We start from the raw sequence: 72089 nt of genomic DNA, 5'->3' as shown, positions 1-72089 counted from the left end.
TATCTACGGTACATCATAAAGAGGGCAAAACCTGCTTAGTGTTAAATAGATCAGGCAGAATATTTTTGAAAATGAAATCCATTTAAAAACCCTGAGATTTAAAAAAAACTTTTAATAAATGTGAGATTTGTTTCCAAAATTTCCATGGAAATAGTCCAAAGCACACTGCTGCCCATACAGTTGGAATCATTTAGTTTTCAGACACATTCCTCTTTATATTTCTCTTCATACACATCAGTCATCACCTTTGACCTGGTGTAATGATTACATACTGAATCCCAGTTGCACTCTATCTATCAAGAATATCTCACATTGTCACAGTCGTTTCATGAGTAGAGTACATGTGTAGAGAACATTCCTGTAATGCTCCCTGGGGTTTCTCTTTGTTAATTTTTCAACAACCATCAGAATTGTTTGCTAAGTAGTTTTACGCTGCCGTTCCCTTCTCTTCCATTTTCCAAGCTGTACACTTCTCAAACTTGCAAAGGCATATTTTAAACAGCCGACATCCAAAGTTTCCAGTTTCCAGTGACACCAAACATGCTTTGCCACATTTTGGAGCATGTATGTAAATGCACAGGCATGTTGAATATTTCCCTTTGATGGAATTGTGCGGCAATAAAAAAAAAAAAAAAGTGTGGGTCTTTGAAGCGCTCTGCTGTGGACGTGGAGTGAGATCACTTACACAAGAACAACAGACACAAAGAATAAGTGCCTTACGTTTAGGACCTTTCCCACGATCCTGCAGGCTGTGCTCCACGCTCTCCCTACCTAACTGTGGCCGCTGAAAGAAAAGGTAGCTTTATGCTCAGTGAATGTAATCCACATTCTGAGCTTTTTTTTTTTTTTTCTTTTTTTTTATAACTGAACAGAAACATCAACAAAATGCTCACTGTTTTGTTTTCAACACTTCCAGCGATGTTTATTTTTTGTAACTTCTCTGTCAAACACAGTGGATTCACTGAGAGAAAGTTGTGGTTTATTCCTGAGCTGGTATTCACTTCATTCATAAAAACCAGCTCTCAGACCCCCAAAGAAGGGTTTCTTTGCAGAGCCCTCCCCTACAGACAGAGTGGCGTCAGCATCAAACCAATACAATCAATGGCTGCACAGATCCATTACCTACAGGGTGGTTTCATGCACATGCCTCTGCTGGAGCGGCTGTGTGTAAGCCAGCTGAGGCACAATGAAATAAGGAAATAGATGTTTATGAACTTAAATGTGTGCTTTGTGTGTGTGTTGCAGAGTGGAGTGAATATTCATTTCAGCAGCAGGGACACACACAGTCCTATACTGCACAAGCCAGTGACCTTTCACTGGTATTGGCTGAGCCGCTGCTGTGAATCACGTAAATACAACCTATTTGTATTTTACATTTTATTTTCACTCATTACACTGGCATAAAGTACAACCTCTTCCAAACAGTACTTGAACTAAAAAGTTTTTAAAAACTGCAAAATCTTCTGGAACATTTCTATTCAGATGTGTGTTTTTATAATAATCTAAGCTACTGTGCTGCTCTATGTGGCCTTGACTCTCCTTAATATATTCCACATTTTGCATTTAACATAATTATTTTTACTTAAAAAAAACAACAAAAAAAAACAAAAAACATTTTGCTCATTATTTCATATTTAAGCGACATATTACAGTTCTCCTTGTGTTTGTATAGGGATAATTTGAGTCTCTGGATAATGTGAGCTGCGCATGTGTAGAAGCATTTGTCTCTGTCGGCCATCTTTTATGACTCACTATGGCAACATCGACAGGACAAAACACCGTTGTATGAGTCAAATTATGTAAAAGAACAGAGATTTGACTTTACCTTCGAGGAGTAGCCTACTTTTAGTTTCTTTCACCGAGAGCCGATCCGGCTGATAAACATTTTGATCTAAATCTGGAGAAAACTGATCGGTGGAGGGTAACCGCAGCTCTATGCCAATTATTTGTCCCAGCGTTGTTGCCGTAGCAAGTCATAAGAGATGGCCGACAGAGATAAATGTTTCTACGCAAGTGCGACTCATATCATCCGGACACTCAAATTGAACTGAATTGAACTGTCATTTAGAAGACAGTAGTTTGTGATTTGAGGGTCGCCATGTTCTGAAGCTGAAGTGACTATATTTGGACACTAGGGCAGAGCTAGGGAAGTGCAGATGACTGCATTTATGCTAATGTGTTTTTAATGATGAGAACAACAGACATCAGAGCCAGGTAGAGTCACCAGTATATTTATTAAATATAATTTTTTTTTTAAATTAATCCACAATGACTTTATTAACATTTAATATTTTGTTATTTGTAGAGATGAGTTCAGTGTGACCATATTTGGATAAAAGGGATCAGAGGTCAGCTAATGCTAAGCACTAGCTTCCTGACTCAGTAAAACAGTAAAGTTCATCATCTACTGTGTTACAAAGTCATGTCACAGTCCTATTAGTGGAACCTGTTACCCACAACTACAGTCAAACTGTCTGTCAGGGAAAACTGTGTGCTATTAAATAAACTCAAATCTTCAGAAGTCCATATAGACCTGTCAATCAAAGCCAGACACAGCTAACATAACACTTTTTGTCTGGTCTGAGATCTTATTAACCATGGAAAAAAATGTGATGGACCTACAGATCACTAATAAGATGTTATAAGCAAAGGAAATGAAATGAAAAAAAAAAAGGACTTAAGTGAGGTTGGACTTTTTGGAGTCAAACCCAGTGGTCATTTGTGGTATTACAACTTCAAAATACTCACTCTTTTTCTTCAGGTCAAGGTCCTTGCTCTTTGAGCAGACTAGAGGCTGTGAAAAAAAATATGCCAGTAAATCTAAACTGCATCCTTAACATAGTCATCTGTGTAAACGTTGGAAACTGACCTACTCTGTCATTTACATACACAAGTGTATTGACAGTTTAATAACACTATCATCAAAAACAGCTCATAGTGTAAACTGAGTTGGCAGATCTTTAGGCAGGACAAAAATTTGTATTCATCTACAAAAAAAAAAAAAAAAAAAATTTTTCCACTTTGAAATGAACTCCATTTAATTATTCTGTTGAAACACAATGGGTACCATTTAGCACAATATGAATATCATTTCTGTGAGACAGGGTCGACTATTGTGTGTATATTAAAGCATCATGAGCCATAGAGCTCCATTGTTTCCTACAAATTATTAAAAACACATCAGCCACATTAAAGGTTGCATGTTCCATGGTTCATTACACTAGTTTAGTACTTTATTTGGACTCAGTTCTATTGTGCTGCTGCCGGAAATTTTTGCAGAATAAATTATTCTTTTTCAGAACAATATACATATGTATCTGAAGATTCACTTCACTCTTAGGAATCAATAAGCACAGTCAGGGTCATGAAGCTGGAAAGTATTGATTGAGCCATACATACAATAATGATTTCATAGCAAATTAAGTACTTGGACATTGTTGTAGTTTACATATATTCGTTGAAATAATCATTACTGCATTTTAAAACACATTCTTTGTCTGAAGGATAACTTTCCCTTTCCTGTGTTGTGCTTTTGGTAAAAGCAGGAGGAGGAATTGTCCACAGAACACAAGATCTGACTTTGACCGCAGCCTTTTTTGCCACCCAAAGTCAGTCTGAACTGTTTTCCCTCCAGATATGTTCCTCCCAGGCCCACAAAGCAGCAGCACATATGTGATGCATTTATGGTGCACAGTCTGAGGGGCCCTCTGCCAGACACTTCAGACTGTTTAAGTATTTCTATTTCTATCTACTCTCAGATCACATTATTTTCCAACAGATTTTAGGAGCAATGAACCACACTGGTGTCCTTAAGCCAATTAAATATAGCAGCCACAGTTTCCTTCTCCTCCTGCTCACTCCTTCCTGGATAACTTTTAACTCTTCCAGTCGTCTTACACCTCAAATCCTGAGTGAGGTTATAGTAGACGGAGGTAGTGTTCATCCATCTATTAGAGAGGAAATGAACAAATGAAATATAGAAATAAGGAGGAGGTAGAATGAGCCATCCAGATGTGTGTGTGTGTGTGTGTGTGTGTGTGTGTGTGTGTGTACAGGATGTCAGAGGCGTTACTCACTTTATCTGTCTTCTATTGTCGCTACAGTTAAAAAATACATATGTATAAACTATTGTGGTTCTGGAGCTGCCCATGGAATGAAAATTAGAATAGGTAAAAGTCACAACATGTGGAAGAAACCTGAATATATATAAAATGAAAGTCAGAATACCAGGAATAAAAGTTGGATCAATCAAAATCTAAATAAATGGAATGACAGTTGGAATGTATGGAATCAAGGCTAATATACATAGATGGAAATAAGTGGCACAGAAGTTGCAATATGTGGAATGGAAAGTCGTCAAATATGGAATGAAAGTCCAAGTATATGGAATGGAATGACAGTTGGAATGTATTGAATGAGTACGTGGATGGAAAGAGGGCACATGTGGAATGAAAGTCAGAGAATGAGGAATAACACTTGAATATATGGAGGAAAGTCATAAAATATGGAATGGAAGTTGGAAAATGTTGAATGCAAATCGGAATATGAGGAATAAAACTTCAATCTATGGAGCAAAAGCCATAAAATGTGGAATGGAAGTTGGAAAATGTTGACTGCAAGTCAGAACATGGGCAATAAAACTTCAATATGTGGAGCAAAAGTCGTAAAATGTGGAATGGAAGTTGGAAAATGTTGAATGCAAGTTGTAATATGAGGAATAAACTTCAATATGTGTAGCAAAAGTTGTAAAATGTGGAATGGAAGTTGGAAAATGTTGAACGTAAGTTGTAATATGAGGAAAAAACTTCAACATGTGGACCAAAAGTCATAAAATGTGGAATGGAAGTTGGGAAATGTTGAATGCAAGTCGGAATATGAGGAATAAAACTTCAATATGTGGAGCAAAAGTCATAAAATATTGAATGGAAGCTGAAATATGCGGATTAAAATTTTAAGTATATTGAATGAAACTTACCATGTGGACTGAAAATCAAGATATGAGGAAGTAAACTTGAATATATGAAGTAAAAGTCATAAAATTTGTAACAAAAGTAAGAATATGTGGGGGGAAAAAGTTGTAATATGAGGAATGAAACTTCAATATATGGAGAAAAAGTCATAAAATATGGAATGGAAGTCAAAGTATGTGGAATGACAGTGGGAACATGTGTGATGTAACTCAAAAAATTAGGTATAAAACTTCAACATATGGAGAAAAAGTCATAAAATGTAGAATGAAAGTTGGAACATGTGGATTAAAAATTTAAACATGTTGAATGAAACTTACCGTGTGGACTGTGAAACGAAGGCCAATATACATAGATGTAAATATTTGGAGTTAAAGTTGAAATATGTGGAAGGGAAAGTCATAAAATATGAAATAAGAAGTGAAAGTATAGGGGATGACAGTTAGAACGTATGAAAGAGTATGTGGATGGAAAGAAGGCATATGTGGAATGAAAGTCAGAATAGGTGGATTGAAAGTTGCACTATGTGGAATGAAACTTAAATATATGGAGCCGAAGTAAGAAAACATGGAATGAAAGTCAAAATAGATGAAATGAAAGTTGGAATGTATGGAATAAAGGTCAGATGGTGTGGATGTAAAGGGGGTATACTTGGAATAAAAGTTGGGATATGAAGAATGAAAGTGAGAATGTGCAATGTAAGTCAGAAAATGAGCAATAAAACTTCAAAATATGGAGCAAAATTCATCAAATGTGGAGTGAAAATTGAAATATGTGGACAGAAAATAAGAGTATGTAGAATGAAACTCAACATGTGGAATGTAAATCAAGATATGAGGAGGTAAACTGAAGTATATGGAGCAAAAGTCATAAAATTTGGAAGAAAAATCACAACATGTTGAAAAAAAAAAAAGAAAAAAATTGTAACATGAGGAATGAAAGTTCAATGTATGAAGCCAAAGTCATAAAATATGAAATAAAAGTCAGAATGTAAACTGGGATATGAGGAAGTCAACTTGAATATATGGAGTAAAAGTCATAAAATATGGAATAAATAGAATTCCACAGAATATATGGATCAAAAGTTGGAATATGTGGAATACAAATTCAACAATATACACTGAAAGTCAGAATCAAAAATGGAAAATATAGAATTAAACTTAAAATGTGTGGAATTACAGCTGGGATATGTGGATTTAAAGCTGAATATGTGGAATTAGACATATTGCTTTTTCCAAAACTAACAAAATGTTGAGAGTCACTGTTTATTGTTTATAACATGTAAATCTATAAATTGTATACTGTGTATCGTATACTCTTGTAATGTATATCGCAGCTAATATGAGTATGTGAATAATTACTTTCAATAACAACATATAAAACGACACAAATCTGTGAATTTCCTTTCTTCACAGTTTTATTACTGGGTTTACCTCTATCTCAGATCCATGTTAGTTTACTATGGCCTCGTAAAACCAGGAAGTGACCCTCTCTAGTTGCACCGTGACCTTTGACCGGAGCAGTTCACATCGTGGCCCGTTGAACAATCCAAATGATTCCCAGTGAATTTAAAGAGAAAAACACCTCCAGTGAGTGTGTCCACCACATTAACTCCAACTGCACAGCAGAAGTGTGTGTGTGTGTGTGTGTGTGTGTGTGTGTGTGTGTGTGTGTGTGTGTGTGTGTGTGTGTGTGTGTGTGTGTGTGTGTGTGTGTGTGACAAGGTTATAATAGTTTTGGATTTTTCATTATAGTTTAGTTTGATTTAGTTTTGACTTTTTTTCTCTAATTCAGTTAGTTTTAATTAGTTTTTAGAGCAGGTTTGCTAGTTTTTATTAGTTTTCGTTATTTTCTAAATGCTTAGTTTTAGTTTAGTTTTAGTTGGTTTTTTTTTTTCTTTTCTCTTCTTCACCATTGAATTCAAATAAATCCCAGACAGGACACTGTTACTTTCTCCCACCTTTAGTCTCCATGTTTCCATGTAGAGAGGAGACCAGAAGACGACTCTAAATCACAAGTGACGAGAAGTGACGGACTGTTAAATATTATATGGTGCCGCTAGCTCAAACTGCTTGAGGGAAATAAATCGATTTCATATCAATCCAACATTGACGAAGACGAAAACGAAAGGAATTTTATCCATAATTTTTATACGTTTTAGTTAATTTTGTAAGCACACAATAGTTTCAGTTAGTTATCGTTTTTTTCTTTTAATTGTAGTTTTTATTTATTTCAGTTAATGAAAATGTTTTTACAGTTCTAGTTTTCGTCATTTCGTTAGTTTTTATTAACGATAATAATCTTGGCGTGTGTGTGTGTGTGTGTGTGTGTGTGTGTGTGTGTGTGTGTGAACCCCAGTGCAGTATTTCTCTTCGACCCTGGATGGCAGAGACAATGTGTGTCTTCTCTCACAAACTGGTGTGTTTACATTCTGCAGGGAAAATATAGAGGAAACTGAAGTACACTGGACGTGCAGCAGAATCCACCCACCACACCCACAAAGGCCAAAGGTCACAGTGCATTATAGCATTCCCTCCTAAAGGGCTCTTTGTCAACAACCTGAGGAGAAAAGGCTGCGAGTCCCCTGAATATGTCTATAAGCGTCAGTCAGCGGTCTGATGTAGACCTGCTCTTTATTTAACCACACACATGATCAGTACAAACACGGATTTATTCATCAGAAGCTACAAACCTTCTACAAAGGTGCAGAACACAGTTATTCTGGGTTTTCTTTCCTGTTTTCAGCCCTCAGTGTGTCATTGTGTTATTACAGGCAGGAGGACAGCTCCATCTGCTGGTCATCAGGCTTCTACACTATGTTCATGGAGTTTCTGCTGCAGCTGTGAATATTTGTACTAACAGTGAAAATCATGGATGTTTAACCCTCTGGTATCCAGGTGCGCCTTTTAGGCACACTTTGCACTTCATGTTAAAAAACTTCATATTATTTTTCACAATTTAAATAAGGTTAGAATTCAAAAGTTGTTCATTTTTGCATGATCTTTAAAATTCTGCCCACCAACTAAATCTGCACATTGTAAACAAAAGAAAATTACCAGACTAGCATCTGTCTTCCAAGTGTGCCTAAAACGCACTATTTCTTCCATTTGAAATGTCTGATTAGGGCTGACCTTGATTTACAAAAATAAAATCAAATTAGAGCAGAAAAATAAATCAATATATAATATTTGATAGTTTGATTTATAGGTGTGCATTTTTGGCACACTTGATGACAGATGCTAGTATTTTTTAACATTTGACCTAGCACCTAAAATAATAATGCAAATTAACCAGTGTTGCTGTTAATCACTGACATATGCCAGGCTGCAAAAATCAAACAATATGTGATCCACTTTTTATGTAGTATGTTGAAAAAAAAAATTTTTTTTTTTGTTTTTTGCATCCAAAAAAATGGTTTGTTTACATTGCAAACAAGGCATTTAAAGGGTTTAAAAATGTGACAGTTATTGAGTATTTGGTATTTTTATTTATGGCTCAAGTTGATGAAATAGAAAAAAGTGTAAAAGAATTAAAAACAAACAGTATGAAATTTTTTTTGACATTATTCCACGAGTGTGCCAAAAAGGCACACTTGGTGCTTAGTAAGGGTCTTGCTGGACGGGATACCACAGGGTGAAGTCATTTTAGTTCAGAGGTCACATACAGCCCAATTTGATCTGATTATTTTACCGGTAAATTAATAGCATAAAAATCTATAAATATAAACTCCACATCTTTCTCTTTGTTTTAAGGTGAAAAAAGTAAAATGAAATTACATCTAATAACCATGTACAACCAGAAAAGTGTGTTTTTAACCCTTTCATGCATGAATTTTGAGAACCTTAATTAAGACTTTTTTTTTCCCTGAGTGTTATTATTCCTCTTTGGGCATGAAAAAAAAACACAGTGATTGAATTTTTTTATGAACCTATTTTTCATGGAATTGCAAAAATGTCCACTCAGCTGGACACCATGAGTTTGATTTTTGAAGCAAAGAAACATGTATTTACTGATATACTGTGTAAAAACTATGAAGTAATTTTTTTTATTGCTGCTAATCTGATGTTTTGTCACATTTTATCATACTCTAATATGGAGATAAAATGCAAACAAAAAAAAAATTTCTTGTTTAAAAAAAACCCTGTTTATTACAGTCTCATTACAATAACAAGAAAGTGATTTACACTCAAACATGTTACTGCAGATCAAGTTTATCAAGAACAGCAAAGTTACAGCAATGCTATGAATTGCAGTGTATGGGATGATGCATAACTGTACACTGTGTTGGCTGATATGGAACTAAAACAATAAAATCCATGAATATACAAGAGAACATCTTTGAATAATTGTCCACTGGAGTGACCACTATGCATGACAGGGTTAACACTATTATGCCTCAGTGTATCATTTACACATGTGCATTAAAACTTACAGCTCACAGTGGATCTACAAAGGCACACAGCTATTACAACTGGCATTATAATGTTCAAATGGGACTAAATTCTCTTAAGACATTTCATATTGTTCATATTTGTTCAGGATATTACCATTTTTTTTTGTCAAAGGACAGTTTGTAAGGATAAACTTTTTCATAATGTAATTTTACTTTTACCGGTCGATGGGTGGGACCTTTCTGTGTGGAGTTTGCATGTTCTCCCTGTGGTTGCATGGGTCCAGGTACTCCGGTTTCCTCCCACCATCCAAAGGCATGCACTGATAGGTTAATTCAGTGGTGTCAAACTCATTTTAGTTCAGGGCCATATTCACCCCAATATGATCTCCAGTGGGCCGGACCAGTAAAATAATACAAGTGAAAAAAGTCACATTACATTATGATAATGTTTACACTTATAACGTTTCCTTAAAAATCTGAATAACATGAACAACTTGAAATGTCTCGAGAAAAGCAAGTGCAATTTTAACAATATTAGGCCTCAGTTTATCATTTACACATGTGCATTACAACTTACATTACTATTACAAATACACAAAAACTTTAGTAACAGGTATAATATTGGTAAAATTGCATTTACTTCTCTTACGACATTTCCGTTTGTTCATATTTTTTCAGGTTATTCACATTTTTGTAAAAGGATAGTTTGTTAATGTACACATTTTCACGTAATTTTACTTTTTTACACTAAAACAAGGATAAAATCTGCCGTTGTCATTATTTACAGGTTATTAGGATACTATTTTACTGGTCTGACCCAATGGAGAGATCTAACTGTTTTATATGTGTGTGTGTATGGAACCTGAATTAAAATGATTTTTACACCATTGATTGATAATTTCTTCAGTGTAATTTTTGTGTTTCACAAATTCACCCTACAGGCCAGACTGGACCCTTTGGATTTGGCCCCATGTTGGCTGCATGTTTGACTCCTGTGGGTTAATTGGCCAACCTAAAATTGCCCATAGGTGTGAATGTGAGAGTGATTGCTTGTTTGTCTCTATATGTCCTGTGATGAACTGCTGACATGTCCAGGGTGTACCCCTCCTTCAGCCACAAGTAGCTGGGATAGGCACCAGCACCCCCCACGACCCTAGTGAGGATAAAGCAGGTTCAGATGATCAATGAATGAAAGAATTTTACTTTTTTTGAATTAAACCAAGGACAACATTTTGACTGATTATTATTTATTAGTGCATTGACCTGTGGGGAACCATGGGTTCTAGATACTGAACTTCATCATTGTCAATACCAAGAGTGTTTTTAAAATCCACACCCCGACCCTGGGGGGCAGTATCCCAGTCCCCCAGCACAGATATTTGTTGTGTATTTACGTGTGTACCGCATTTGTCCAGCAGTCACCGCCAAAGTGTTCATGTGATTCTGGGCATAGCAACGTGATTGCAAGGCTATTGTATTTCAAAATTACTAGTATGTCCCTAAATACTGGTCCTATCAACTTGCTGTTTTTGCTAGTCTCTTTCTTGACCAAAAATACGCAAGCATGCCAAACTGCAGCAGTCAGCCCTTTCTGGATTTTGTGTGATGACCAAGACACACACACACACAGAGTCCACTTCCCTTTTATAAAATAAGATGGGGTATTGTGCTTTTACAGTGTCACCCATAAAGTTGGAATAAAACATGTTTGCCCATTCTTATGATTTAATTGTGACAATGTGATTTTTTTGTTGATAGATAAAGTGTATTTGGGACTCTGTATGTGATCATTACACCAGGTCAAAGGTCATGTGTAGAAATAGGAATTAAAAAAGGATGTATCTGAAAATGAAATTATTCCAACTTTATGGACAACAGGGTATTTTAACCAGTCTGACCCATTTGAGATCACATTGGACTGAATATGGACCCTGAACTAAAATGTGTTTCACACCGTTGACATTTGAAAGTTCATCCCACAGGCCAGATTGGACCCTCTGGCGGGCCAGTTTTGGCCCACAGCACATATGTTTGACAACCCTGGTGTAAATAGTACATCATGATTGCTTTTTCCTATTCTTTGTTACTTTAAATTTAATTATTCTTAGCTGTTGTATTTCCTGTGGTCCTTGCCATGTGTTGCATTTGTGGGTTTCAAACATTATTTTCAGAACAATGAGTTTGTTTGTATTGAAATGTGCTACAGAATTGTAGAATTGTAACCCCTTGTAGACTATTGTGGTGAATTCACATCAATATTCCACTGTTTTTGTAATGAGACTCTGTTCAACACTTTTGGTAAATGTACATATTGTTAGCCTAATAGCATGACTGGATAAGTCATATTTTTTCAGGACATATCCAATGATGCAAAATGAAGCAGTGTTAGGAGACAGCAGTTACAAAGACTTCAAAATTTAACCAAAAATATGACCGTAGAATGTCATGAATGTCATGAATTTCTACTGACTTTGGGATCATTTTGGTTTTGCTTGGATTGTTGACTGGAATAAATGACCAAAATCAGCATCAACAAGTGGTGCCAGGGACAACAAACCCCACCCCTCGCATGTATTGTAGCTTATTTTAGCATCGATCCAGCTGATGTCATCATGTCTATGCATGTGCTGATGTCAGCATATCAACTGCCTCTATATATGTGCCATGTTTGAAATAAATTAAAACAAAATTGATGTTTTTACAGACATTTGAAATTTTGCCCAAGAAAATGGGAGGAAAAAAAAAGATTGAAAAAAATGCATAAAAAATGTGAACTTTGACCTACTTTTCCCAAAATGTAACCACATTTATTCTGGGTCACTGGCAATCTATAAACCCAGTTTGGTATGAATTCAAGCAATAGTTTTGCTGCTAGAGTGTTAACAAACAAACAAACCAAACCAAACCAAAAACAATACCCTTTGCCTCCCCTTTGAGGGGGCGGGGGTAATAAAATAATCTATATACCTGAGACTGGAAAATATGTTTAATTATTATTATGACAATTATGCCTAATGCAGTGGCGGCTGCTTGTCTTTCAGACAGGGGAAGCTCATTGTCGGCTTACATTAAAAAAAATTTGTCAAGTTATTTAAACATATATTTGGCCCTCTGTTCCTTTTTAAGAAAATGCTCAGTGACCTTATCGTACCAAGTAGGCATCTTTTCCAGGGACTGGACCAGTGTCCTCTGAATGTCCAGCAGAGCTGGACTGCTGAGGATTGCCTTGGCCCATTGTGTTGTGGGTGTAAGACTTCAGCCTTTTTAAACAACAGAAGCTCCTTTCACTCCGACCTAGCCGACAGTTTGATTGATTTAACTATCTACAAAATGATTTTAAACTCGAACAAAAAATGATTAAATTATGTAACCGAAACAAGAAAACGCTGAAATTATGTTAAATTGAAACAAGGAAGTCCAATGAGTGTGTTTTATTTACAGTGCAAGAAATGAACGAGTAATTTCGTAGTGGTTTCTCTCTCTCTTTCACAGCAGAATGCGCGGCGGTATTAAACTGAACTGTGTCAGTGAAGGAGCAGATCTGAAAACAGCTGTCAATCAAACGGGATTCAGCCTTTCGACTGATCCTCCAATCAGCACGTGGGATTCTGGCGTCCAGCCCGGCCGAGCTCCGCCCACAGCTCCATTCACCCCCAGAGACGCTGGTGTCCAGGGGCGGGACAACATTGTGGCATTTATCCAATTACCGTCCAGTTTTGAGGCAATGAAAAAAACTGTTCCACTCAGTCCCATTGAAGCCCAGAGACGCCCGCAGTCTACGGACAAATGCACTGAGCAGAGATGTATGAGAAAACAGTGCAACGGGAATGTATGAGAAGTGAACAACATTCAGTCTGATGATTTGTGATAAAGCTGATTCTGAACGAACTCATCTGTGAGATGAACGTGTTCTAACACATTTGTAGTCAATAAAATGTCAACACAACTGTACATATTTAATCATTTAATTTTCGTAATTTTAGGGGAAGCCGAGCTTCCCTTGCAGTCTATGAGAAATCGCCACTGGCCTAATGTCACTAATTTGCATCATAGTTATTATAGATGATATATTAACATTGTTCAATTAATTTAGGGTCTGCATCACAACAACAACATAAATAATGTTTTTTCTGTAATTGTAAATAAATTTAGACAGTAAGGGGTGATAGATTAGGGCAGCGGTAATCAACTGGTGGTCTGCGTTCCACCAAAGCCCCCCACCCATCCTCCAGACAAACCCAGCTGGTGTTTTCTCTGTGTCTAAACGTGCTTTATTAAAGCTGGACGTCGTGAAAGCTCTTGTGAAAACTTTGCAGAAGTTGCCTCCAGGCTCAGACCGCCGCTGCCACTCCACCTCCCTCTTCAATATTTCGCTCTTATCTAAAGCAGACAGGAAACGTTGCTGAGGTCCAACAGCAGCAGCTGCTGGTGGAGATGCTTAGACAAATTTGACTTCAAAGCCGGCAGTCGAGGTGTCTTTCTGTTCACATGCTCCAGGCCTGTCTAAAGCAGCGGATGTTTAACTTTGCACTAATCCACATTAAGAGCGCTCAGGTCACTGGTATCACTTTGGAAAAACTTTCTCCATACATACATATACACACATTCCACTACATTAGACCAGTTGACTTGACTCTGAACTACTTTACCTGAGTAAATATTATAGGATGTGTGTGTTGCTTTTGTCAGAGGTCTTATAGAGTGTCAAACCATGTGAACTGCACAGTCATGTAGGTCACATATGAGCAATGATTCTCAAAAATGAAAACCAAAATAATTCAATAACAGCCCTTTTACTATTATTAATCACACAGATATTCTCAGATATTCCTCATTTAGACACTTGAACTTTTGGATACATTACAGGTTACATTATGTTACTTTCTGAACTTATTTATGTCAAATTACACTATGGTACATTAATTTAAATTATATTGTTGTGTTGCATTATGTAAAATTAAGCTATTTTTCATTATGTTAGTCACGTTGTGTTATTATATATTAAATGACAGTGAAATGTTAATTTACATGAAATTAAACCATGTTACATTAAATTAAATTAAATTACACATTATTTAATGTATATTATGCTATATTTCACCAGGTTATGATAAATTATGTCATGTTGTTACATTAAATGAAATCACACCAGATATCAGCTCTGAAATTAAACTCCTATGAGCTATTTTTGTTGTTATCATTATATTTGTCCAAACAAATGTACCTTTAATTGTACCAGGCATTAAAATGAACAAGAAATTGAAGAAAACAAGAGGTGGTCTAATCATTTTTTTATTGCATATATATTACTTACACATATTAGGGATATAACGATTACTGGTATAACGATAAACCACGGTAAAATTGCAGACGGTTAGTATTACTGTTTAAATTCTAATTATCATGATAACCGTGTTTGATTACCGCACTTTTGGGGGAAAAAACGCCTATGTAAAGATCTGCTTTAATGTTAAATATTTGAGCATAGTTTTAATTTATTACAATTTTGATTTTCTATACCTAATATTTGGAACCAATATTCACTTTTAAAGTCTTTGAAAAGGTTTGTTAAGCATCTTTGTCTTATTTATGCAATAAATTATATATGTTTTTCAAATTGGATTTTACATATATTTTTGTTTTGTTTTTTTTCTTTTTGTGTTGATATAGTAGGTTAAAGTGAAAAAAATAATAGGCAGATGATATAGACGAAGTTGTGCTGAAAAAAAAAAAAAGACACCAATCATGGGTATTGTAAATGTCTGTTTATATAGTAGAAAAAGGCAAAATCAAAAGTACTGAAAAATGGCCAAAATAGGCTCAGACCACTAAGGGTTAATATTTGAATGTTTCTGCCAACGGAAAGTACATTGTGCCAATTATTTTATTTGGTTGTTTTTTGTTTTGTTTTGTTTTTTTTTTCAAAATACAACTTGGTTAAATTATTTCAGTGTGCGTATAAGTACTTTTTTGAACATTTTGAGCACAATTTCAACAATACCGCAATAATAATGATAACCGTGATAATTCTGGCCACAATAACCGTGATATGAAATTTTCATATCATTACATCCCTAATACATATATACTTATATCTTGGTCAGGTCTCCCTCGAAAAAGAGATTTTATCTCAACGGACTTCCTGGTTAAATAAAGGTTAAATAAAAGATAAATAAATTACATTAATATATATTAAAGCTAAGTTCACACTGCAGGCAATTTGGCCCAAATCTGTGCTTTTCACCCATCTGTGAATCAGATCTGAGTGAACAGAACAAACCCCATTCTGATCAGAGCCACACTGACCCGTACACGGTCCTACAGCAGATACAGATCTGTGTCAGTGTGAGCTCTGTCTGAGTGTTCACATCAGACTACAGGCAGCTTTTTTGTAACTTGAAATGGAGATTTGTCAAAACTCTGCAGTAAAAGGAATCAGTCACATGGTATAAAGTTCTTCAAATGCAACATATGTATGAATGAAAAGTATCCAAAACATCAGACTTAATAGTAAAACATTGTTAGATTAATTTTATGTATGTAGTGAGTGTATTGGTACTTTTACTGAAGGGGCTGATCTGAACTCTTCTAATGCCACATCATATTTCACTTACTTCCAGATTCAACAACGTTTTAGGGGTTTTATTGCCTCATTTACCTGCTTCATACTCAGTACCACCCCCCTGTGGGAACTCAGTGGAACTGTTCAGTATGTTGCTATGCCTTGTTTCCAGTGTCGGATCCTCCTTTGTAATGAGATACAACAGGGTGTCCCATAAGTCTCCATACATAGGAAAAATAAACATTTCTTGACATAAACCATTTTTATTTATATAATATGCTCTATATGACTGCCATTTTGTCGGGAACACATTTCAATGCGTGTCTGCTGAAGAACTATGAAGAAGAAATGTAAAGAAATACATGTTTGAGCCATATATGTATGGAATGTATTATGTCTCCTATGTATGGAGACTTATGGGACACCCTGTAGTTGTGTATTTCAGCTATTTTATCCCCATGTTTCAACTGTGGGAAAAGAACAGACAAATAAAAAAAAAGTCACTTTCAGGTTGCGGATTTTTATTGTCAAAATACAAATTACTTGTACTTTAAATACAATTTGTAATACCAGTATTTTGTATTTTATTCATTGAGCTAGTATTGGCATGTTGTAACAAGGTGGTTTCTGATGTATTTGTGCCGATCTCTGGCCACAAAATGCAAACAGGTTTGTTTCCCTTGATTTGAGGATATTTTCACACAAAAATGGAACGTCACACAGTGTTTTTAGATATTTTAATCATCCATTAAATGTCTGAGTGCAAGCTGTGAACAAAAACTAAAACAAACAGAGTGCCCGGGCAGGCCGTGGGTGGGACATCGTCATCTGTCTCTACTGGTGGCAGTACTTGCATAGGTAATCTTAACCTTTCAGTATCAAATAGCACTTCAAAAATATACTGTATAATAACTGTTTAGAGTATAAAAAGTCCTAAATCATACACATACCTGTATGTTTGTGACTACACAGCACTTCAGTCGTGTTTAAATAAGCAGTAAATACAACCAAAAGACTTTAGAGGCAATACAACTATATGATAGTACTGTGTTTGTTACCATGACAGATAGAGTTGGATATTTTCTGTGAGGACACAACAGACGCAAAAAATAGAATTATAATATTTTGAGAAAAAGTCAGTTACAAGAGAAACATTTTCATCTCATTTGTATGAAATTTCTTTGTAAGAACTAATAAGTAATGATGCAATGAGACTGTAAACCTGTATTTACGGATGAATTTGGTACAACGGTTTATTAGGATAACTCCTTTTCTTTCTTTATCATAAAAACCTTTCCACGTAATCTCTTCTATCTTTTCATATTGTAATGATGTCTTCAAACACTAGATTTTTTTCAGGATTCTATATTCTTTCATATTTTCAATTGAGCAGTAAAATTGTATTTATTAAACACAAACAGCTGCTGATGCATTCGGGTCAGTTGGTAAATTTAACAACTCTTGCAACATACATAACTATTCTCTAAATTTTACAACTTCATTCTCCTAATATGACTTTTCTCAAAATATAGTAACTTTATTCTTGTCGTTTTCTTTTTCTGGAAAATGATTTTTTGTCCCTCGGTGTGGCCTAAATTCTCTATCATATGAAAGTATCCAGTAACACAGACTGGACTCAAATACTCCCGAGTCCATCTGAAAATAAACTCTCTGTAGATACTGTGAAACTACCAAGCCCATTACATGGTCGTCTTTCTCATAATTTGCCAAATCTGAGCAACAGAAGTAGTGACTAAAATATTATGAGCAGCAAATACAGAAATATTCGTTTAAGGCAGTCAGCTGATGGAGCGTGTGTTGCAGTTTTGACTGTGGCTACAGAATTTGTGGATTATTTGGTCTGTATAGTTGGCTTCCTTTCCATGTTTATACCAACTCTACTGGATCTTTCTTTTGTGAACCAAAGGTAAACCTCCTGAACAACATCTGTACACAATGCTCATCCTTCTTAAGCCTTTTCTTTTTTTCCCCTACAGCTCTGTCTTCTCCTCGGCGTCTTTGCTGCTGGCTGCTTCGCTCTGGGTCGTGGGGCTAGAGGAGGACGTGCCTTCAGGCTGGAAAGCCAACGAGGCCGAGTTAATGCAGTAGCGTTTTCCTGTGGGTCTGGGTCCGTCATCAAACAGGTGGCCCAGGTGAGCTCCGCACTGAAGGATTAGAAAGCAGCTATGAACGCAACTGAATGGACAGTAATAGTGTAGTGGTGGTACTTGGAACTAACAACAGCTTCAGATAAAGTACATGCTTTGGGATGTGTCTAAAAGAGGAACATGCAGGTTATCAGAGGGAGCTGATTGGTCTATTTGAGGAGCCATACTACGAGGGGCGACTGACAAGTTTTGAGCCCAACATGGAAAAGATTAAGATATGAAGACCAAATTTGGTCCATGAAATCTTTCACATATCTTAATCCTATCCACCACATTTCTTGGTCATAGCAATCTTTTTCCCTGTTTTACAGGTCCCTGAACTTTATGTATCACGAGTTTCCTGAAAAATGGACAAACTTGAGTATGGGGCTGATTTGTGACTATGGATGAGACTTGGGTCCATCACTATCGGCCTGAGACCAAGGAGCAGTCAAAACAATGGAAACATCCCATGTCACCAACCCCAAAGAAGGCAAAGGTCGTATGCGTACTTGATGACAGCCCGATACTCAAGTTTGTCCATTTTTCAGGAAACATTTGATACAGAAAGATCAGGGACCTGTAAAACAGGGAAAAAGATTGCTATGACCAAGAAATTTAGTGGATAGGATTAAGATATGTGAAAGATTTCATGGACCAAATTTGGTCTTCATATCTTAATCATTGGGCTCAAAACTTTTCAGTCGCCCCTCGTATTTAGAATAGGACTGGGCAATATATTGAGTGAGTTGATTAATCACAGTTTTGCTTTCTGAAAATCTTGAAAAATACCTGAACTGCAAAAATCGACATCATTCCTCTTGAGACTTTTCGTACGCAGCAAAACTCAAACTGCTTCTTGTAATTTATTAATTGTGAATGTGTTTCTCCATTATGAGGTTTTTTTTATACATAACATTCAGTTTAAGTAAGAAAGACAGGGCTCAAAATTAACTTTTTGACCTAGGAGCACTGTGCTCCTAACCCTAAAAAGTTAGGAGCACAGGCTAAAATCTAGGCGCACCACTATTATATAAAAAAATTGGAGAACAAGCAAAACTCTTGGCCATACCAAGTAATATTCCTATTAGGGCTGCACAATTTTGGCAAAAAAAAAAAAATCCCGATTTTTTCCTCTAAAAACTCGATTTTCGATTTTGATTTCGATTTTTGGGTAAAACTACAAAAGACAACAGAAGTCAGCATGTCGTTTTCGTGAGCAGCCCACAATGCAAGGCACTGCTCTGACCTCAAATCTGTGATGGTATCACGTGATGAACCCCCAGAAGTTTATTTTTTCTTAATTAAATCTTTATTGAATGAAATAGAGTATACAAACAATGTATGCAACAAGAAAATAACATAAGTTTGCCAGGGGGAATACACTATAATACAATGTCCAAATCAGAGCAAATACTTATGTTTTTTCTAGCCTTTTTGTTTCCAGATTTATCTAACAGCTTTAAATAAAGTTCAACATCTTTCAAAAAATAAATAATATTTGTTTTTGTATTACAGAACTTACATTTGTGAATGAAAAATTTAGCAAGTAAGAGGACTAAATTAATTATTTAATTTTTTTTTAATACATATATATATATATATATATATATGTGTGTGTGTGTGTGTGTGTGTGTGTGTGTGTGTGTGTTGTTGTTGTTTTTTAAATTTTTTTTTTTTTTTTTTTTTTTTTTCCTGGGTATCTGGGCCCACAGAAGTGATACCAATGTAAGTCAGTGACAGGCATCAGTCGTGCGTGCGTGCGTGGACCAGGTTAATATAAGTGATCCACATGCGGTTCTGTTTAAACTGAGGGATCCGTGCGTGGAATAGACTGACCCAGGACACACTGGAGGGATTCTATCCTGGAGCGGGTGGATGTGTGTGGGCACAGGGCTGTGTGGGCTCCTCTGCTGAGGCTGATGACCCCGAGACCCGGACCCGGATCAGAAGAAGACAGTACGGTACGGATCTGGGACAACGGAAGATGAGTGATCCGCATGCAGTTCTATTTCAGTTGCGGGATCCGTGCGTGAAGCCACACCTTACATTGCTATAAGTACTGCGGGCTCATGAACACATTTAAAGTCCGGCCATTGCACGGAGTTCTGTGACAGACCGCTGTCACTGATAGGAGGAGGAGCCTACGGGAGCCCGCAAGCGCACGGCCCGCAGGCACGAGAGAGATGAAATCGATTTTATAATTTCCCTTTTTTAAAAATCGTCCTAATTAAAAAATCCGATTTCGATTTAAAATCGATTAATCGTGCAGCCCTAATTCCTATATGTATTTAAGCAATGTTAACAACCTAGAATAAAGTATTTGAATAGAGTGTGAAAGAAAAAGCTTACATTGACACAGGTGCAAAACAATTGTCAATGTGTGGTATATACTTTAGTTGGTTCTTGGAGAAGAAAGACGAATCACACCATTATTTGCAACAACCAACTTTTTTATTTCATGGCCTAAAGGCCCTTAGTCACTGTGGTCTACACCACGCCTGAAGTCAAGTCTCCTTGACCTGGTGCCAGAGTGTAGGTACTTCCTGACCGCTGGCAGTGCATCGAAGTCATGCAGTGTTGGACCATCCGCAGAGATGCGCACGCAAGGGGGCGGGGACTAGATTTTCCGCTTCAGTCAGCGGGGCGTGGAGCTTGTTTATTTTCAGCTGACGAGTTACTTCTGCAGCCATTATTCTAGGCGCATGTATTAATTTTCGCTCATTTTTTTATTGGCGCACCATGCGATCGTAATCTCAAAAACAGTCGCACTACCGAAATTCTCAGGCGCATGCGACCGTAATTCAGTCGCAGTCACGAGCCCTGAAAGAGTATTTTTCTGTCAACTTTTGTCTTTTGTTCATGTAATCCAAAAACAGTTGATTAATGCCATGTTGCTTTTGTTTATGCCTGCTCTGTTGTGTTACCTATGGTGTATTTGCTGTTGCTCTCCCTGCTTTAGGTTTTCTAAGTATACATGTGGGAAGGCAGGAAGGTCACAGAGCACAGCCATACCGCCAAATAGAAATACTGCACGACAATTTTCATTGACAAAGTAATTTTTTGAGACTCAATGTGTAAAATTTAATGACAGGTTGCAGTTCATACATTTATTCATTGATTTTTTAAACCCATGGAAAACACATTGATTCAAACCCTAATTTTCACTGGTGAGGAACATAAAAAATAAAATAAAATAAAATAAAATAAAATAAAATAAAATAAAATAAAATAAAATAAAATAAAATAAAATAAATAAAATAAAATAAAATAAAATACAGAAAGAACATGAGGCATAAAGGAGTCAAAACATGAAGCAAGACATGGCGATAACAACTGGAACGAGTGGTGCCAGGCATAACAAACCCCGCCCCTTGTATTGTATCTTATTTTAGCATTGATCCAGCTGATGTCATCATGTCTATGCGTGTGCTGATGTCAGCATAGACATAGACAGCATAGACAAATTTCGGTCATTATAAGTAAATCGGGAAAAAAAGAATTTAAAAATTCATTAAAAATTTGAACTTTGACCTACTTTTCCCAAAATCTAATCAGATCTATTCTGGGTCACTGACAATCTATAAACCAAGTTTGGGATGAATTCAACCAATAGTTTTGCTGCTAAACTGTTAAACAAACAAACAAAGTGAACCAAAAACAATACCCCTTGCTTTATGGAACCAAAACAAAGACTTTAATGTTTGATGTTGAAAATAAAATTTTGCATTGAAAACACAATCTGAAAACTGAAAAAAGAAACATTAGCATTGAAAAACATGTAAAATAAATAAATAAATAAATAAAAATTGTAATGGCATCAAAACAGGTATTGGCATTAATAACGTTTCACTTAAGTTTAAAACACGGACATCAAATGTTATATTATTTCATTTTTATAAGTTTTTTTTTGTATTTTGATGTGTTTTTGAATGACAATCACATTATTTTTCTTTCATGTCAATGTTTTATCAATAACGGTTTATAATTTCGATGTTTCTTTTTTGATCACAGTTTGCTTTGACAAAAACACATCAAAATTAAAAAAAAATAAGAAAAAATAAATAATACAACATTTGATGTCTGTGTTTTAAACTTCAGCAAAATGTTATGAATGTCAATACCTGTTTTGATGCCATTACAATTTTTTACACGTTTTTCAATGCCAGTGTTTCTTTTTTCTGGATATGTTTTCAGTGCGAAATTTTACTTTCAGTATCACACATTAAAGTCCTCCTTTTGGCACCATATTGCCTCCCCATTGGGGAGCGGGGTGATAGTTACCACAGCTACAAAATGGTAAACTAAGGTGAAAACCTTAAAATTGTAAATCATCCATAAATTTGGGGAAAAAATTATTTTACTTTTTTGCCATATTGTTGAGCTCTAATCAAGGTCTTGTACACATGCAGTAATATTTCAATGTCAGTTCTATACTGGTCATTTTGGCTGCATCTGCCCCCTTTAAGGGTGTTACACTAATCTGACCTGTTGGACATGGGTGCACCAGTGGGACAGGAAGCTTTTACGTTCACAAATGTTTAAAACCATACTGCGTAGTTGTGATATCCTGAAAGTTAAGATTAATCTAAGTAATAACTCTGAGATTTCTGTCACATTCGCTGTGGGGGACGCTGACCTGGATGCTTCTCCTGAAACTTTTGAATTAGAATTTTAGTTTAATCTTTGCGTGGCATCCAGTTGTTGATGCCGTCTGTGGATCTGACATGATCAGAAGGTCGATGGTGTGTGGTCTGGTGTCCTACCTGGCTGCAGGTAGTCTCCACTCTGTGCATCCCATAGGAGAAGTCATCAGACAGAGTGATGGACTCTTCTTTTACCAGGTCATAAAAAGATGGCCAACCTGAAAACGTGGATGATGAGGGAAATTTAGCAGACACACACATATAATCTATAACAATTAAAGGCGTTATCACTAAAGCTGAATGTAAAAATAAAACCTTTAAGTTAAATAATAAATGTCTTCAATTTAGCTGCCAAATTTCACTCACGTATAGAAAAGTACTGTAATGCTTTTCAACAGAATTCAAAAATGTGTTGGAGAGTCATTTTTATAATCCCTAAATCATGAGTCTTGGTCTTTATTCATATCTTTGTATCTAATTCAACTGATTTTTTTTTTTTTTTTTTTTTTTTTTTTTTTACATTTTAAGTCATTTGTGATTTCCTCATCTTCTCCTTTAAACACAACATGACACCTGACTTATTCATTAATATCTTTTTCACATCTGTAAATTGCTTATGTTCATAGAAAGTTTTTTAAGGATCATGAAACGCCACCCTGATATCATACTTTAGAGATACTTTCTTGTAATTACATGAAAGTAACTTCACTACTGAGCAATATAAGGTGACTGCTGCAGACCGCTGACACCACATAAACATAGACCACAGTATTTGGTGTCTTCATTTTCAAAGAATCAGTATATAAAGTCCGTGAGAAACTACAATGTTATAATCCCTTCTGTCTTCTATAAAAACCAGTGCAGTATTTACTTTTAAAGCATTCTCATCGGGTCTGCTTTACTTTGTGTTTAGTGTAAAGCAGGAAATATTTCCAACTTAACACCCCTGACTAAAATGATGAAGAATGTGGAAGATGAGATCTAAGCCTTTCTTTCCACTAAAAGCTTTTCAGACGTCTTTAGGCAGTTTGATGTGTACGTGTGCATTTAAGAGCATATTGAAAACATGTGCTGCTGCTTTATCTCCATTTACATCAGTATTTTCTCAGCCGTGTATATGAACAGAGGGAGAATCACAGCATTCCTTTCCCTACTTTGGTCTTTTTTTTCCCCCTCATCATGTGATGTGAATTGTTTACTGGTGGTGGATCGTCTATAAATGGAATCAGTTGTCATCTGTTTTTTATTCAGATGTTGAAGGTGTTTGCCATTTTTATTTATAGTCATAACAGCTATCATTGTGCCTTTTAGTCTATTTTCTCCTATTTCTGAATTCAAGCACCTGACTTATTTTTAAACACCTTCCACAATAAAAAAAAACAAAAAAAAAACAATCTGTACAAAATGAGGATAAACACAAAGCATCTGAGGAGTTATCATAGACATGAACACTTTCAATTCCTTTAAGACAGGGATGTCAAACTCATTTTAGTTCAGGGGCCACATACAGCCTAATATGATATAAAGTGGGCCGGACCAGTAAAATAATATAAATAATAGGATAAGAACTTTCGAGTCAAAAAAAGTCAAATTCCACAATGAAAATGTTTACATCTATGAATTGTACTCGAACATAACATGAACAACCTGAAAATTCTTAAGAAAAATAAGTGCAATGTTAACAATATTACGACTTAGTTTATCATTTATACATGTGAATCACAACTTAGAGGTCACAGTGGATCTACAAATACCAAAAACATTTAATAACTGGCAGAAAATTATTGAAATTCCACATACTTCTCTTAAGAGATTTCAGGTTATTCACATTTTTAAATAAAAGGCTAGTCTGTAAATGTAAATATTCTTGTGTAATTTAACTTATTTTTTTTTTACACTAAAACAAAGAGAGAAATTAGCAGTTTTCATAATTTATAGGTTATTATGATAGTATTTTATTGGTCTGATTATTTTTGGATTGAACTGACCTAAAATGATTCCAACATCCTTGATTGTTAATATCTTCAGTGTAATTTTTTGCTTTTCACAAATTCATCCCAGGGACCGGATTTGGCCCCCGGGCCGCATGTTTGACACCTGTGCTTTAAGATTTTGGATTTTCTTGCATCAAATTCATCCCAGGGGCCGGATTTGGCCCCCGGGCCGCATGTTTGACACCTGTGCTTTAAGATTTTGGATTTTCTTGCATGAACTGCATGTTTGAGACCTCCCCAAAGTGGCTCAGTGATACTGAGGTCAGGAGACTGAGATGGACACTCCTTCATCTTCACTTTTTTCTGCTGTAGCCAATGACAGGTCGACTTGGCCTTGTGTTTTGGGTCATTGTCATGTTGGAACATCCAAGATCGACCCATGCACATTCTGTCAGGGTATGTAAACTTAAGAGCACAGCTGTAGCTCTGTGCAATGGAAATGTTCACCCTTATTCCAGCCCAGTACATCCAGTGACCCTGATTATTGCACATAACCAGGAAATGCTGAGGTACATATTAGATTGTAAATGTCTAGTTTGTACATCTGTTATGCATTAAGTACATATGACAGCTTTTTTATGTGAAGTTGTTTGTCACTGCCATCTAAACCAGAGCTCCCTGTAAGAGGAGAACCTGTATGTCAACATGACTTTCCTGGCTAAATAAAGGATAAATAAACAGAGAGTGCATTTAAGTCAATCATAAAAACAATAGTCATGTCTTAGCTTTCTAATTAGCCATGTGGTCATGCTGATATATGCAAATAACTCAGATTGAGTTCCGTTTCTTTTAAAGCAGCTGAACTGATTGAAAAACAGTTTGATAACATCAGAAAGAAACTCAAACACAATATTTTAAACAAAGTATTGAAATAACTACATTAAAGTTTAATTTATGCTTGAATTAACCAGGAACAAAAGTTAATTCCACATTTATTTAAGTCATTATCCATAGTAATATTATTGTGTCCCACTTAAATACAGTAAAAGTTGAGCTGTGAGTTAAAGGCATTACAATAATCATGTGTACCTAAGGAACTCCTTCTGGTAAAAACAAAAAACTAAATACAGACAAATGAACTCTGACCTCACCACTGTCAGCTTGTTTAAAGAGGACTGTGCCTACTGGGAAAGAAGTCAAACACATGGTATATTTCCAATCAAGGTGAATAAGTTTTATTTGCGTATGTATTTTGAGGTAAAAATCCATCAGCCTATAGTAATATTTTCTGTGTGTCACATCCACTGCCTCCTGGTTCATCAGTCAAACAGAAGAGAGGTTTGACCTACCTGATCCTGAGTCAAACTTAGTCCTGGAGCTACAAAGGAAGGGACAACAGACATTATAAACTGGTTTTGTTCAAATGTGCAACTGTCATATCAGCAACAACCCCCATAGCTCTACTACTTATATAAGACAGACAAACAATCAATCATTCATTCATTCATTCATTTATTTGTTTTGAGCAGAAGAAAAAACTCAAACATTTTTTGTGTTCAAGGAACTAATGGCAGAGCAAATACATTAATAAACTAGAAGCACTTGGAGAGCGCAGACCTCCGCCAAGGCTGATCAGTGGCCCCCCCTGTGGGCCCCCCCACCCCCGATCACCACCAAAATGTAATCATTTCTTCCTTATCCCATTTCCAACAAACCCTGAAAATTTCATCCAAATCTGTCCATAACTTTTTGAGTTATGTTGCACACTAACGATCAGTGGACCCCCCCGTGGGCCCCCCCACCCCCGATCACCACCAAAATTTAATCATTTCTTCCTTATCCCATTTCCAACAAACCCTGAAAATTTCATCCAAATCTGTCCATAACTTTTTGAGTTATGTTGCACACTAACGGACAGACAAACAAACAAACAGACAGACAAACAAACAAACAAACCCTGGCAAAAACATAACCTCCTTGGCGGAGGTAATAAAGGTGATCAAGACAAAATAGCAATTGCCATGTACACTAGTAATAACAAAAAACTTATTAAATCCCACCCCCATCTCACACTTATACAACATTACACATTACTTTTGCTTCCTTAATAATATAATAACATCTGTTTAAAGTTAAGACCCCGCCTTCACCCCTATGTAGCTGGGATAGGCTCCAAGCGACCCCCGTGACCCTAGTGAGGATAAAGCGGGTTCAGAAAATGAATGAATGAATGAATGTTTAAAGTCCTAATAATGTAAATAAAAGACAGAAAACAGATTAGGAAAACTGATGTATTTTACACATAGTAGCTATCTAAATGATAGTCTGCATAACTTATAACACAATATATTTCAACAATGATCACATACCAACAATGGTAATGGAAGTGACACATACCAACATGGTAAACAACAACAAGCAAATACCAACAAAGGTAAGAAAGAGCCAAGGATGGAATGGCCCAGCAATTAACAATAAGTCTTGCCCTCCCTGTGCTGTGACCAGACCATCCGCTTGTAAAGCACTTTAAAACTGTGGATATTTTGGCATTGCTTGTGGTGAAGACATTAGCATGTTACTAACTTTAACCAGCAGAGACTGTACCTGAATAACGGTGTTCCACAGACGACACAGGTGTAGGTGCCGTCATCTTTATTATGTGTCAACTCTCCAGTGAAGGCACTGTGGAGGAATGATGCATTAGACCAACAATGAACAAATGAGCTAATAACAAAGACCAAGACCATGGTGAAGTTAGAGTGTCTATTTGTCTATTTTTCATCTTTAATGTAATTTTCTTTTTTTTTTATGTCATTATATGTATTTTATTTTTTGGAACATTCTAAAACGCTCAACGAAAGAAAAAGCTTAACGTAGCTTAATGCCTGAGAACAGTGATCAATCATCACCAAAGTTCGTGTGGACATCTCTAGTCATGCCCACTTCCACCTCTGCAAAATCACACAACCCTAATTTTATGGATGTTGTCCATGTTACACCTTTTCCTCTCCATAGGCGCACATTATAGAGAAAAAGCCTAACATCTATTTTTAATCTTTTATGTAATTTTCATTTTTTTTTAATGTCATTATGTGTAATTTATATTTTGGGACATTCTAAAATGCTTAAAGTAAAAAAAAAAAGAAGCTTAATGTAGCTTAATGTCTGAAAACAGCGATCAATCATCACCAAATTATTCATGGACATCTCTATTCATGTCCACTTTCACCTCTCCAAAAGTCTAAACGAAAACCCCAATATTTTGGATGCTGTCCATGTTAAGCCTTCTTCTCTCCATTGGCGCAAATTCAAAAAATTAAATAAAAAATTGGCATAGTTAAATCTTAGAGTATTGTTTTTTTTTTCATTTATTCATTCATTCATCTTCAGAACTGCTTTATCTGCGAGAGGGTCATGGGGGTGCTGGAGCCTATCCCAGAATTATAGATGTCCATGCATAATTTGGCGATGATCGACAGCACTTTTCAGACATTAAGCTACATTAAAAAGGATCATATTTTGCTAAACCCACTTTTAGTCTTTGGTATATTTATTTGTGTATTTGGACCTTACTAGTTCAAAAAGTTTGAATTTGAACCCTCCAGATGCTTCAAAGCTATCTTTATATTCACTACAACCCGTTTTAATTGCTGCTTAATTTGTTACGTTTTATAACTAGTTACATCACGACATTTGCACATATAAGGTCAAGACTTCCGAAAAACATTTCTCCGAGTACACCATAACAGTTTGTCAGCAGCAGCGGTTGTAGTCCATATTGAAAATATGTCCAAACTTCGAGCCGATTACCTAAAATGTTCTGTTGTTGGTTGAACAGGACAGACCAGCACAGCCAACAATCTGGAGGGGATGGGGCCTGAAGTGGCTCATGTGCATTTAAAGGGCCAGCGCTCAAAACAACCTTTCTGGTGTCATTACTTAGAAATAGGGTTGAAGATGGACCTGTGGAGTTGAATTAATGAAGAATTCAGATCCAAGCATAGCATTTACAGTTTATGTACACCACAGGGAAATGTTTTAAAATGCATAATTCCATTTTAAAAAAAGCCAAATATCACTCTTTTAACCTTTTTCTCTATAATGTGCTCCTATGGAGAGGAGAAAGCTTAACGTGGACAGCATCTGTAATTTGGGGGTTTTTGGAGAGGTGAAAGTGCACATGATTAGAGATGTTGACGCATAATTTAGTGATGGCTGATCGCTATTTTCAGACATTAAGCTATGTTAAGCGTTTAAGAATGTCCCTATTTTTTGCATGTTCTATACTGTTTTCACCTTAAACATTGCTTGCATCTTTCTGTGTCTTTTGTCACTTCTTCCTCATTATATTTGTTGTGGGTGAGATGCACCTATGGATATACCAAGGGATAATAATATATAATGTAATTTCATTTTATTGTGGCTTGTGCTGTACCATCATTTTTACACTCTGTCTATGACTTGTAAAGCGTTTTGAATTGCACTGATTGGTCTGGAAGATGCCGGATAAATAAAGTTTACCTTTCAGTTCCACGTTCCTGCGTCACATGATACTGCATCGGTGTGAGCCTTTTCTTCAGCTCCTCCTGAGAGAAGCTCACCGGCCATGTCTTCTTTGTACGACGTGCACCTGAGAGGAAAAACCATATTCGTATTAGGTAAAAAAACAAAAACAAAAGAGCTGTGTGTCACAGCACTAGCACAGCACAATGCCTGGATTAGTCTTACAGCATGAGAAATGAAAATAAAACTTTTCCTCTGTCTCCACTTCAAGCTCAGGCATGAAATAAATAAGGAAAGTGACCCTACAGCAAAAATAAGGAGTAAAGAGGAGACATTGGACTGTGATACACCAGGTTATTTTGGTTTGTTTTAAAAAGACTGGATTTTAAGGATTTTATTTTTTTTTTTTTACATTATGCTTACATGCCAAACATTCCTTAGATAACACACACACAGGTTGCGGCTGAATTTCCCCTTAATCCCCCCTTATGGTAAAAACTATTTTATGGTGAAAAAAGAAGATCAAAAAGAAATTTCCCCAGCATCTCCCACGACTATAGTACATTATACAGACCATGTGACTTATCAGCAGTTCTCTGGACCTATGAGAAGTAAAACCCTTGAAAATTTAAGTGTATATTAGTTCAACAAAAACAAAACCACTCGGCACATACAAGCTCAAGCCAGGCCACTGTAATATTCTGTGAGCAAATTAAATTTCAGCTGTGTGACAGCGGCAGGCAGATGGTGAACCTAAAGGTGACGTGAGGTTTTAGAAAGAGGGTGGTGCAAGACTAGCAACACAAAAACATGTGCGTGAACTGCAGAAGACTACAAACCAGTGAAAACAAAGGATCTTTAACTTTTTAACATCCACCTGTTCTGTGAAAACCAATGAAAATTTAGGGTTAAGCTTAAAATAGAACAACATTTTAGGAATGCATGAAACTTGAGGATCCTTAAGTGATTAAAATAGTTTGCCCGGTGTCAAAGCTGATGTTTTTTTTTTTTTTTTTTATTTCTCTACTTTGTTGATTTGCATGTTGATTTGTCGGTAACCAATAGCAAGCTAACAATAGGCTAAACTCACAGTTAACATCAATGAATTAAACTTGAATAAACTACTGTTTAGTTCCACACTTAGATACGCATTAAAAGGCCACATGCAAGACACTTGGTATCATATTTAGCATAATCTATTTTCAGTACTAGGCTAATGGCAGCCAAAAAGGTGAATACTGGTGCGCAGTGAGGTTCAACTGATAGACCAGTGCATATTTAATTCATCGAGTATGTGTTTAGTTTGTGCCTGTGTCTAAGCGGCTAAAACCCAATGTAAATTACATCCTTCAAAAAACGGCTTCAACAAACAACACTGACTCTAAAGATTCACCAGTGATCTGAGGTACATTCAGGAGGTTAAATAATACCTTTGTTTAGATTGTGAGGTGCCTCAGTATGTCCAACAATTAAAACTGTGTTAAACATGACTGTAAAAATTCCGCTGTATATTATTAAGTCTACTGCTAAGTTGCCTACTGTGGAGCTTTTTTGTACTTTTAACTATATAGTGAGATCACATCTAATAACAGTGCAATAACAGTTCTGGGGCCTATGGGCTACATAATGTTAGATACAGACACCACAATATATCTCTATGTATCAGTATCTGGACACAGTGCAGCTGTACTGAGCTACCTGGATGATTTTGCTGAGAAAAACCCAAAACATTTCCAACAGCCTATGTATCACATTTAGGGGACCTCTAAACTCTATCTGTTGTGGATATAAAACAATATTGTAAATAGATGTTTATAATAGATGCACTAGCACAGACATTTTTTGCTACCTGATAAAAAAGTCCAATGAGGAACAAATCAATGAAGAGATGCAAAAGGTTGGGAACCTGTGGGGCAGGTGACTGGGGGGCATAGCTGTATTCCAATGGTTCTCTTGAATGGATCCTCCCCCATGACGGACTAATAAAGGCATTTCTTCTTCTTAGAATGTTCTTGTTAAACCACATTAACCCTCAATGTGGTGTGTTTACACAGACTTGAGTATCCTGGTTAAACTGAACCAAAGAAATGCACAGGTCAACTGCACCGTCACTCATTGGTTTCTGGACCGCTATTATGAACATTTTGGCCTTCATCATCTTGTTTTTCATAGGGTCATGAGTGACCCTGTTTGGATAACAGAGTGGAGTTGGAAAACCATAAGGGGTAATGGGCACACTAATTCTAAACTCTGACTTCATTTTTTCAAAGTGTAACATTTTATTCACACCTATGGTCAAGTTGTCTGTTTTTACTCAGAAACTTGTGTGAACAGGGGCACGTCAAGTCCAACACAGCAGGCAGCAAACTGTCAAAGTATACACCGTAAGCTCTCCATTATCTCTAAAATCTTAGAGAATAGAACAATAAATTACAAATTGACCACCAGTACAACTATTAGAGTGTCTGAATAAGCTGAATGAGACCAGAATATAAAATACCAGTATTTCAAAAGAAGTTCAATGTAAGGATATGGGAGACAAGATTATTAGACCCAGCATCTAGTGGCTATCTGTGGTATAACACGTGAAGATACTTCTGCATTGGCATCAGTCTCGAGTAATGCTAAGGTTTGATATTTGATATTTACACGTGTTTGTGTGCTTATGTGAAATTTGTGTGGTAAGCCAGTCATTTGATGACAATAGCAGACCCCATTTTGAGGGAATGGTAGCTACTGTTACTGCTGTAGATGAGCAGAAGAGATGCAGTGAACAGCTTAGGCGCAACTGAACCCACTACACATAAAAATTGGTGTACGGGTAGTTATCAAGGATGTAAGCAACGGAGGCAGTCGTTACCATAGAAATAGAGTTAGTTAGCAGCAACAAATGACCAACTCCCTGCATAAAACACACTAACACAACCTTCATTAAGCACTTAAGCATGTGCAAATCTTTGATACTGAAGTATTATTTGGTGCTAAATATTGATCTGCCTTCCCTACAAAGACTGATCAAATGCTACAAGATAAGTGCAAGCTGCTGACAGGACTTCAACACACAAAGATTGGGACAGTAAAGACATGCTGACACACCAGCCAGGTGTTAAGGCTTTATAGAGGCAGAGCACAGCAGGCACACAGCACCCAGTCAGTGGACCTGAGGGAAGACTGCAGGACCTCAGAGCCACAGGCTGACTCTTGGTTATGAGATGCAGCAGATTGAAGCCCGACATGGCTGCTGAAGAGAGGTACTCCACCCCACCACTAGAACCATACACCCCTCAGCAGGACAACAACCACGGACTGGGCTGGATGGAAGGGAGCAGACAGAAGAAGAGACAACACAGGTCAAGATACTGAACAGCATTCATTAGTAACCGGATGAGGAATGAGAAGGATGATCATCAGGGTCTGTTGTGATTCCATTGTGGATGCAGAGCTTGAAAAACACTGGTTAATAGACAACAAGGAACATGGACACACACATAGAAGATGTTTCACTGCTTTAGCATTACACATGGGTTGTGCATTATTAAATATACAAATTTAATGTCACGCTGGAATGGAAATGTCCTCTATTTTTTCAGTAAGTCAGTAACACAAATGTACTTTTATTTATAAAAAAGAAAAGCGAATAAAGAAACATGTCTGTCTAGTATCCAACAATACTAATATTTGTTCATTGTGAAATGCAGAATCCTTCACATCAACTGGTACACAACAGCCAAACGTCAAGTTAAAACTGAATTAACCTATAATTAACATTATACTGTCTTTGGTATCAATTGTGGACTAAAGTTTGAATAAACTATCAGGTTTCTACTGATCAAATTAATGCTACATTGTGAAGGTACCTCTGATATACATATTGTAGCCATTTCTGTTGATGTTTCTCTGCTAATTCAAAACTATTACTTGAGAATCATGCAATTATTTCCTTTGGATATCATACCACAGAGTGAAGTTTGACAGCCAAGTGACAATAAACACATTTTAGTTGAACATAATATATCAAATTCAGCAAGACAGATGAAACCATAAGATTATAGTTTTAAACATTTCAGTCCACAGAGGAATAGCAGAAGGGAGAGAAAGACAGACATTTGCATGCAACAAATATACCCACGCACCCCCCCCCCCCCCAAAAAAAAAAACAGAAAATAAAAAAGAGAACACATAAAGTGGAGGAACATTTTGGTTCATAAAAGGAGCCTTCAAACCATGAGTCACTGAGCTGCCTCCAGATTTTTAGATATACTTTGCAAGAAACTCTGAAGTAGATGGATAAGAAATATGATACAAACACACATAATCACACATAATATGTTTCTCTTTTTTTTTTTGTTAAAAGTTGCGATTTGACACTGGCAAACATTCAGCAACTCCAAAAAATCAGCGTAAATTAATTCTAAAACATTAAGCAATAAGAGATAGATGTTTACACAACCTTCCCATCTGCAAGAGTGCAGGCTAGATTTCACATATAAACTCCAGACTATCTCCCTAGATTCAAGGCAACGGAATATAAATATTTCAGAAAGCAGAGTCAGTTAAACCTGTCTGCCAGATTCATTTTTCTGCCTTGTATGTTATTCAGTTAAAGCAATGAAGCAAAAAATGTAAATAGGCTATATATCCAAACGAGGCTTACACTACCAGGGGCCGACTGCAAGGGTATATCCCCGAAATCCCCCTGATCCTCTGCTATATATAAATCTATCCACGATAATTGTTAAACAATCGATATGAACTCAATTTGAGCTACATCGACCTGATAGTGGCAGAATAATGGTCAGAGAACCAATTTTTCCGCGCAAAACTCCATCTAGTGAATGAAAATAACACTATACGAACTCTGGATGGACATTTGTAAGACATTTGTAATATGAACCAAATTTTGTCTCAATCAGCCTATTGTCGCTTGATTTATGTCCAAAAAACTGATTTTCAACTAATGCTGTCCCATTTGGATGACTTATAAGTTATAATACTCATAGAGAAGCTGAAATTGATAGGGTTCTTCCACTAGGGGTCCCCTGTGTTGGTTATCAAGGGAGAAGAATTCCAACCAAATCTGTCCCAGTTATCCATTCGGGGTAAAACCATTATATTCCTGAAACTAGATTTTGGGGATATAATAATAATTATTCATCTGACACAATACATCCCTATTTCTCTAATATTAGACAGATACTTCTACATTACCAAAGTATGTGGACACCTGAGCTAGTGTTTCCAAATCCAGCAGCATCATTTGGTTCTGACACAAAGCACAAAAGCAGACCACATCAGATATATGAACAGGGTTTTTGCTCTTTATCCAAATAAAAATTGCAGACTTTTTCAAAACTGCTATTTTTTTCCCCCAAGACCGTGACTTTATGTACTTTTATACTTGCATGCCTACTTTCTTGGTTGAGACTGTACCCATTGTATGTAGTCGGAAAGTTCATTTTAATGAATGTATGAATGACTGAATGCATAATTTGCAGAAAATTATGTTTTACTGAGAGAAACGTTTTCAAAACATATGAAAATCACAAAAGTGCATGGATATCACACAAACAAGTTTCCCTAGGATCAATCCAGTACCGACTGGTTAGTGAAATCATAACAAGTTTTTTATATGCCTTCCTCATGTATTTCTTATCTTTTGATTAGATTATGAACCTTTGAGCATACTTTAAAATTTGACCATGAGAGAAACTTTTTTCCATACTTAATGAAGACTTTCACCCAAAATTCCAGACTTTTTAAGATCTGGAAAACAGCATTTCAAAATTCCATACTTTTTAAGACTTTCAAGACCTGCGCTGCATCCTGTATGGAGTTATCTGGAGTTATTATTCCATCTGATTCAAAATCAGTGACATAAATTAGTGTTTTCACAATAATATATTCTATTCAAAATGTGTATCACTGTTGTGTCTTTAGTTTAATTAATATGTTAAGTTATAAATCTGTGTCCATATAACTTTGGATCAAGTTACAACACAATATTACATGCAAAAAATAGTATGGTCCTTTGAAAAAAAAAAAGTTGGCAGCGACATTACAGTTACATGCATTGACTTAGATAGTATGCTCCATTTGAACTGGAAAGTTACAGCTCCCAGTTGGAAGTTTGGACTGGAATGCCACCTGAAGTTGCATTTCTAACACAATAAATCAGAATAACTTCACCTGCATGGATTAAGATGGCTCCTCTGTGGATTAACATTAGCGAAAGGTGAAAAAAAATAGACCACAATAAACAGGGACAGCTCTAGTAGTAGTAGTCTAATACTACTGACATTATTTAATCATAAGGTTTAGTACAGTTTGGGGTTTTTCATTATGTATGCCTCAGTCATTTATTATATGTATCAAATTTAAATAGCCTACTGTGTGATTTTTTTTTAGTAAAAGAGAGTGTCAGCAGTTAAACCTACAAGTTACTTCTGCTTACATGGTGATGTTACTAATGTTGATCATTGGCATTTAATATTATAAAATTGCCTGCAAAATACATTTAGCTTGAAATGGATGAAGGTTATCTTTATTTGCATTCCTATGATGGCATTCAATGGTATAAGACATTTTTATTCCAAATCCTCAAACTTGGCCCATTTGCCTCCACTGCTTCTGCAGTTGTTCTGCCAAGGCGTTGCTATATCTACAATTATTATATTTGCACAATATGTTTGTCCTGTGTATGGTCAGTAATGCTAAATGTAATAATGACTGTTGAAAAGGAATCATGAGCACAACTGTCTTTAATATCCACGTTATTAACTCAACTTTAGATATATAGTATAGTAATTCATGAGCCAAAATTGCATTTAAGCAGTGCCAGTATGTAGTGGATATTGATTATTTTCCAGAGAAATGATGATTTTTAAGCCTCTGGTATGAGAGTACTGTTCCACTAACTTGGTCCATGAAATGGTTTCAGCACTTGTATCTTATTTGAGTCACTTTAAATTAATAAGACACACAGTAATGTCTATGGACATGTCACTATGTTTATTTCTTTAAAATACTATTCAATGAATTGTCACTTGTCAACTTTCTGACTTGTGTAAGAAAACTTGTCAACTTGTGATGTCATTACTAGCTTTAACTTCCCAGTTAAACGGCCTAGTCCACAAAACATGGGCATTTTCAGAAAAATAGGTTTTTCAGTGTGCTTTGACCTTTTGTCTACACACAGATGCAGTTTTAGATAAGTGAAAATGACCTTTTGGTCATTATTCTCCATCCTGGGTAAAGAAGATATTTAAAAACTCAACATGCAGCGTTACCATGTGGGGTTTTGGTTTGTAACATCAGAGTGTGTGTTATTATCTTCTTAGACATCACAACGCACAACAAGCTAACATGGTTTGAGCATTAGGGTGATCACCTGCTGGATTACTATGATCTTGACAAAGGCTTCAATTATGTGTTTTGAATTTCATATGGAGTGGATTTCTAATTTTTCTTTTTTTTTAGATCAAAAGGGAAAAAAATATTTTTTAAAAATGCCCATGTATGTGTGGTACAGTTTAATGCTGTTAGGTTACTCTACCTAGCAGTGCAGCAGGCAGTGCAGTACGGCAGACTGAGCTGCTGCCTTGCCCAATGGCATGACGGAGGGCCATGCAGAGCCCATGTCTGAGGAGGACAGCCATAAGACACACAGTCACACTGAAGAGACTGAGAAAGAAAGAGACAAGGAGGAAGATAGTGGGATTATTATAGAGTCACAAACATCCAGTGGGGTGTGACTGAGCTTGTGTTTCATTGCAGTTTATACAAAATATACACTGTCCCATTTCCTTCTTAGGATACAACATGTAGACACTAGGAAAGGGCATTTATAATAATAGCAACAACAGGACAGAAATGTTGCTTGTTGCTCCAGTTATATGCCAGCTTTCTTTCAAGTGCTGGTTCACATTAAGTAAGTGTCTTTGCTATGAAATAATGAAATGGCTAATGATTAAAATAGCTAGCATTAACCAATAACAACCAACAAACAGACAAAGTAGGACAAAGCCTCATTAGTAGGTGAAAGTTAGACAACCTTACCCTACATCTAGTACAAAATACCTACAGTGACATCCAAATGTGAAGCCATCAACTGCAATGATATCATGTTTCTCACACACAGACATTACTTAGCAAAGCAAAGCAGGTATATTAAGGGCAGCCAAAGTACACTATAAAACAGGGGTGTTAGGTAATGTGACATGTCTTAACACAATCTGAGTTGTTGCAATGAATCAGAAATATTGTGGGGACAGTGGCTTCCTCTTAACAGAAATAGTGTAGCAAAGTGGATCTTTTAGTCCCCAAGTTAGTTTGCAAGCTGAGCAGAATTTCATTCAGGTCTCTACTAACAAGCTAAAACTAGTAAACATATCTAGCCTTTTCTATAGTCTCATTATTAATTCATATAAGGTCTCAGGTGTTAAATGCAATTGTAAAACCTTATTAATTATGGAAAACCTGCATTGTTTACATTCTGTATTTAGGTTGTTCTCTCATCTGTTACTGGTACTTTAGTCCAAAGTGACACACACTGTAAATTCAGGGTTTCTCAAGTTTACAGACCTGTTACCCATACCATAAGCTGACTTTTATTAATATCACAATACCTTTGTGTTTGTGGTACACTCAGAATACAGCACACCCTGTGCTACTACCATATCTGTTTTGTTAACTGAAAGTAGAAACACCAATATTTTTTTGGGTTGTTGCAGTTAAATATTTTTCTAGTTCCACATTTCTCACTTTGTTGCTTCTGTTTACCCCTGTGCCACTCTGCAGCCTTTAGCTCTGCAGAATGAAGTCAGCAAAACCACTCCATACCAAACAATGTGCTGCAGTGTCAGACACAACAGCAGCAAAGCAGCCAGGAGAGTTAAATCACTGAATAACAATGACAGCAAACACATGAAAACAGTGTTACAGTTCAGATATTTCCATTTCATGGTTCTCATTACGAAGTGTTAGAGTCACACTGAGGAGAAAAAGTCTCATAGTTATAGAAAAAGTCATAACATAAAAAGAATAAAATTATATAAAGTCATAACATCTATAGAGTTTTATAGAGTATAGAGTTTAAAGAGTTTTGACATTTCAAGAAAACTCTTAAGTTATAATTTCGAGACCTAATAGTTTGGGAAAAAAGTCACAATATAAGCAGACTAAAATTATTATTTCATCATAACATTTTATCTATTTACTTAGAGGTATATTTATTTTTTAATGACATAACTGTAAACTACACAAACAACATGATGATGAGCCTGACGTATTTGATTCGGCTGGGAATCAAAACAATTGTATTAATAATATTCTAACTTTCCTCTTGAAATATCATGTTTTTTCCATTAATTGAGGTCTTATTACGCCATTGTACTATACAAAGTGCTGTGTAAAGAGTAATGCAGACACTTGACAGTCCATCAGTAGAACAAATGATTGTCACAACCAGGTCAAAATATGCTTGCTTTTTTACACGTAACTCTACATAAAGCTGCTGTGTCTCCAGCTGCCACTAGGTGTCAGTCACAGGCTGCAGCTTAACATTGACAACACGATATATAGAATGATCTTGACACAGAAAGATCCAGTGTTATTGACATTTTCACAGTTTTCAACCATTATCCATTCCATTTTTGAAGAAAAAAAAAAAAAGAAAAAGAAAAGCTGTCATCACTTAGTGTACATCTATTGAAAACTTAATTCTTATTCATAGCATCACTTCTATCAGACATAAGTACACAACTTCTTCCAATAACATGTTACATTTTATTTTATTTATTTATTTATTTGGGGGGGGGGGGGGGGGGGGGGGGGGGGGCAGTGAAATCTTCTTTTTTGGTGTTTTTACAAACAAAATAAAGGTCTCCAAATCTAAAACTGTGTTAAAGTGTGTATGTGTCTCCTCTCTAAAATACACCTTACAATAAACCTTGTACAGTTTTAAAAATAGTTCAGACAGTATTCAGCCTTTACCTAAATCGCCGACTAGGCTTTCACAAAAATACAAGGAGGGTAAAAACAAAATCTGTCTCAGCACTTGAGTTTCGCTTTAGATGCTGAATTGTGAGATGACTTCAGCCTCTTTCCACTGGGAACAATCTACAACCATTAATCAGGGAAAAGTCATTTAATTCGTTTTGATGCTAGTGACATTAATTTGGCTTAGGTGCTGCTCATAAGGACTTGAGTATCCCCCTCAGCCCAAAAAAGCAAAAAAAAAAAAAAAAAAAATGAATCATACGAATGAATAATGACAGTAATAATAGTGATAATCATAACTTTTTGGTTTAGTTTTGTCTATTTTTCCTCCATACTTCGACATGCTGAAACACGGTATTGGTGATGCTTGGACGTCCTAACATAGAGATTCATTTTGGTCACATCTCTGTAAAATGTTAGCTACATAGTTTGTTAGCTTGTTGTTGCTGTTGTTGTTAGCATAGCCACCGACTTACGATCTGACGTAACAGAGGTGACAGTTATTTAAAAAAAAAAAATAAAAAAAATACATAGGGAAACAAACTTTCCAGAACACCAACTGTAAGTCTGTCTGCCTTCAATTCCAGCACAAAAAAAACCTAAACATTTCGTTACATAACGAAGCTTCTGCCTCCTTTCCTCAGATGTTCCAGAGCTTTCTGCTGTTATTTCACGGTTATGTTGCTACTTGTTTAACACAGAAAAGACCTGTGACACTGTATCGGTCTGTTACACCAAAAGCACAGGCTAAAAATACACTGACAGACTGACGTACCGGAGACGGACAGCAACAGGAGGGCGACGCCGACCGAGAAGACCCAGGCGGAAGGCGAGAATGGACCGGTGTGAGGTGTGCCCATCAGCCGGACACAGGGACACTGTGAACGGGTCGACTGACAGCCACACGGCCGATACACATCACCTATTATGGACAGGACCCCTAGCACGTACAGCTTCCGCTCCGGAGGCACGTAACAGGCACCGGACGGAATGACGCAACCGGAAACAGAAGACGATAATAATAATAATAATAATAATAATAATAATAATAATAATAATAATAATAATAATGCAACTACTAAAATTAACCTTCCGGTATCCCGTCCAGCAAGGCCCTTACTAAGCACCAAGTGTGCCATTTTGGCACACTTGTGGAAAAATGTCAAAAAAAATTTCATATAGTTTGTTTTTAATTCTTTTACACTTTTTATCTGTTTCATCCACTTGAGCCGTAAATAAAAATACCAAATACTCAATAACTGTCACATTTTTAACCCTTTAAATGCTGTGTTTGTAATGTAAACAAACCATTTTTTTGGATGCAAAAACACACAAAATATTTTTTTTCAATATACTGCATAAAAATTGGATTACATATTATTTGATTTTTGCAGCCTGGCATATGTCAATAATTAACTCCAACATTGGTTTATTTGCATTATTATTTTTGGCGCTAGGTCAAATGTTCAAAAACACTAGCATCTGTCACCAAGTGGGCCAAAATGGCACACCTATAAATCAAACTATTAAATATTATATATTGCTTTATTTTTGTAAATCAAGGTCAGCCCTAATCATCATACATATCCAATAATCATTCATTTTAGATTTTTTTTTTTTAACCTTTTAAACAATGTCTTTTCATCATGATGTCACTACATTTTTTTGATGCAAAAAACACAAAACATGTTTTTAGTTTTTTTCAAAATCCTACATAAAAATTGGATTAAATATTATTTGATTTTTGCAGCCTGGCATATAATAATAATAATAATAATAATAATAATAATAATAATGGATTAGATTTATATAATGCTTTTCTATGAATGCATACTCAAAGCCCGTACAGAGGATCCATTATTCATTCGCTCCCACATTCTCCCTCTGGTGGTGGTAAACCACATATGTAGCCACAGTTGTCCTGGGGCAGACTGATGAAGCGTGGCAGCCAATTCACGCCTGCGGCCCCTCTGACCACCACTGAACATTCATGCGCATTCATACAACATTCAACATTCATACACCAGTGTGAGTAGCAGCACTGGAGGCAAGGAGGGTGAAGTGTCTTGCCCAAGGACACAACAGCACATGGACTGAGTGGGATTCGAACCACCAACCCTTCGGTTATTGGACGACCCACTCTACCACCTGAGCCATGGCCGCTCTCGTATGGCAATGATTAAAAGCAACATTAACAACGTTAATAAATTAATTTAGACCCTCACCTCTCAAATGAAGCCCAGATATCAGTAAAAGCATGATTTATGCCTTAATGGCTTTCGGATCAAAAACAGTGGTTATAATGGAAGAAATAGTGCGTTTTAGGCACACTTGGGAGACAGATGCTAGTCTTGCAATTTTCTTTTGCTTACAATTTTCAAATTTTAGTTGGTGGCCAGAATTTTAAAGATCATGCACAAATGAACAACTTTCGAAATCTAACCTTATTTAAACTGTGAAAAATAATATGAAGTTTTTTAACACGAAGTGCAAAGTGTGCCTAAAAAGCGCACTCGGATACCGGAAGGTTAATAATAGGAAGAAGAATTTGAAGAACTGCAGGATTTGGCATTTCCCCACCAGGTTCACTTCTCAGGTGTGGAGGTCACCGCTGCTTCTTGAAAACATCATGACTGACAAAAAAAAAAAAAAAAAAAAAACTGAGAACACAATAAAGTTTCAATATAGGTGAATAAAGCTAAAAATGTGGACTTTATAATACAGTTTCTGAATTCACTCTGCTTAGGGTGAAAACGACAGAAAACCACAGGAGACACAACTTAAAAACCCCTAATAAACCTTTAATTTGAACTGTTTGTACAATTGACTAATTACATTAAAACATAAGCATCTTTTTAAACGTCTGCAGTATTGTACACCTCCCCCTTCTGGCTCGCAGGTTAGGGATAGCTGGGAAATCCAAACATACAATGCAATGGAAACAAAGCTGCATATAATAGTACATATTACAGTTATATCAATATACAGTCTTTACATAAAATACATTGTAGGAAAAAGAATGCATCTACTGAGACGCATCTCAAGGTGAAGTACAAGCCTGGAGAAGAAGTGCCATCACATCAAGCCAACATTTACATTCACCCTAAACACAGCCAGTCTGAGCTGAGACGTACAAAAATAGATTACAGTGATACTTTAACACAGCAATAACAATGGACTTCTTTCTGAAAGCTTTATTTTGAGTTATACATCCTGACAATTGTTTGGAAGGTTGATCCTTGATGGAGGAAAAGTTATGACACATATGTAACAGTTCTATTGACATTAAAGTGACAGAACATCACCATGGCTGAATTCTTTTTAAAAGTAATAAATAGAGAGGAGTATTTGGTTTATTATCAAAGGAAACTGCTACAAGACCATGTCTTAGGAAAACTACATCTATGGCAGGCCTAAGTCACCCTCTAACATTTCATCAACCCAGTCAGTACATTCTCCAGTGATGCAGTGCCACTAAAAAGCACAAATGTAAGGCACAGTTGGGGCGTCTGCTGCCAAAGTGTCGCACCAGGTTTTGAAGTGTGCATCATTTGTACAATTTCACACCGCAAATACTTATATCACTGCAATAATAATGAAAATATGTCTGGCAATTCCTGGATCTTTTGCATTTTTGTAATGATACAAATGACAAAAAAACAAATGAGCAAAAATACTGAAATGAGGAAGAAGTTGGAATACGAGCTGGACAACTGCTATGTGACATAGTAACAGAAACGATACGCGAGGGAATCAATGATCTCTGACAACACAATCAGGTTTCAACTTCTGTCATTTCATTTTTTCCCCATCGGTCTAAATGAAACAAGCACAGGTCATGAAGTGGACTGATGTGGACCCGGATGCTAAACAGGTTTGGAAACCCAAATGAACGTGGGACACACCGACAGTGAAAATGCTTTAATTTGACAGAAGGAAATAATAAAGATAATAAGTGATAATATACAGTAACTTTGGAGTATATTGAATTATAACTGGGCTAGAAGCTTCAGATGAGTTACATGTTGTGTTATATCGCTCAGCATTTCAGTGAGCTGTTCCAGAGTTAGAATAAAATAAAGGACAATGGAAGGGAAGGGGAGACTGCATATAGAAAACAGTGAACAGAAAACAAACAGTGGGGAATTCAACACCCACACTGTGGCGCTTTAGTATGGAGCTCATTTCCTGCCAAGACGTATTAAAAAAACAAGACATGTTTTACAAATGCGACATGGGTCATTAACAGTGTATTTCACGCTTTACACAAAATGTAACTGACAATATGATGCATTTTGTTTTGTACATACAAAATATATCTAGTAAAAACAAAACAGTTGTAAATCATCATGCATCAGAAACTATAGCATTTTGTACAAGAGAAAAAAAACTTACTGAAAAAGAAATTACTGCCAGGTCAGAAAAAGAAAAATATTAGTACTACTTTACATTGTGAAAAGGTCATAACAATATATTTTTTAAAATTAAAACTTTTTGTTACAACTAGGTATCATATTATGTTATGCAGCATATTTTAGTAAATATATACTATAAAGGCAAAAAAGAATATCACATGACTTTTGGCACAATATTTCCACTGAACTCCTGAGGATTTTGTCCTCCACAACATCAGGTGGCACTGTGGCTTTATTTAACAGCTCTGGTGTTTTAGCTTTACTATGAATATCACATATGTAACACACAACTTGGCTGAAAAGTGAGTAATGTATCCCCTGCATTAAGCTAATTTTTGGTATGATTTAACACCAATGCCATAAGTCTTTCAGAGCGCCACGTGCTGCTGAAGGATGAAATACTCAGGATATTTTTAAGCATCAGCACAGTGGAAAAGTTTAGTCACATGATAGTTTTTGTCTTTCTAGGATATATTTTTGGTAATTAAGACAAGCTGCATTTGTTTCTGACACATGATGTATTAGAAGTACACTATGAACTGATAGCTTTATAGGTACGTTTTGTGTTTGGAAAACAAAATGCATCACTGTCATGTTTTGAAAACTTGCAAATTAAGACATTTGTTAAATATCATTTGTTTTACGAGGTTTTGGCAGGACATCAGTTCCATCTTTTTCCATCAGCTGATCTGTGTTTCACTGCTGTTGCAGCCTCTAAAGGAGTGTTTGTTCTGATACAAATGCACAATCGGCAGTGACGAGTGAGCAGCAAGAAAACGTGAGCTTATGTTTTGCTTTTAATACAAACGATCTGACAAAGCTTGTGCCACCATTCACATGTATTTACAGCACACCCTCTGTATGTGGCCTCTCGCTGACTAAATTAAAAAAAAAAACAAAATCATAATAATTGGGAGTACAACAAACATCTTCAGGTGGTGTATTGAAAAGTTTACACAGAGGCATACTCCGATGCATGCAGCCATCTGTATAGTGTCAAAATGACACATGATGGCATCAGTTTGACTGTGGAAGAGAAGGAGGAGGCCTGAAGTCTCTTAATATTCCAGAAGGACATTGCTTCCTTGTTCAATCCATGACATTACTAATACAAATACTATAAACAAAAAAACTGCACCGCTCAACAGCTTCTCTTGCAGGAAAAAAACCCCAAAACAAAACAAGAAAAAAGTTGAGCATGAACACTCTCCTGTGACTGAGGTGTCCCCTGATAAAAAAGCGGTGAAGCAGCAGAAGCAGCAGCAGCAGCAGCAGACCGATGCCGAGGCGTTTGGAGGGTGCAGGGCACAGCGCTCATGAATCCTGCCCTCATGAGAAGCCTGAGGAGTTGGTGGAGGCGCGGTGCTGCAGGCGGGGCGTAGTGTTCGTGCTGCAGGTGGTGTTCATGTGCATGCTGGAGGCCTTCAGCGGCGTGCTGCAGGCCTGGGCCTGAGGGAAGCGCTGGTGATACCGGTCCAAACGCAGATACTTCACGGTCACCAGCTTACCTGTGGAACCAAGCACAGGACACCATCAACAGCCAATCACTCTGCTTATGGATATAAATACATCAATGGCCAAAAAATAAAACCTATCTACAAATTTTTTGATTTTGAGTTTTCATATTAAATGGTGAGAACAAGGATGACTCCACATTTTCAGTCTATCTGTAAAACAATCCCGCCCTTTCTTATGACATGAAGGTCACCTGACAACAACAAAGACCATACTATAATAAAACTAAACCATCAATCAATCAATCAAATTTTATTTATATAGCACCAAATCATAACAAAAGTTATCACATGACACTTTACATATAGAGTTGGTCAAAACCATACTCTAAGCCAATTTACAGAAACCCAACAGAATCCTCCAGGATCCATGTCTTTTTTTTTTTGTTTGTTTCCTGAAAAAAGTGATTTTTTCAGATAGGAGGTTTTGTATTTTGGCCATCGAATGTAAGTCAAGAAAAAATTTAACAGTGTAATAAAATCATTTGATGTGAAAGGTCTATGCCAGGGGTGTCAAACTCAGATCCTCGAGGAAAGTATCATGCATGTTTTAGATGTTTCCCTCTTCCATCACACCTGGAAGCCATTACATTGTTATCAGGCTTCTGCAGAGCATGATGATGAGCTGATCATTAATTGAACCAGGTGTGGAAGGAAGAGGGCAATATCTAAAACATGCAGGATACCAGCCCTCGAGGACCGGAGTTTGACACCTGTGGTCTATGCTGTTTACTTAAACTAGAATTAGATCCATGATCAGGTGCCACTTTACATCCATGTCAGTCTAGACCAGTGGTCTCAAACTCCGGTCCTCGAGGGCCACTATCCTGCATGTTTTAGATGTATCCCTCTTCCAACACACCTGATTCAAATGATAAGCCTACCATCAAGCTCTGCAGAAGCCTGATAACGACCGTCAGGTGCGCTGGAAGAGGGAAACAACTAAAACATGCAGGATACCGGCCCTCGAGGATCTGAGTTTGAGACCCCTGGTCTAGACTCATAAGTAGTGAATACTGTGTAGTTTAATAAAAGCTATTAAGCGTACTTTATGATGCAATGGAAGTTGTTGCTTTATTGCCATTTATGGTTCCAGTGAATCATTTCAAGTGAGTAACATGCTGTGCACACTAACACACTTTTTTATTTAATGTTGTATCACAGCGAAGTTGACTTTTTTGATACAGAATAGTGATACATGTGTATGTACCGGGCGTAGATGCTACTTTCTGAGGAGCTGTGCCCTTTCATCAAGTTCTCTCATCCTAAAAATGCATGCAGAGTTGAACACTTTAAGTACAAGCGAATGGTGAATAAGTTGAAGTTTGCTATTATTGATTCTGCTATTCAATCTGATTCATTTATCGATTCCTTTTTACCAAATTTTTCCACATAGAGTAGTTTAAGACGGCACACCTATGAAAACACTGGAGCAAATTGAGAGTCTACCTTGACAAATCAACATCAAATTTGATCTTGATTTATTCAACAATGTTGCCAGAAGAAAAACCTTATATCTACCTTTTGTGACCTACCAATTGAAGTACCTTTAAATTTTAACTTACAGCTAGCCAGTGAGTTGTTATTGTTGTGTTATTCTGAGTCATTTACCATCAAACCAGGAGCCGTGCAGTGCTTTGAAGGCTTTCCCTGAGTGTTCTGCTGAGAGACACTTGACGTAGACACAGCCCTGTGAAAAGATCAGAAGTAAACTGTGACAACACTGCAGACAACAGCATGAAGGGAGTCACATGGTACTGGACACATAGCGCACCTCTCTGGAGTTCTTGTCTACAGCAATGTGGACGATGCCGTTGTTGTCGCTGCATTTTTCCAGGATTGCCTCGTGGATGGCTAGATCCCAGTTCTCCCCAACCTCCCTGAAACACAAACAAAGGTTACACTCAGGAAGTGACACCAGAGAGCGAGTGTATGAGCTGATCAGAGAGGGACACTCACATGACTGGGTCGAACATGTTTCTGATCTTCAGACAGGGAGTCAGGCTGTTGGGAGGGGAGTTCCTACGATCCAGAGGAAACGCTGAAAAGGAGAGATAAAATCTCAGTTGGTTCAACTAAAAAAAGTTCTCATTTCGTATGTACACATTCACACCAACCAAGCCTTTTAACACCAACATCATTAGTCTAATGTGGAAAAGCTCAGAATGCTGTAGAGCACGATAACATTGTACTAGCTGTGTGTTACCTTTTCCCTGCCAGACTTTGGAGGGCATCAAGGAGGTCTTGTCACAGCTGAGCGAAGGCTGGATCCACCTCCAGACCAGGAAGTCCGCTCCACCAATCCGCTGGGTTTCTGTTCGGACCCTGGACTCGTTGGCTGAAATGAAGTTCACAGCCCGGTCCCAAACTTTCACCATCTTCTTCCTGTAAGCATCAGAACCAAAAAGAAATCCTCTTCATCCCTAAGGTCCTGGCGTTTTAATACTTAAAATAACCATAAAGGGTTTTGGTTACACTTTCCATGACTGTGTTCACTATGATGTTTAACTCAGCATCTTCATTGGAGGACTCATAAAAACTGCTCAAAACAAATGCACCATCCACACTTTCCAAATGCTATGCCGTTTATGTGCTGTAGCTCAGCAGCCATTTAATAAATAATAGACATGGACGTGTGTTTGACAGATCTTCCAACAAGCCACATAAGGATGTTTATTAAAAGAGCAGATATGCTGTTAATGTCAACTTTAATGCCAGTTTGGCTTCAACTTATAAGCTGTTTTCTATGTGACTACGGCTGTTAAACACTGAGGTGTGCTTGACTTACCGGTCCTGAGGCTGGACCAGGGAGTCTCTGACATGGGGGATGGGCAGGTAGGGCTGCAGGTCCTGGTTCTCTTGGCAGGCTTCACTGTGGCTCCTCAACACATCTGAGCAAAAAGACAGAAGAATGAAGCTCAGTCATGTAGCATACACACAGGTGGAGGAATGATCTTTTCACGAGTCACAGCACTTTACAACTTTAAAATATTACCTAAATGTTAGCAGGCTTATAGAAACATTATCAGCACAATGGACATCTTACAGGGACATGTGACGCAAATGAGTGAAATCATTATAATTGTGGTTATTGTTTGAATAATGGACTTTAAGCCACTAATATGTGCAATGGTGTTGAGCCTAAAGCTAATCAGTGGTTCTATATGTTATGATAAATATTACTGGAACAGATGGCAATGGTTGTTATCCGTAAGTGTAACAGATTCCCCAGTAACAGACTTCTAAATATTGTTGAGCTCATTTCTCAATTGGCCAAGCTAAATTAAATGTTGTCAATAGATCCAGTAGTTCTACTGTTCTATTTGAACTTATCTGTTTTTCTTTTGTGATATGAACTTCTCCGTGAACAATGTCCATAATTAAGGTTTGAAAAGAACCATCCTTCAAAGTAAGAGCACATTCTCTTTAAAACTACGGATCATGCTGTAGAACTTTCACCCTCATGATCCTCATCATTGCTGGTTACTACAAAGCATTAATAAGAGGCAATGTAAACAAAGGCACTCTAAAATACTTTTTTTTAAATTGAAAAATGACCTGGTTTAAATATTATTAGATTATTAACATTATTACATGCTGCCACCTATTGGAGTTTTCATACTGCAAACAGACCACATTCTCAGTTTTTTTTTTTTTTTTCTTTTTCCAGTAGACACATTTTTGCTCTTTGCTTCAGTCTGAACAAACAGATTAAAGTCATGGTCTACTGTCAGAGTCAGACAGATACAGCAGTGTACCACCTCAGGTGAAAGGCTGATCGTGTGAAACCAGGAGAAGCTACTTGCCAATGATTCTCTCCACCATGTCGTACATCTGCCTCGTCTCCTCTTCCTCCCGTCTCCAGCGGTATTTCACATAGCAGACGACGCCCCATACACAGCCAATTACTGCACACACATTTATAAAATTACTTAACAACTGAAACACTAGAAATATAAAACTGTAATGAATAAAAGAAAGCTCATAATTCCTACAGAGCTGACCAACCACTACACTTTCAACATTATAACCCTAATACTGTAGTGAGATGCGGGGAGGTGATTCTCTGTAAGACATTTCTGACAGATTACGTTATATTATGTTAAATATATCCTGTTTACAAAACTGACTAAAACTGAGACTACATGTGGAAAATTTCACAAACTGAAAAGTAATTGAACTGTTTTCAAAAGTGTGAAAACTAAAATACATTTATAATAAATACTGTAAGTGCATATGAGCTGATCAACAGTTTACATGGTTTAAAAATCTGAAACAACAGTTTGTCTGTAGTTGTATTTACTAACTGGAGTATCCAAAATATTTTTGTATATGGACAGATTACTCTTTTAAAAGAAGGGGGAATATACAGCTTAGAAAAATGCAAGCATTAAGTCTAAACAAGGCCTTAAATACTGTGTTTTAGATTCAAACAAGCAGTTTTTCAGGTACTTACCAGCTGCAATGAGCAAGACTCTGCTGACCACAGTGAGAAAGGCTCTGCGGAAGCGGCATGTGAAGGGCATCTTGGGATGTGTCGACTCCAACCGTGTGATCTCAGACACATCTGTCACTGGATCATCAGCTACCTGCCCGGTCAGCCTACAAACACAGAATGAGAAGAGATGTTTGTACATAATTAGGAGCTGAATTGATCAGCATCACACTAGGGGTGGCTGATATGGCAAAAATATATCACAATTTTTTAAAAATAAAATCACAGTCTCGATTTTATCATGATTCGTTACATTGATCTTTGAGACTAATTTGCAAGTTTATGAACAGTGCAACCAAACAATTTCCCTATGTAAAACATAGCCCTAAAAGAAAAAAATTAAAACAGACAATTTAGCCCAAAGAACCTTTCAGTACATTTTTAATTTGAATAGTTTGTGCAATTTTACAACATGTGCCAAAACAGACATACTAAAATGTCAACAATACTCTGATTAAGTGCACTCTTGCAACAAACAAACAAAAATCCTGCCCCCTCAAATTAACCTCCTGAGACCCAGGAAATGTTAGCAAAGTACAAGCTTTTTTGTTTTTTTATTAAATAAGTGCCTGTTTTGGAAACATCATGATGCAACAGTTTTTTCAGATGCAGTTTTTAAATTTTTTATGGAATGTCCTTTGTGGTGGACAGTTTTCTTTTCTTTTTTTTTGTATAAAGTTGTGAAAATCTTGTCCACAAATGTGGACAGAAAACCCATAGCTGGGTCTTAGGAGGTTAAATTTTCCGAAGGTAGGGAAAAGGAAAATGAGCTGCACAACACAAGGAGACTGAAGTCTTGAGTTTCACTTTCATTTTTTGTATGGTCGTATGGTGTGCACATCCTCACTGTGGGGTACGTACTGCACGGAACACATCCCCTTGCATTAACCCCGATTCCACGATCTCTCTGCTTTGTCAGATCATCAATATGTTCTGATCCTTCACGATCTAATATCATCATATTGTGTGTGTGTGTGTGTGTGTGTGTGTGTGTGTGTGTGTGTGTGTATATATAAATAGTTTAACTGGCCATGTTCACTGTAAATGTAGGGAGTGTATCTGTTTTTACCTTATTCCGACATTCTGGCCAGTCCTGATGATCCACTCCAGAGACGTCTGAATGAAGTCTCCAAAGTCCTGATTCTGAGCCTGAAAAGAAAGCACACAGGAATTAAATAAAGACTCACTTTGAATTTATGTCAACTACTGTCATCATCTACTTCTAAGTGTGAACTGAGGAATATTTAAGTAATCTTTGTTTAATTTTTACATCTCCCACCTTACCCAGCTCACACTGAAAATAAACACATAATTTACATTATAGTATACATGATGTCTACTGCTCGTGTTATATTGACCAAATATATGCGAGTCAGCAAAAACAATCTCTAAATCACACTACACAGATTTGAGATGAAGTAACACCAATCTACTACAGCAGAAAATAGTCCTGCATTAACAAAAACATCCTTTCAACATTGTCATTTGGGTGAACAATACTCAGTATTCCAGTATCTGGGCTTGGCAGGTCTGTGTCAAATTTTACAAAACAAGCTAAGTAGTTTTAGGAGGACGTACCAGTAAATATACAGTGGCTTCATCCATGGACAGACTCCTGTTTGGATGGTGCTGATTCCCACAGTCATGCTGACCTGCAATCATAAGATAAAGTACATGAAACTCTGATATTATGGGCAGGCATTAGTCAAATATCTGGTTTCTAAAGGCTGATTTTTTTTCATCTCAGCTTTGCCTGAGGAAGAACCAATACACACACCTTTTAATATAAAATATATGCCATTTAGTATGACAGCCATTAAGGTTCTTAACAATCGCAGAATGGCACAGTATTATAGTGAGTTTATCAATACAAAAAACTGTAAAGTTGTACTTCTGAAACTCCACAACACACTACACTTTATGAAATCCAGCGTAAGTATGATATATAGTCAAATCAAATCAACTTTAATTGTTAAGTACTATAAAAACAACACAGCTGGCCAAAGTGCTGTTCACAGGTATAAAAACTAATAAACACATAAATGAATTAATAAAAATAAAATTAATTATATATTAAAACAATAACAGCCAAGTTCTCACAGTGAGTTAAAGCCAAAGAGAAAGGAGAAGAAAAAAGTGGAGGTAGATTTGATAGTGGAGGTATGGACACTGCATGCACTGTGGACATCAGAACTGGGCCATATCAGGCCATAATTGTGGCAGCAGTGAATATTCACTCCTCTAAGAAACATGTATTGGATATGAATTAGCTTTGTGCCCTAAATCCCTCGAATATACATTAATTCCTCTCATTGAGCCATAAATTCATATGATTGAATTTCAGCTCATCAAATACAGAAAACATTTGTACCACACCAGAATTTCCCAATCAGCACTTTCCCAACTGAATTATGTCTACGATTTAAAGTTTGTAAAGTGTTGTTCTTGAAATCCAAGTTAAATCAAGCTTGCTGCTGGGAAATGGACAGTCCTGATCAAAACTAGGTTACGTAATTCAATCCAGATTTCAGAATCCCTCCATAGTCTTTAACACTTTCAGTGCCATGGGCCGATTAAATCGGCTTAACGAAAACAACCTGTAAAGTGCCACGGGCCGATCAGATCGGCTTTGGAGAACACGCCATATTTGTGTACAAACAAACCATCCACCCCCATTTCTTTCTCACATTTCGATGACGTTCGTTCTGTGTCCCCCTTTTGAGACCAAGCAGACGGGAATTTGAGGTCACGCGACCGAATAATATTTTTATATCTTTTTAATGTTTCTTATTCTCCGGTGTTTCATCAGAGGCAGCCCTCCATGCCGGGGGGCGGCTGTGGACTCCGGGGGCTGTGGCGCCTTCTCTCACTGGGGTCCGCTCCTTTCTGGTGGGTGGGGGTCCCAGTTGGCCCTCTCCCACTGGTTGGGATGCGGGGCTGTGTTGCTGGTGCCTGGTCGCCGGGGTCGGCGGCTGCCTCCTGGTGCGGATGGCTCCCTGAGACAGCGCCTCCTAAATTGATGTTTTACTTTTACTTGTACATTTTTGTTCTGGTCTACCCGTGCTCAGTCAGTCTTCTTAAGTATGTGTGAGCTTGTGGGTTTGCATGTATGTGTGTGTGTGTGTGTGTGTGTGTGTGTGTGTGTGTGTGTGTGTGTGTGTGTGTGTGTGTGTGTGTGTGTGTGCGCGGGTGAGTGTGGGTGGGGGGCGGTACTGATTTTTAAACTGATATGTAAAGCACTTTGTGCTACAGTTTTTAATGTATGAAAAGTGCTATATAAATAAAGATTATTATTATTATTATTATTATTATTATGAATTATGCAAATTACGATCAATAATGAATCGGCTGCGTCCGATGCGTTTTGAATCTAATTAGCAATCGGTCGGATGTTACCGAGCGGTTTCCTGCAGGATTCTTCAAATATTATAAAAACGACGCGAAATACTGAAAAACGGCCAAATTCTGTGGCACTTTTAAGGCTTATTAGCCCCTTAACTGTCTGGCACTTAAAGAGTTAAACAACCAGTTTATAAGATTTAATCCAGTCTGAAAAGCTGGATGGGGGAGCTTTTCAACATGGCAGTGACAGCTACAGGATCAGAGACATTACAGTACCTGCAATCTGGGCCAGGTGGTCATGCAGGTTCAGCAGCAGCTTCAGGATCAGGTCCTTCTCTGTCTTGTTCTGGAGACATCCAACAATGAAGAAGAGTCAACATACAACAGGTAGATTTGCAAAGACAAAGCACAGTAGGCTAACAGAGCACAAGAAAGGGAACAAATAATGTTCTACAGTATGTCAGTCTGATTAGTAAAAAGTACATATGTATGTATGTGTGTGATAATTATGTAAACAGAAACTATTTATACATCCAGGAACCACAAATTAAAATTAATCTCTTGAGATTTTAATGGGATGCACTGTACAGATTCAGATGTGTGCATCTCCAAAATAGAGCTGTGTGGACCACAATCAACACCAAGTAATAAACTGATCATGTCAATTTACACTGATCAGTTTTTCAGATAATGCATTTAATGATTTTCTGAACATTAACTGACAGCTCCTCAAAACAGAAGTTTACAGACAAAAATTATCTTATGGCATGCATGATGTCAGACTCAATAGGTAGCACTAAAGCTGTTCAGCTAGTCCACTTTAACCTTCAGGAATGCGTGTAACTCGCTTTTCTGCAGCTTTAAATTCATGTCAAACTTATAATAAATTCAGGTTGTATTCAGGTGTGTATGTCTGGCTGTGAAAAAAAGTCAGATTCAGGAGTGTGTCTGGGATGTCCTAGTTTACGTATCAACGACAAACAGAAATCTACATGATAATTATAATAAAAAAAGTTCCACCAGCAGTTTGACAAATCAGGAACTGATCCATCAACATCCAGCATACATACGACATCAGTCCTTCACTTTATGTACAATAAAACACTACACTAGAGTGAATTCCACTCACTTGACACTAACAATGTTCAATGTACCGTACTTCCGGTCTATAAGCCGCTACTTTTTTCCACACACTGTGAACCCGCGGCTCTAAAATGATGCGGCTAGCTTATGTTTTCTGGGCTAACGATTGATCCGGCTGACGAAGACGGAAATAGAGCTGCTGCACGTAAGCTTGGCATCAATGAAGCAATGGTGAGACGTTGGAGACAGGGTGAGTGCGGCTTATAGTCAGGTGTGGCTTATAGTCCGGAAAGTACAGTATTTATCAAACACTGTGTTGGTGAGGTGAGGGCACATGAAAATAAACACTTACATAAGAAGAGTCGAACTCGCTGCCAAAAGGGTGACTCCGAACTGCATCAAAAGAGAAAAGAGAAACTGTGAGAAGAGACAAGCATACCGAAAGTGTAAAAACACACAATAACTGTGCGGACGAAAGCCACAGTTGTTTATACAAATAAGGACAATTCTAATGTAAAACTAGTTTTAAAACCATCATCATTAAATTCAGTCTAATGTATGATGTAATATAGTAAGGTCGTTTTAAAGTTTAAAAACACTTTTACACAATTTCACTACAAAATCTACTACCTACAGTCCCACTTTTCTATGAAAATTAACATCTCAACATGACAAATGCATCCACATGTTTATTCACGTTTTTGCTTTTACTGAACCCAAGGCACTGAAATTCCTCTGAGGTAACAAATAAACACAAAATATAAAAGTAAAATGAATGATACTCTTCTAATGAGTAATTAAGAAAACTTAGCTTTTTAACTGATCATTGTATTATGAGCTACCTACATCAAAAGTCACAGGTAGACAATTTTATTTTACACTGATTAAATTTTCAGTCCAGATTTATAGAAAAAGCTGCAAGAAAAAAATGTTAATATGATTTACAAAACTGTAATTGTTTAAACTGACATTTTTCTTTCAATTACATTATTTTGTTTTGCTAGTTTTAGTCTTTTCTCCTGAAGCAAAGAACATCTACTGGTGTTACTATCACTGTTTCCAAAGATATTTAAAGCATGACACAAAAGTTAGAAATGGAATCAGTTACAGCAAGAGCACACTTTTATACTACACATTACAAAAAGTTAATTTGAAGTTTTTTTACTTATTCCCAAAATGAGGCTGAGTGATATTACAATATGTGTTTTACAAGAGAAATCTGTTTCATATTCTGTTAAAATCACACTCTTTTCAAGAACAGTTTTTATCATTTGAACGTCCTTTTACATTTTTTCATGAAATCAGAAAATGAGTGTGAAGTCACCAAAAAGAAAACATGGAGGACATAAACAAGACACAAAACATTGGAATTCTGAAGAGAAGGACTCAACCAAGGGCCGTCATTAAAGTTCTTCAAAAGTGATACCTTGGCTTCAATATCCAATTTGTACGTTAGATATAAATCTTTAGTTTTACTTTTGAGCTCACTTTCATACACTCACTTGACAAAGGATTAATTCAAATGTACAAAGTATAGGTGCTGCACACACTGGCAGTAGTCGCTTTTCCATTTACCCTCAAATTGCACAAATATAACTTGAAAAATTTACCTAATGTAAAAAAAAAAAGACAATTTCAAAACTTGTTTTTTGATTAAAAGTTTTTGCGCTAGGCGTAGTGCAATTGGTATATCACAAAACTACAATGAAAGACCTTTTTCGGCAACTAGTCGTGTGAATTAAAAAAAAAGGATGTTGACGGACGTTACAACAAGCGAAGAAGAAGAGTTTTAAAAGAACCATGGTGCAGTATGTGTGGCCACACCAGGAAACTGAACCATTTTTTAATTTAGTGCAGGATAGAGGGGTAATTAATAATAATAATGAATATATCTGTACATCAACACGATATTTACATTTGTCGCCATGTTTACGGAATGACTTCTTGTGTCATCTTGTGATAATAAATAAATCATCACATTTGTGATTTAATAGAAAAACTAACATTACGCACTTCTGTTTTTTCGACATTTAGTAAATATCTGTAAAGTTTTGCACATAAGTCCAATGGAAAAGTGACTACTGGCATCTACTGCATCTGTATGATGTTATTTTTGTGGCTTTATTCTGGAGGGCAGTGGGACACTTTGAGCACAGAAAAATGAAACCTGAGCAAAAAAAAAAACTTGAAGTTGAGCAGACAAGAAACTATTCTGTGCACTACAAATGTCTTTGAAAGTTTGCTATGATCCATACGCATGTGCCACCTTTCATCCAGCTCTCTCAGAAACTCTTCCTCCATGTGCAGGCAGCCCACTGCACGCCCACTCAGGAGATCTCCCTCGAGTTCACTCAACTTGGCCTGCTTACTCGCTCAAACTGTGCACACCGTTATGTTTGTCCCACAATTGTCAACCAATCAGAAAATTTGGGGGGAGATAAGATTCTCATTGGCTCCTGCAGCTCCAATTAGATTGCAGCATCCCAGAAGTGTGTGCAAACTTTTTACTGTCAGTGGGGAAATAATACGATACATGAAAATACATCTTTGGTAAGTTTTTTTATTGTAAATATCATTATTTTCTACAGATATTACATTAAAATGCTGTCCATGGTGTTGTTTGGATTAATTGTCACCATTACATCTTCTACTTATTTAGAAATGAATGCTTTAGACATTGACTGTTGCGTAATTAATGTTAGCCTGCTGCAATCTAATTGGAGCTGCAGCAGCCAATGAGAATCTATCTCCCCTGAATTTTGTGATTGGTTGCCAGTTGTGGCTCAAATGTAACGATGTGCACAGTTTAAGTGAGCATGCAGGCGAAGTTGAGCAAGTGCAAGAGAAATCATCTGAGCAAGCATGCTGCCTGCACAAGGAAGAAGAGTTTGTGAGAGAGCTTTGAGCAGGGGTCCCCAACCCTGGTCCTCGAGAGCTACTATCCTGCATGTTTCAGATGTATCCCTCTTACAACACACCTGATTCAAATAGTAAGCCTATCATCAAGCTCTGCAGAAGCCTGATAATGACAGTCAGTTGTGTTGGAAGAGGGATACATCTATAACATGCAGGTTAGTAGATCTCGAGGACCACGGTTGGGCACCCCTGGCCTAGAGTGAAACTGAATAAAAGATGGCACATGCATATTGATCTTAGCAAACATGAAAAGACATTTGTAGAGCACAGAATAGTTTCTTGTTTGCTCAGCTTCAAGGTTTTTTAGCTCGGGTTTCATTTTTCCTCAAAATATAATTTGTGTGTTTGCTCAATATATTTTTCTGCGCTCAAAGTGTCCCACTGCCCTCTCAGAATAAAGGCACAAAAATAACGCCATACTTCTGTACTGAAACATTGCAACAGATGACACTGGGCCTTGTTCAATGATCAACAGTTTTTAGGTTATTCAGTTGGTGCTATAAAAGCTGAAGTTCAGCACCCAACCCAAGTCCAAACAGCTGAGACTAAACATGATTCACAGTGACTTTGTTAGACGCGGGTCAGGCCCCAGCCACTGTCATTCTGGAATAGAGAAAACAACTCTTTGGATTGTCTGGCTGGTTTGTATTCATTTAAATGTACCACACTCATCTGAAGCACCACCAAGTTGATGCAGCCACACTGTCTTTGCAAAATAATCTGAGTGAAAAGGTTGTTGTGGTTAAACACATTTGCATAAGGAATTGAGCCCTGATATGAAATCACTGAATTGCTGCTAAAGGAAATGTTGTTTAAGGGTCAACACACAGTAATGTGTCGTCAGAGCGAACTTTAATTGACTGCCATTCCAACATTTATTTCAATATAAAGTAGCTCCTTGTTTTGGATAAGCCCTTATGGTCCAACTAAAGCAAAAATGAATTTAAAAGTAAAAATGTGGGTCATTTAGCAACACTAATCTGTCAAATAGTCTCTAAAATGTCCCGTCAGAGAGATTTTGAATACCGTGTTTTGACCCTTAAAAAGGCAGGTTTGTCAAACCATTTTCAAGGTGTAGCTGCTGATCAGAGGTGGCTGTACTTTAACAATTAGGAGGATTTTAAAAGCAGTAACATGAAGATAGAGAAAAGGAGAATGCCAACAGAGATAGTGGCCAAATGGCTTATTCTTACAGAGTACATCCTGTGAGTAGGGCTGGGCAATATGGAAAAAAAATCATATCACGATAATTTTTTTCATATCAGACGATATCGATATGTATCACAATTAGGGCTGCACGATTTTGGCCCAAAAAAAATCCCGATTTTTTTTCCTTTAAAAACTCGATTTTCGATTTCGATTTTTGGGTAAAACTATAAGTCAGCATGTCGTTTTCGTGAGCAGCCCACAATGCAAGCTACTGCTCCGACCTCAAATCTGTGATGGTATTATGTGATGAACCCACAGTTTTGTTTTGTTTTTTTCTCTTCATTAAATCTTTAAAATGAAGTAGAGTATACAAACAATGTATACAACAAGAAAATAACATAAGTTTGCCAGGGGGAATACACTACAATAAAATGTCCAAATCAGAGCAAATACTTATGTTTTTTTATAGCCTTTTAGCTTCCAGACTTATCAAACAGCTTTAAATAAAGTTCAACATCTTACAAAAAATAAATAATATTTGGTTTTGTGTTAAAGAACTTACATTTGTGAATGAAAAATTTAGCAAGTAAGAGGACTAAATTAATTATTTTAAAAAAAAAAAAGTTTCACTTTTCTGGGTATCTGGGCCCACAGAAGTGATACCAATGTAAGTCAGTGACAGGCATCAGACGTGCATGCATGGACCACGGAATATGAGTGATCCACATGGGTTCTATTTAAACTGGGGGATCCGTGCGTGGAACAGACCGACCCAGGACACACTGGAGGGATTCTATTCCTGGAGCTGGTGGATGTGTGTGGGTAGAGGGCTGTCTGGGCTCCTCTGCTGAGGCTGATGACCCCGAGACCCGGACCCAGTTCAGAAGAAGACAGTACGGTACGGATTCGGGATAACGGAAGAGTGAGCCCCATGCCGCCATATTTCAGTTGCGGGATCCGTGCGTGAATATTGCTATAAGTACTGCGAGCTCATTAACAGATTTAACGTCCGTGGTCATTACACGGACTTCTGTGACAGACCGCTGTCACAGGAAGAGCCTACGGTAGCCCGCAGGCGCGCAGAGACGCGCGGCCCGGAGGAACGAGAAAGATGAAATCGATTTTACGATTTCCCTTTTTTAAAAATCGTCCGAATTAAAAAATCCGATTTCGATTTAAAATCGATTAATCGTGCAGCCCTAATCACAATATATATCAAATCACTATTTTTGTCCAGCTAAAATTTTCTGTTACTCATAAGTTAGTTGTGAAGACATCAGAAGGTTATTTTTGATTTAAATATAATTTATTTTCTGTCAGAGGTTGAACGACAGATGTGCTGAAGAGCATCATACAACTGTTTCAGATAAATACAACAGGTACATATCGTGTGCGTTCTGCTTCAAGGTTCGTGTGGAAAGGCAATAAAATGGATAAGTGTGTGTGTGTATATATAAATTTCCCCCCCACAAACATGTAAACAAACCCTTAGACAAATAAGCAAACAGTACATCATTTGGTGACATTATATAGATCCACTTAAATACAGAGATGTACCTCATATTACATTTTGGCTAATCTGTGTATGATATTTGTCCAATCTGAGTGGTGTAGTGTATGCAGAAGAGGTTCATGGGTGTGTGAAATAAATCTGGTGCCATTTCACTGAGTAGAAGCAAAGTTATTGAATTTTAAATATGTAGAAATTTTCCAGTTAACACTTTGCAGATGGTCCCTAAAGTTGCGCTCATTAACTGGCTCCACATTCAAGGTAATGCTGTCTACTGATCGTTAAGGACCATTTGTTTGGATGAAAACCGGGTTGTAGTTTCCTCTCTGTGTTACCAAAGCTGCATAGAGCTGTTATTTGTGTCTCCATGATTACTGACCGATGATCTATTGAGCCGCAAAGTGCAAACCTGTGAATCTCTTGCCAACTTTACCGCGGTGACTGTTTGCGTTCTTCACATAGTCTACATGTATCTCCGTATTGTATTGAAGGCCCTGAACCCAAACAGTTCACACCCTACTTTTCAGTGTCCTGGTCGCCCGAGTTCTCGGTCTCCTTTTCTCCTGAAGGAACTTTCATCTCCTGCTGCAGCCCAAACATTAGCGTGTGTGCTATGGCTGCTCTTCCGCCTGTGCTGTGGGCGTCAACCTAACCTGCCGTGGCTCTAGCATGATTGGTCCGGTGCGGTGCTTCTTAATTATGATTGGCTGTTCTTATGTCTGTCAAAATATGGACGAATGAATTCTATCGAAATTCTACCAAGCATGTCTCATATTTCTATCAAGGAAAGTTATATCACGATATATATCGGTATCATTTTACCACCAAGCCCCACCTGTGAGTTAGACTAACCTGCAAGTTAAAATTTAACCTAGGTCATAATTGCTTGATTTTATTTTTCTCATTTATTTTTCACTTCACAAGGTTCTACATTTATTTTCATGTTGCCATGTCAACCAAATGGGGAGTCAATTAGCCAAAGTATATTTTTCCTTGTCCAAACACAAATTTATTGATTAGCAGTACCAAATAACAGTTATTAAGACTGACGTGAATTGTCATATCCATTCATCCGCACATTCACCTCTCAGAGATGAGAAGGGAGAAAAATAACTCAATCCTTAGAAACTTCAATCGTCAGCTTTGGAAAAAAAACATCTATTTAGTTCTTTTTTTTAACATCAACACCATTGATCAAGTAAGTTTCTAGATTATCCTGCATGACGTGTTTTCTTGCTTGTCCTGGACAAGGTTTATTGTCAGCTCCTATTTCACTTAGACACTGATTTGCCACATGCAAAAGCAGCTGCCTAGAAGTTGCCAAAAAGATACTTGTTTAATTCCAAGTACCACAACACAACCAAAGTCCACTGAGCCAAAATTTGCTCAGGACTTTTACTGCACACATCTCACAAGGACAGAATGGCAGTAGTCAGAGCAGTTGGTGTGCAGATTTTTTTTTTAGTTTCTTCTCTGTCTGTGCTGAAAATGATAATTAAAGTAGGGCTCTGCCAAGCTGAAGCATCACATAATCACACCATACTTGCACAATCCCAGAGCTATGCCACATGAAAATTACATTCTAATTCACAAGTTGTCTTCAATTTGCCATGAGGCAGATATGGAGGTAAATTCACATCAAAACTTGACCAAATCAAGCAATACAAGTAAATAAAATATAGCCTGCAAAGACGACATTATGTGATATTTACGTGATTAATTCACCTCCATAACAGCAGCAGACACCGAGTTTAAAACTTCAGTCAAAAGAGCTCTGACTGATAATGTAAAATTTTAGGCGTATTCACAGGCAGTTTACAGATCAAAACATGTTAGTGTGTTAACCACATTACAAAATTAATAGCTTGACAATGTGTATAATTGATGTAGTCAGAGAAGTGGACAGGAACAAGTCTTACATGTGTTAAATCTTCCAAATACCTAAAAATAGAGTTTGTAAAATCCATGTTGCCACCATACTAATGGGCTGCACAATATAGAAGTTACACGGAAGACAGAAACTTTTCAGGCCAACGTGTAAATTAGCAGCTTTCCGTTCAGAATCAGCACAGAGTCTATATTAAATAATACACCTTAGATTTGTAAAGACACAAAAACTTCCCAATCCCAACTAAAAAACTAAAACCCAGTAATGAATGAAAATAAGATAAACAGCCCAAAACATAATGTTAAGTAACATAATTTGCTCCTCATGTCAGTAGATAAACATAGTAGGAGGGGCATATTAGGGAAGTGTTGAATTTGGTGAAACTTGGCAACAACAGTAGCACATTTATATTGACTCACAATGACACTTTCTGTGGTGAAAGTGAATTACTCCAGACATTTGTGAGAAAACTGCCAACAAAAAAACAAGGCACAAAGACTAACACAGTCACTTCTCTCTGTAGTCACATCGCAAAGAATACCTTAACCCAAAGAATATTATTTACTAGTACTTATTTGCAATTCCACCTATTACATGTGAAAACTCAACAACTACTGCTGAAATATGACAAAATTCTTCCTTATTAGATTTGGGGTCAGGTCAAGCGGTGACACGATTACATGTTACATGTTCATTGGGCTCTAACTTTGTACAAATATAACCTGTTATCAATGTGTGTTACACATTTCAGTAGGTATTTGTAAGTACTTAAACATAGTAAGGTAGAATAGTAAAGTAGAATAACATTTTTGACCAAAACTATTTTAAAATGTGCTCAGTAACACGGTTTCATCAAAATGTCACTGATTTTGACAAGGTTTATGCCAAAGTGCTTAACATGCGATTCCCACGGGAAATTCACTTAAATTTGCCTATGATGTGTTAAATAACATGTTAAGCTACAATGATGTCAAATTTTAGGAAAATATATTGGAAAAGTTTGAACTTCTTGACACAGATTTTAAGTAACATGATTTCAATGGGCATAGTGACATGGTTTCAATTCTTGATCCTATTATAATGGAAGGACGAATGTGTCTAGAAAACAAGTCAAATATTTTTAATACAAGCATTTATTATACATCACAATAAGAAACTAACAAATTAGTGCATACAGAATTGGATAAGATAAACTTTGACTTTTCTCACAGATGTACGTGTTCCCTTGACCTGACCCTGGTCCACTTAAAGACAATTTAATGAAGTTTTGTGCTATTTTTGACAACATTTTTCATGCTCAACTGCAAATGCACATTGAATTTTCACCAAATATTGGTTATCAGACTTCATAACAAATGGTATGAGTTCTGAAAAAAGTCAGTCCATAATTTTGGGGGGGATTTGTAATATATGGTGTACGATGGTGTTTGTTAGCATTATATAGTGTACATGTTTTCTCAGATACTTACTGACTCCGTCCACCTCCGAGGACCCAGAACCCCTCATCCTCAGGTACATGAGGCCCAGCAGCAGAAAGAAGAGGCATGCCGCCGTGAGCAGGAACATGGACAGGTAGTGAGCGCTGAAGCTCCCGGAGGAGGCCACCTCTTCCCTTTTGAACTGTTGGAGCAGCTCCTCCTCGGGGACAGACAGCCTGTGCTTCAGCCCAGTGGGGCTGTATGAGTGGTTGGGGGCTGTGTGGTTGGAGTGGTTCCCCCTGTAGGTCTGGGACATGCTGCTGTAGTTTGAAAAGCGCGGTCTCAGTCCAATACTGAACCTACTGGTGGTGCTGTTTCTGGAGGCTCCTTCCTCGCCGTCGACGTGGTTGTTTTTGCCCGTCTCCCCTCCGTGGTTTTCGGCGAGGGATACGTAGATGGACTTCCTGGCAAAGTTGTGGCTCTGTGAGCTTCCCGACGGGTCCAGCTCCCTTCTTTTAACCCCCTCCTCCTCCTCCCTCTGGTTTGCCACCATGTTTGTATTGCGTGGGTTAACCGCTCTCGTCGCTCCTACCGTCGGAGACCCTCGGTCGACCCTGCGGGAAGGGAACAGGTCTTTGGGCTGGCTGTGTCTCGGCTCTAACCTGCCCCGTTTCTGGTCTTCGACACCGAGGCCCCCAACCTCCTCTTCGTCCGAGTCGGAGTAATCCCCAGCTAGCTTGCTAGTGTTCAAATGCGATGCCCGACTGCCATTTAAAGACCGGGTTTTCTTCTCTGGTTCTCCTTCAAAATCGTCCTCGTCCCCGGATTCGTCGTAATCCCTCCCTTCCGCCTCAGCGCTGGATCTGGCACGTACTCCCCAGCCCAGCGAGGCGCTCCTGTGTCCGTCCGGAGCCGGAGAGGAATTGTTGCTGTTCCGCGTACTTCCAGCGTCACACTGGCTGCTCGGAGCCACACTAGAGGGTGTAAGTCTTATATTTGGTTGCTGATGAAACCCGGGGCTTCGGCCTGCCCTGCTGCCGTGGTTGAGGCCTTTCCTTTTCAGTGGTGTTTCAGCGTCAGACTCGTCGGAGCTGAAGCCGAGGACGGAGGACTTCCGGCCCGGTCTCCTGCCAGAGCTCAGGTGCGTGACGTCATGGCTGGCTGGCCTGGATCCCGCCGTGTTGCTGCCGCCAATTGTGCTGTTGAAAGCCCCACTGCTGCGGGTTTTACCTGGTCTAGAGCCCCGCTGCTGTTGCTCTTCCCGAAGCTTCTTCAGTTTCTTGAGGTAAACTGGGCGAGTGTTCTCGGTAACCGGGCCTGGGGTGAAACCAAAACGCTTTAGTTCGGAGAAAAGCTCCTCATCCGTTAACTGCGTTGACGCCATCTTGGACAAAACTCTCGGAGAAGGCTGTGTAACGGAAGTGACGCAGAGGTGAAGTGGCAGAGGATCAACGGGCTGCGTTCAAATGCACCCGGTTATGTGTTCACGCAGTCTGATAATACAGCCACGGAGCAAAGAAGACTTTCTTTACCCTACTAACATATTTCAAATTATTTGCATCATTTTCGAAATTGTTTTATTCACAGTTACATTTATAACAAAAAGCAAAAATCCAGATTTTGTCGAAAATTTAACAAATTAACCTAAAAATACAGGAAGCATATTGTTTCATCAGAAAAACTGAATTATGAGGACCACACTGGAACAGCATAAACCAGTCCAATAATGAGTTCAATTTCATTGCATCTTTCATATAATTAAGATATTTAACGACTAAACATTTAATTTTAACTTCTATGAAATTAAATATTTGCCCAACAAATAATTATTTAGCCAAAATTTTTGTGGTTATTGTAACAGTTGGAACATCAAAAATTGTGTAGCAATATATGGATCATTCCTGTAACACAATTATCTGTCCTTTGTTTTCTTATTTAGATACTGAATTTAGGCAGATGTTTCATAAATAAAATACTATATGCTGTTAATATTCAATTTTACATTTCATATTTTTGTAATGAGTTTTGAACTATAAATGAGGAAAAGATTTTTTGGGTTGATTATGGGTTTTTGAGGTCATCTCACACCCTTGTTACTGTCTCACCTATCAAAAATACAATGCACTGTTGAAGGAAAACAAAGGGAAAAAATCTCAATAACAGTTAAGGCCACGATAAAGTTCATGAACTTTGAAAGACAACACATGTGTAGATCTTAGTGGAGGAAGGCTGACCTGAGAGGGAATGCATCCTCATATTATAATGCTCTTGCTGCAGTGTGTGCTAGATTAGTTCACAACAAGAGTCACAGAAAAATTAAATTAAGCCCTATCTTAAAAGTGATTTAGGAGACTTCTTAGAGTAACTCTTAGCAGGAAAAGACAGAGACCTTTATCTCGATGGGAAACTCAATCCTGTTATTATTTATAACACATTCTATTGAAAGATGAGATTGGTTGATCATCACAAAAAAGTCCTCACAAGATGATCAAAACACGAACAGTGAGTCAGACAGATTTAGTGTCTATTGAGACATTGTGCTATTCTATGTAATGATCTACTACTCTTAGTTGTCATAGTTTTTAAATGTTTTTTTTTTGTTGTTGTTGGGGGGGGGGGGGGGGGGGGGGGCATGTTTCTGCTTTCATTTTACTTTGTTTTACAAGTTCACGAGGAGTTTAATTTGAGTTTAATTTAAGGAAGTAAGTAGCAGAGTCTTTCTTTAGTTTTAGTGTTAGTTTGTGTTTACAGATATAATGAGGAAAGTCTTGTGTGTAGAAGCTGAATATTACTGAATAATGCTGAATGATAAAGCTGCATAATACTGAAAAGGGCTAGATAGACGAGTACATAACATCAGTGCTTTACAAAGCTACTCTTTATTAAGGGGATATTGTACCAAGCTATTTTATTCTTGTCGACCGTGTACCACAAACATTTATGACAATCCAAAGCAGAGCTGATTTACCTGACAGTCTGTATTGTTTTAGTTTGTGATGCTTTGGTCACCTTAGTTTGTTGTTTTAGAAAATTCTCATTTTTGTATCAGTTTACAAAATTATTTTTGAGCTGCTAGATTTTGTTTTAGCGTCAGTTTTCATTGACTGTAATAACATCCTTGTCTTTATTTATTTTCTCCACTGTTTAAGAAACTCTCAAGCCTCTTGAAGGTCAATTTTTTCACCTGAAAACCTCTTTTAAAGGTTATGACACTTTATGAATACGTTTTATGTTTATGAGGATTTACTGTTCACTTTAAGGGGCAATTCTTAGACCATACCTATAATTCTAGAAATGGTCTCAGAATTTCTTCATAACAATACATTTTTTCACTAGAAATCTTTATAAACATTACCTCAGGTGTGATATACAGGAAACATGGAGCATACTCAGCTGGTCACAGTCTGCAATTTCACCAATAAGTGTCACTACAATTCACAGTGGTTCTTGAGATTTAATCATGTATTAGTATTACTGTATCAGTTGGAGAAAAAAAAACCTACTACATTTTCTGAGCATTTCTATTTTTCCCACATATAATTTTCACTGTATTTAATACAGTTTACAATAATATTTCTGTTCATCTACATCGTATCAAGATTTGACAGAAAGTGTCCCAGTTGTTTTCATCAAAGCAGTTGCTGAATTCCTCTTTTCATGTGATCAAACAAACTATTAGCATGATAGTAAGTCCCACTCTCTTCAGACACAATTTTGATGTATTCTTTTATGGAAAGTCTTCTGCAGTGTATTTTTTGTTTTTAATTAAATCAATCTAAGAAAGTCTTGAGTGTAATAGTCTAAAAGCAGCTGTTGAATTCTCCATGTCTGGTGTTCATACTTAAACTCAGCAGTGAAAAGAGGATAAAAAAAAATCTGTAATATTAAGACTCAAGATTAAAGTAAATCCAATAAGTATTAATTTCTCAAAAGCTTCAGAAATTAAGTTAAAAGACCTCACCATGTATATTTAAATATTTATTTCAACATGACATGTCACATTTTCATGTTTCAAAAGCTGTTTACAGAACCAGAAAGTGACCAGCAGTTCTTAAACAAACACAGTGTATTTCATCATTCAAGACCAAAACATAAACCAAGTAAATTTACTAGTATCTTCAATCTGATGTCTTAAAGTTCTCTGTTTAATAGAATTAGGTTTTAATATTTAATGTTAAGTTCTCCCTCCCTGAAACTGTGCATTGTTACATTTACACAATAAAAATATATACAACCATAGATGTTAATAAACTCAGGCAATGTCACTGTACTACTGTAAGATAAGGCGTGAGGGGAGAACATTAAGGAAACAAAAGAGAGCAATTTTTCCCAACACTAAAAACATTCAATGGGAAGTATATAATGTTGGTAAGATATGCATTCATCTGTTTTTGTGGCGCTCGTGTTGTCAAAATATATATAAACAACATAAATGAACCATATTGTTAAACTGAGTCCCTTCATTCATCCACCATAAATACTTAAACACACACATTTGAACATATACATCTGGAAAAGATGAAGAGACCATTCCTAAACTGTAGACCTAAACCCCCATGAAAACCTAGAATGGGATTTTCAAAGTGCATCAAATAGTCAAGCTATTGCAGTTTAGCTTCTTGAAGTTAAACACAACAAAAAACAACATGGACTGCTGGTAAAGAACATGCCAAGATGCATGAACAGTGAAATACTGATTTCTTAATGCTTCAAATATAAATGAGTGTCTAAAACTTACAAAATGTTGGTAAACCTAGTCTGAAGTGCTGAGTATTTTTATATTTTATAGGTCTTAGCCACGGGTGTGGCAACATTACTCAATAGTGCCCCCTAGAACATTTCATAAATTCAGTCCACATGTGAGGTTTCACCCGAACATAACAAATGTGGCAGGTATTTTCATGTATTTCCCTACTTTGTACAAAGATTAAAAGGAGGCCAGGTCTACAGATCGAGAGTCTGATCATCACTGTTTGTAGCTTCAATGTTTAAAACCTGGGAGAGATGTAACAAAAACTTTCCTCAAAAAAATAAAATAGTAAAACCAGGCATCTCTTAATTTTCCAGAGCTGTGTCTAACTACTGCAGGAAAATATCCATTAGGGCCTCAAATGTGGATTCATGTAATGCTATAGATTAGACAAAAGCTGTTTTTTCTAATGCTGGTAACTTGATTAGTCAGTAAGCAGGCTCTCACTAGCAGAGTCACAAAGTTTTAGTTGGTTCAAAATGCAAGATTCATGTGTGCTTATGTAAAATGTGTCAGATGTCAGTTTTGTACTGGCAGTCATTTGTTAATGTTAGCGACCTTAATTTCTAAGGTAACAACTGTCTACACTGGCTTCAGTGTAAAGGGTATGGGGTGACAGTCACACCTAAGCTCTTCAGTGCCTTTCTTCTGCTCTTCTACAGCAGCAACAATGTGCAAAACCAGCTCATGTTTACTTAGAAATGGTGCTAATGATAACCAACAGCCAACTCCCAATAAATAGCATTCTGTCACGAACTTCCAACTCTTAAACAGAGATTCTTTAAAAGTTGTCAAGTATGATTTTGGCTTTAGAACAAGATTTCACTGTTATGAATCACCTTAACTTGGGACAAACAGAATTAAACAGTGCAGTTGCTTATACACACAAAGGCTGAGGCTGGAATGATTGACATACAGATTTGCCGAAAACAGCACTATAGTTTTCAATGTTTCTTCATAGAGTCGAGGACACGGAGGATGTGTAGGAAGAGGTTGACAATGTCCAAGTAGAGGTTGATGGAGGCCAGGATGTGCTCCTCAGGAGAAAGCTGCTTCATCAGCAGGTGTGTGTCGTAGATGATGAAGCCACAGAAGATCAGAGCTCCAGCTCCAGCCATGACCAGCTCTGTGCTGTCACTGCTGAAGAAGAACTGGACAAACAACACGCACAGCAGGAAACATTTCCATCATTATTAATGTTAAACGTGTGTGATATCAGAATCACTGGTTAACTGGTAAAATTTTGGCTTTGCAATTAACATTCTATCACAATAGTGACATGTTAGTGATTTTTAGGATTACATATTAGCCAATGTTGGATCAATAGTTATTTATAGATTTTTAACATCTTTGGTTATTGTGATAAACACCCCACTGTCACACTGAGAGATCACAGAAGTGTGGACTAATAAGCATCGCAATAAGTGAGGACTTTTAAGTATGGAGAACAGTAAAGTCCCAAAGGGTTGTCTTCTTATCACAAGATATTATGTTGTCCCAACAGAATAATGAGACATGGAGGTCTAATTTTGACAGTAACAAAGCGTGGCACAAGGGGGCACCATAGACCAGGTTTGGAAACCTGGTTTTTAACAGATAGTAAACAAAGTTTTTTCCAGTTTGCTGAAGAAGATCTAAAAGTCTAAGGCTCAAAAGAGATGAAATTCCTAAAGCTATGTTCAACATCTGTTAGAGTGACTGAAATGAAAATAGTGGATGTAGAATGATACCCCTGGTGCTGGAATGAAATACTATGGGTATGCTGCTTTCACATTTTTATAGTTACATATTCAACTGATGATTAATCTACAAAATGTCCAAAACAATGCTAAACATTATTCTTTGATTTTTTTATCCAGCAATTTAAAACATAAATAGTAATTTATCAAGCATGACAAAGAAAAACTTTAAAGGGTAAAGCGTCAATAAGTTTTGGCATGTTTTTTTTCAAATAGTCAAAAAAAATAGTTATTTTAGGCTTGATCAATGCTTTAGTTTCTTCCTGAAGTTATAGAACAGATGTTACAGGGTGGGGAAGCAAAATTTACAATGAACATTTCGTTGTCTTTTCTCAGCAGGCGCTACGTCAATTGTTTTGAAACCAAACATATATTGATGTCATAATCATACCTAACACTATTATCCATACCTTTTCAGAAACTTTTGCCCATATGAGTAATCAGGAAAGTAAACGTCAAAGAGTGTGTGATTTGCTGAATGCACTCGTCACACCAAAGGAGATTTCAAAAATAGTTGGAGTGTCCATAAAGACTGTTTATAATGTAAAGAAGAGAATGACTATGAGCAAAACTATTACGAGAAAGTCTGGAAGATACTATTAACTCTTTCGGTGCCAGACAGTTAAGGGGCTAATAAGCCTTAAAAGTGCCACAGAATTTGGCCGTTTTTCAGTATTTCACGTCATTTTTATAATATTTGAAGAATCCTGCAGGAAACCGCTCGGTAACATCCGACCGATTGCTGATTCGATTCAAAACGCACCGGACGCAGCCGATTCATTATTGATCGTAATTTGCATAATTTATAATAATAATAATAATAATAATCTTTATTTATATAGCACTTTTCATACATTAAAAACTGTAGCACAAAGTGCTTTACATATCAGTTTAAAAATCAGTACCGCCCCCCACCCACACCCACCCACTCACCCCGCACACACACACACACACACACACACACACATATACATGCAAACCCACAAGCTCACACATACTTAAGAAGACTGACTGAGCACGGGTAGACCAGAACAAAAATGTACAAGTAAAAGTAAAACATCAATTTAGGAGGCGCTGTTTCAGGGAGCCATCCGCACCAGGAGGCAGCCGCCGACCCCGGCGACCAGGCACCAGCAACACAGCCCCGCATCCCAACTAGTGGGAGAGGGCCAACTGGGACCCCCCACCCACCAGAAAGGAGCGGACCCCAGTGAGAGAAGGCGCCACAGCCCCCGGAGTCCACAGCCGCCCCCCGGCATGGAGGGCTCCCTCTGATGAAACACCGGAGAATAAGAAACATTAAAAAGATATAAAAATATTATTCGGTTGCGTGACCTCAAATTCCCGTCTGATTGGTCTCAAAAGGGGGACACAGAAAGAACGTCATCGAAATGTGAGAAAGAAATGGGGGTGGATGGTTTGTTTGTACACAAATATGGCGTGTTCTCCAAAGCCGATCTGATCGGCCCGTGGCACTTTAAAGGTTGTATTCATAAAGCCGATTTAATCGGCCCATGGCATTGAAAGAGTTAAAGAAGAATGGGAGAAGTTGTCACCCGAATATTTGAGGAACACTTGCGTAAGTTTCAGGAAGCGTGTGAAGGCAGTTACTGAGAAAGAAGAAGGACACATAGAATAAAAACATTTTCTATTATGTCAATTTTCTTGTGGCAAATAAATTCTCATGACTTTCAATAAACTCTGGTCATACACTGTCTTTCAATCCCTGCCTCAAAATATTGTAAATTTTGCTTCCCCACCCTGTAGATATTAAACAATGTGGAAGAGCTCACTAACAGCTAAATCCACTGAAATCACTTAGTATGTAGAGACCCGTGTAATATACTGACCATATGTTCTGATTGGTTAAAGTAATCAAATCAGATGACGATGGATGGATCAGTCATCACCCCTCGGTCTCATTTAGTTTTGACATGCCTTTGTTTTAGTTTTGTATTTTTGTTTTTCATTGACGCAATCATTCTCAGTGTATTTTACTTTCTCTTTCTCTGCTTGTTTCTTTCTCTTCCAGCTGCTGAGAGGCCACTTCCTCATTCATTTCAATGAGACCACTGAATCAAAGCCCTTCTGTTTTTCTTTCACTCTTCTAGCCTGAATCTTTCTTTCTATGCTTGTTATATGAGACAGACAGATCAAAATCGGACAGCTGGACTCACCCTCATGAAACCTGCAATGATAAGGATCCACAGGCAGGCGAACAGACTGGAAGAACATAATAGAATGGATTGTTTGAGACCAACAGTGATAGAAATGGCAGCTGTTAAAGTGGAGACAGTAATGAAAACACTCACCCTGCTCCCATTTTGCTGAAGTCTCTCTTAGACTGGAAGGTGTAGGCTGTCAGTCCGGCAAACACAGCACAGGTGAGGAACAAGGCTTGCAGTACAGTAGAGTATTCATAGAAGGTCACTGTGAAGAAAAAACTGCAGTCAGATGTCTGATGAAGGACCCAAATCAAACAAAAGATGGACTTTAGAAAATACTTACAGGCTGTGGCCACAGAAACAGCTTCTAACAGTGTCTGCAAGCAACATGCAGAAACTATTATTTAATATCCAGCAGCTCATGTGAAAAATATACTGTAAACACTAAACAAAATATAGGAATTATGTTGTTAATATGATCTCTAAGCTGAGTTCAGTGAAAAGCAGTTAAAGATATATAACTATATAATAACATGGGAATTAAAAAAGAAAAAAAG

The 72089-nt window shown here is 37.2% G+C and overlaps 3 protein-coding genes across 6 annotated transcripts in view; all 3 read right to left on the bottom strand.

The window, feature by feature from the left end:
- Window positions 1–16600: 16600 nt before the first annotated feature.
- msrb3 (methionine sulfoxide reductase B3) lies at window positions 16601–40062 on the bottom strand. Of its 4 annotated transcripts, none has more exons than XM_030149433.1 (7): window positions 39924–40062; window positions 32313–32463; window positions 29171–29279; window positions 27254–27331; window positions 25999–26027; window positions 22836–22933; window positions 16601–18087 (listed from the first exon to the last, which is right to left on the bottom strand). In XM_030149433.1, exons 2-7 carry the CDS (start codon window positions 32386–32388, stop codon window positions 17914–17916), a joined length of 564 nt encoding a protein of 187 aa, XP_030005293.1. In that variant the 5' UTR covers window positions 32389–32463; window positions 39924–40062; the 3' UTR covers window positions 16601–17913. The 4 variants fall into 4 exon arrangements, with proteins under 4 accessions (XP_030005293.1, XP_030005291.1, XP_030005292.1 ...); XM_030149431.1 differs by lacking the exon at window positions 32313–32463 and adding an exon at window positions 36705–36832 and having other exon boundaries at window positions 39924–40055; XM_030149432.1 differs by lacking the exon at window positions 32313–32463 and adding an exon at window positions 36705–36823 and having other exon boundaries at window positions 39924–40009.
- Window positions 40063–41928: 1866 nt separating this feature from the next.
- On the bottom strand, window positions 41929–64293 carry lemd3 (LEM domain containing 3). The gene is made up of 13 exons (XM_030149425.1): window positions 62930–64293; window positions 54350–54390; window positions 53191–53260; window positions 51151–51224; window positions 50642–50721; window positions 49534–49679; window positions 48884–48985; window positions 47866–47968; window positions 47284–47462; window positions 47037–47118; window positions 46852–46957; window positions 46689–46767; window positions 41929–45071 (listed from the first exon to the last, which is right to left on the bottom strand). Exons 1-13 carry the CDS (start codon window positions 64260–64262, stop codon window positions 44893–44895), a joined length of 2574 nt encoding a protein of 857 aa, XP_030005285.1. The 5' UTR covers window positions 64263–64293; the 3' UTR covers window positions 41929–44892.
- A 2550-nt stretch (window positions 64294–66843) lies between these two features.
- The window catches only part of tmbim4 (transmembrane BAX inhibitor motif containing 4), a 6810-nt gene continuing 1564 nt past the window's right edge, over window positions 66844–72089 (bottom strand). Inside the window, exons 4-7 of the mRNA XM_030149430.1 lie at window positions 71876–71909; window positions 71680–71797; window positions 71545–71590; window positions 66844–68779 (exon numbers count right to left, since the gene is read on the bottom strand). Of these exons, the coding sequence (XP_030005290.1) occupies window positions 68573–68779; window positions 71545–71590; window positions 71680–71797; window positions 71876–71909 (405 nt within the window). The 3' untranslated portion in view covers window positions 66844–68572. The remainder of the gene's footprint in view (window positions 68780–71544; window positions 71591–71679; window positions 71798–71875; window positions 71910–72089) is intronic.

The sequence above is a fragment of the Sphaeramia orbicularis genome, chromosome 12, assembly GCF_902148855.1.
Source record: "Sphaeramia orbicularis chromosome 12, fSphaOr1.1, whole genome shotgun sequence".
NCBI classification, from domain to species: Eukaryota; Metazoa; Chordata; class Actinopteri; order Kurtiformes; family Apogonidae; genus Sphaeramia; species Sphaeramia orbicularis.
The sequence above is the reverse complement of the archived record's forward strand: the minus strand, read 5'-3'. Positions and strand labels throughout refer to the sequence as shown.

Bases quoted from the DNA above. Each gene is read 5' to 3' on its own strand.
- msrb3 (XM_030149431.1), bottom strand. From the start codon at position 36,807: ATGGCTGTCCTCCTCAGACATGGGCTCTGCATGGCCCTCCGTCATGCC. The intron at 27,332-29,170 runs GTAAACTTTATT...ATTCCTCCACAG, and splicing joins CAGGAACGTGGAACTGAAAG to TGCCTTCACTGGAGAGTTGA. The intron at 26,028-27,253 runs GTACAGTCTCTG...CTTCCTTTGTAG, and splicing joins TGTGGAACACCGTTATTCAG to CTCCAGGACTAAGTTTGACT.
- lemd3 (XM_030149425.1), bottom strand. From the start codon at position 64,262: ATGGCGTCAACGCAGTTAACGGATGAGGAGCTTTTCTCCGAACTAAAG. The intron at 49,680-50,641 runs GTAAAAACAGAT...CTGTGTTTGTAG, and splicing joins GGCCAGAATGTCGGAATAAG to GCTGACCGGGCAGGTAGCTG. The intron at 47,969-48,883 runs GCAAGTAGCTTC...CTTTTTGCTCAG, and splicing joins CATGGTGGAGAGAATCATTG to ATGTGTTGAGGAGCCACAGT.